Source organism: Phoenix dactylifera, chromosome 10 (assembly GCF_009389715.1).
Source record: "Phoenix dactylifera cultivar Barhee BC4 chromosome 10, palm_55x_up_171113_PBpolish2nd_filt_p, whole genome shotgun sequence".
Lineage (NCBI taxonomy): Eukaryota > Viridiplantae > Streptophyta > Magnoliopsida > Arecales > Arecaceae > Phoenix > Phoenix dactylifera.
The window spans coordinates 9,161,530-9,233,618 of NC_052401.1; the positions used below are offsets into that span (position 1 = coordinate 9,161,530).

General features: G+C 40.3%; 1 protein-coding gene and 2 non-coding genes across 3 annotated transcripts; 2 read left to right on the plus strand and 1 right to left on the minus strand.

Moving 5' to 3' along the window:
* The first annotated feature begins 21,415 nt into the window (after positions 1–21,415).
* LOC120112193 (60S ribosomal protein L17-like) lies at positions 21,416–28,219 on the plus strand. The gene is made up of 6 exons (XM_039130985.1): positions 21,416–21,930; positions 22,040–22,076; positions 22,488–22,528; positions 26,004–26,234; positions 26,314–26,564; positions 27,157–28,219. The coding sequence occupies exons 1-5, from the start codon at positions 21,928–21,930 to the stop codon at positions 26,452–26,454; spliced, it is 453 nt and encodes a 150-aa protein (XP_038986913.1). The 5' UTR covers positions 21,416–21,927; the 3' UTR covers positions 26,455–26,564; positions 27,157–28,219.
* LOC113461143 lies at positions 24,568–24,700 on the plus strand. Its single transcript, XR_003383210.2, has one exon. It is a non-coding gene; the product is annotated as a small nucleolar RNA snoR74 (small nucleolar RNA).
* A 26,616-nt stretch (positions 28,220–54,835) lies between the features above and the next one.
* Positions 54,836–54,941, minus strand: LOC120112271. The gene has a single exon (XR_005513748.1). It is a non-coding gene; the product is annotated as a small nucleolar RNA R71 (small nucleolar RNA).
* Positions 54,942–72,089: the final 17,148 nt, after the last annotated feature.

Consider the following 72,089-nt stretch of genomic DNA (forward strand, 5'->3'; position numbering starts at 1 on the left):
CACGGTTGCCACCCTATCAGTACTGCCTGTACAATAAAATCGGGCCCCACTCCCCCCTAACTGGGCCTTAAAATATTGGGCCCAGTTGGTAGTGGGCCCGGACATTACACAAAGCACCTTGAGACACCTTCAGCTGTCCATTTTTTGCCTTGAAGCTATAACCAGATTCATCAAGGGCTCCTAGAGAAATCAAATTTCTCTTAAGATCAGGCACATGTCTAACGTCCTTAAGAGTTCTGGTTATTCCATCTACCAATTTGATAGTGATGCTTTCTATGCCAATTACTTTACATGGGGTATTATTTCCCATGAAGACCTTATCACCATCAACTTTTTGATAGAAACTGAACCACTCCCTTCTTGGATTCATGTGGTAGCTACAACCTAAATCCATAACCCACTCCTGCAAGTTCTGGTCCACTGAGACAGTTAATAACTCAGAACTTTCATAGCCATTATCAACAACAGCTGCATCTCCTTTGTTCTGCTCCTTATCTCTATCCTTCCCATGAAGTCTATCGGGATAGATTCTTCTTATATGTCCTAACTTATTACAGTGGTAGCATTTTACCTTACTGTAATCTTTCTTTCCAGTCGACTTGGATCTTGAATGTGACTTCTTTCTGTGGTTGTTAGCATCTTTCTTTGTTGGTCTTCCTCTAATAGTCAATTCTTCACCAGAACTTTGAGTCTTTTCACTACTTTTGATGTTGAGTAGCTTTGAATTCAGAGCATTCTGAATATCGTCAACTAAGATTGTTTCTTTGCTATATTTTAGGGTATCCTTAAAGTTCTTGAACGTTTTAGGCAGAGAATTCAAGAGAATCACAGCCTTGTCTTCTTCATCTATCTTGATGTCGAGATTTTCAAGATCCAATATCAGTTTATTGAACTCATCAAGACTATCTTCAACAGGTTTGGATTCATCCATCTTGAATCCAAAAAACTATTTCTTAAGATAGATACGATTTGGCAAAGCTTTTGCCATGTACAACTCCTCGAGTTTCTTCCAAACTGCAGCAACAGTTTTCTCCTTTGAAATCTTGCAAAGAACCTGATCAAAAACGCTCAAAACAATTGCACTTCGAGCCTTTCTTGAGATTTCTTCTTTGTCTAAATCCCTCATATCCACTGGAAGTTGATCTTCTGGAATCAAAGCTTTATCAAGACCCTGTTGAACCAGAACAGCTTCCATCTTCATCTTCCACAAGCCAAAATCGTTTCTGCTAGTAAACTTCTCTATATCAAACTTCATTGAAGCCATCTTAGGTTGATTCTTGGAGACCCGATGACAAAGGCTCTGATACCAGTTTGTTGGGATCAAATCGAATTAACCTTCAAGATCATAGATTGATCTAAACACATAGACTTCAATGAACAAAACAGAAATAGAATCAAGTTATCAAACCAGGCAAGAACACAATTTTACGTGGTTCAAGTTCATAAAGAACTCTACATCCACGGGACTCAGCCACTAAGCAATCACTATACAAAACAAGATTACACCCTCAAGGAAAAAGTTATTCTCATAGCCTCACGATACAAGATTTCACTCTCTTGACTTAGCACCAAAGCAAAACCTCTCAAGAACTCACTTCCCAGATCCCAATACACCCAATGTTCTCACTATCTTTTTTCTGAAGCAAATAACAGATAACTAACTAACAGCTTTAGGTACCAAGTCAATAACTAACTAGAAAATAGTTATTAACTAACTAACTAACTGAAAAATGGTTCCAACTAACTCTGTTTGTGAACTACAACTCACATTATACTATTTTTCTCTCAATCTCCTCTTCAGCTTAAAGCCTATAGTGATTCGGATTGGGCAGCATGTCCAGAAACCAAAAAATCCATCACAGAATTCTGCATTTTCATTGGAGATTCATTGGTTAGCTGGAAGACCAAGAAACAGGCTACTGTTTCTCGATCCTCTACAGAAGCAGAGTATCGAGCTCTAGCTCACACCAGTTGTGAGCTCGTTTGGATGATGGCTTTGTTGAAAGACCTCATAATAGATCATCCACAGTCGACGCTTCTGTATTGTGATAATCAGGCGGCACTTCATATTACCAAAAATCCAATTTTCCATGAGAGAACCAAACACATTGAATTGGATTGTCACTTTGTCAGAGAGAAGGTTCTAGCGGGAGTCCTTAATTCAATACATGTTGCTTCAAAATTCCAATTGGCAAATATATTTACCAAAGCATTGCCCGCTGCCACCTTCCATTTCTTGTTGTCCAAGATGGGCACATTGAATATACATGCCCATCTTGAGTGGGAGTCTTAAAGCAACAAAGCTTCAGCCATATCACAGAGCAGCAGAAGAGCTCCGGTTCTGAAGCAGCCGGTTCACTGTAGCAAAGCAAAAGCTTCAATATTTTTTTAAATCCCATAACGTTTCAAATGGACACAACGTTTCATAACAGTAGCCGTTGAAACAGTGAACTGTCTGAAAGACAGTTTTGATTTCAGTTTCAAATTCTTACACATCAGCTTGATTAGTTACATTCTGTTAGAATTAACTTTATTAATAGCAAGATTAGTTAGACACTAATCCATCTCAAATGTATATATATACCACAGAAGTTGTACCAATGAGATAGAGAAAAAGAATACATCAACAATTTTCTTCTTCCCTGTTTTCATCCATCGTCTTTCACAGTCTCTCTTCTTCCTTGTTCCCAGCAGCTGGTTTTCATTTCTAACAGTTATTTCCCACAATGAGTAAGCTACTTTTTCTATTTTTATTTTTTTCTTTTATCTAATTGATCGGGTTGGCTGGTTCAAGTTCACTATGATATGAAGAGCAATCTAGCAGAGGATGATAAACACTAAGTTAAGAATCGGATGAGATCCTTCGCCCAATGTTAAGAGACTTGAACAAGCGATGAAAAAGGAAGCAATAGAGAGAGAGAAGATTATTGAAACGTAAGTAGTCAGCTCTTTTGACTTCCAACCTTGACCCGGAAGAATCTTCCTCACTTCACTTCAAGAACAGAGCAACCAGAAGAACTACCAAATAACTGATTTAACCATTTTTAGTTAGACTGTTAGTCTTTCTATTAATTAGTTATTCAGTTGATGTGTTATTATAAATAGATCATATCATGTAAGGGGAAGAACTTAATTCGATTCATTCAAAAATAAAGCTGCATTTCTTTTCTCCTCATCTCCCCAGTTTTCGGACAAACTTTCTTGAAACTTCTTTACATGGTATCAGAGCTGTAAAAGCGTCTTCCCATGGCTGCTTCCGCCCACAGCAGTGCCAACTCGGTGCCGTCGCTGGTTCTAAGCGTGGTTGAAGACCCGGCAAGCCCATACTTTCTACATCACGGTGACAGCACAGGTCTGCAGCTCATCTCTTTAGTTTTGAATGAGGAAAACTATTGCACTTGGAGCAGGTCAATGATCATGGCCTTGAGTGTCAAGAACAAGAAAGGGTTCGTTGATGGAAGTATCCCCCAACCCCTACCAAATGATCCATACCATGCAGCCTGGAGGAGATGCAACATGGTGGTTTCCACGTGGATATTAAATTTCATTCCAAAGGAGATGAGCACCAGTGTGATGTACATAAAAACAGCTAGAGAAATTTGGCTCGATCTGAAAGAAAGATTCAGCCAAAGCAATGATTCAAGAATTTACCAATTGCAGAAGGCGATCTCCTCTATTTCTCAGAATCATGGGAGTGTGATCTCCTATTTCACCTACTTGAAGGGACTATGGGAAGAGTTAGCAAATTTCAGACCTCGGGAGCAATAAGAATACCAATCCGAAGAACAAGTCATCCAATTCCTGATGGGGTTAGATGACTCCTACTCAAATGTACGTGGGCAAATCCTATTGATGGACCCTCTACCACCAGTCAACAAGGTATTTGCACTTGTACTGCAAGAAGAAAGGCAACGTGAGATCACTGCCACAGTTCAAAGTCCTGAAGTTGCTGCGTTTGCTAGTAAAGCCTGTGACAGCTCAGTTCACAATGATCACTCTTCTTCCAATCCAAAACCTATTCAAAAGCAAAATGCTATGGGACAATTTCGTAAGAAAGAAAGACTCATATGCAGCCATTGTGGAAAATCAGGCCACACAAAGGATAAGTATTATAGACTTCATGGTTTTCCATCCGGTTTCAATTTTACAAAAGAAAAAGCTCCTGCAGCTAATCAGACTTCTAGTGCCATAGCTCCAGATCTCTCGTATGATCTTTCTAAGCTCACCGTCACTCCGGATTAGTGTCAGAAGATACTCTCCATCCTTTTGCAACCCCAAATGTAGTCTTCCGAGATTACTGCTGCCATAAAGGATGCGCCACAACCTTCAGTGAATCAGGTTGGGAGACTTCAAATGACAGCCAAAAATGGCCGATCACCATCCATTCTCAATTTCTCAGGTAATTCAGCTTGTCTGAAGAATGTTCTTGCTCCAAACTAAAGTCATGCCCCTTGGATTATAGATACTGGAGCCATAGACCACATGGTATGATCTACCTCTTATTTTTCTACAATTACGGCTAGAATAAATGCCAATGTGAAGCTTCCTACCGGCGAACGAACTCCTACGATGCATGTGCGAATAGTCAAAATTTCGAAGTTCCTCATATTGACAGATGTTCTTTGTGTTCCAATGTTTTCATTCAACCTTATTTCAGCCAACAAACTTATAGCTTCACACCATTGTTGTTTGATGTTCATATCTGCATTCTGTTTCATACAAGACCTATTGAATTGGAGGATGATTGGAATGGGGAGACTTGAAGATGAATTATATCATCTTCAACTGAATGACACCCAAACTGCTGCTGGTACTCTGAACCCTTTATTGTCAAAATCGTCCTCTTCATTGTCAAGCTCATTTGCTGTTGTGTTGCCCAGAAAGACAACCCAAGAGGGGGGTGAATTGGGTTTTAAAGTAATTATTGCAATTAAAAACTTTGTGAGTAACTAATTAAAACTTAATTGCAAGTGGATTAATTAGTTGCTATATGCAGTGGATGAAGGAAAAGGAAGAGACAATGAAACAATCACAAACACAAGCAATTTTATAGTGGTTCGGAGCTAACCCTTGCTCCTACATCCACTCCCCAAGCCTCACTTGGGAGTTCACTATAATCCCTCGGATTACAGCCGGTTGTTTTACAAGTTCACAACCCAACTTGTTGTTTTACGAGATCACAACGAACTCGGTCGGTTTTCACAGGCTCACCGACTAGAACCACCCGATTGTTTTTCCGGGATCACAATCAAACCCTTACACCGTTGGTTTTAACCTCGGCTCACCAACAAACCTTAACACCCTTGATTCAATCCCCTAATTGAATCAAGTAAGAAACAAATAGGTCGAAATAAATAAAAAAGGAAGCTTCTCAATAAGCGTATTTAAACAATATAAGCAGGGAAGAGTAAGAAGCCCTCAAACTGATTTTGGAGATGGAGGAAGGGGCTTTTCAAACTCTTTGACTCCTCTTGAATTTGATGTAGACTTGCTGTCAGGAGGAGAGCCTTGAATGTGAGGAAGACAGTTGGAGAGTAGACTTCAATGCACTTCTTCCTTCTTTTTCTTGTAATCACTCTAGAGAGGCTTTGGTTGGTGGAAATCCCTTTTGCTTTGAATGGAGTCTCTCTTTCTTACTCTATTACTGTTCACTCAGGCTATTTAAGCCATTCCCAAAGAAAAATAGCCGTTAGACAGATTGAAGGCCGTTCTGCACATTCTGCAACTCCTGACAAAATGTCCGTTGGGATCGGAGTCGACTCGAGTGTTGCTGGAGTCGACTCATGCTGTACTGGAGACGACTCGGCCACTATTCAAAATTCGAAATAAAGTGCCGTCCCGTTCTGGAGTCGACTCGGTTGAACCTGGACTCGACTCGCCAATTGTCCGGAGATGACTTTCCCTTCTGGAGACGACTCGATCTTCAGGATTCCAAAATCATCCTCTCGATTTTACTTCATCGAGTTGACTCGGATTTCCTAGGAGTCGACTCGGCTCTCAGAGCCGGAAAGACAGGTCTTCTGTCTTAGAACTTGAACTGTCTCGGAGTCGACTCGAACTTTGCGGGAGTCGACTCGGCTCTCAGACACCGAAATACCGATCTTCTGTCTTTGGAGTTGAACTGCCTCGGAGTCGACTCGGACTTTGCGGGAGTCGACTCGGCTCTCAGACACGAAATACCGGTCTTCTGTCTTTGGAGTTGAACTGCCTTGGAGTCGACTCGGACTTTGCGGAAGTCGACTCGGCTCTCAGACACGAAGTTGGTTATCTGACTTTTAGCCTTGCATTTCTCTGAGAGTCGACTCTTGCTTCCTTAGGAGTCGACCTGCCAACCGTCGGAGTCGACTCGAGTTCTTCGGGAGTCGACTCGGCTCTCAGAGTTCAAAATGGCTTCTCTGTCTTTCTGTCTGTTACTCCATGGAGTCGACTCGTACTTTGCTGGAGTCGACTCAGCAAGCATCGGAGTCGACTCTAATTCTTCAGGAGTCGACTAGGTGACAGGGTCTGAGATTTATCTTTCTGTCCGGCTGTCTGTTCTCAGTCGGAGTCGACTCGTAATGTGCCGGAGTTGACTCGAGCTTGTGCCAGTGCTTCTGATACGCTTGGAGTCGACTCGTAATCTTCCGGAGTCGACTCGAGATTCAGACTTTGGTTCAAATTGATTTCTATACTTAGCCAAAGTGTATTGAACCAAAGCTAGAGACACTTAAACATAAATTCACAAATATTTGACTGAAACACTAGATTGAATTCATTAGTATAACATAAGATATACTCAAATGCTTTGAGCTCATCAAAATCAAATAGGGTTATAATCAATCACTCCACAATCTTCCCCTTTTTGATGATGACAAAACATTGAGTATTTGTAAAGTGAATTGCTCAACCAAAAGGAGATTTATAATAAAGTTTTGAAATGAATTCAAGTGTCTAGTCATTTAATTTATCCAAAATTGAAAGGTGTGAAACAGTAAATTCTGAAGTTAAAGCTCTCCCTTTCATTTGGAATTATATAAGCCTTCATGTCATGCAATCAATTGTTTGGCTTATATATATTTAATGAATTTGCTTTCTTAAGATTTCAGATTCTCCCCCTCAACACATGCATTCAATTTTGTTTAGATTCTCTGAATTTTTTTTTAGTGTATTGAAGCTTTTGAGCTTATATTTTTGGTTTTAGAGGGAAAATCTGCCAATTTGTTCTTGAGTATGATTCAACTAATCTCCGAATATCCCTTGAATAGATTCTGGAGATTACTCCTTTAGGAGCCCCAACAGAGAGATAATGAGCCTCGAGGTATCGAATCCACTTAGAACAAATTACCTTGTGCTTTAAAAGTTTTCTTTTTATTGATTCCCTTTACATTTCAATTCAATATATTTTCTCCCCCTTTTTGTCATCATAGCAAAAAGGCAGAAAGCACAGTAAAATACAAGAACTCAAGAATGCACAATTTTTGCAAAGAATTTCTACTCATTGTATTTATCCAAAATTGAGTACAAGTGTGATTACATATCAAGTGAGTCCTCAAGGGACTGTACATCATAAAGTAAAAAGAACAAAAGATACTAGGGTTTCTTTGTGGTGGAGGATGTGGCTCCCTTGCTCAGTCTAGTGTGTTGGATGACCATGCTTAACCCCTCATTGATGTTCCTCAGTTGTTCGAGTATCTCCGAGGTGGTTCTAGACTGAATCCTCGATATGTTGTTCACACTTTCTTGGAGGGTGTCGAGTTTGAAGATCAGTGCATTGGCTAGTCTCTCAGCACCCTGACTCTGGTTGCCTAGTTCATGTTTGATGCTATCTCGCATCTCCCTTGTGTCGTCCTTGACGTCACTTATGTTCCAGTATTGACCTTGAACTAGGCTTCGAATGTTGAAGATCTCCTCCTTCAGATTTGCAACCATCTCTGTCACGGCTGCTAAGGAGGGTACTAGCTCGGTGGAGGGAGTACTCTGAGGACCTCGGAGCTCCCTCAGCAGATCATCTCGCAGATCCCTCACGATCTCCTGCCGCAACTCCCGGAGCTGCTCAGAAGATATGCGGACCTCCAGTGGCTGCTGCTGAGTGAATGGGGCAGTGGAGGTGGAGGGCTCTGTATGTGCAGGACCAGAGGTAGAAGGATGGTGGTCCTGGTCATGATCAGAGGTAGGAGAGTGATGAGTGGTAGGGTCAGAAGAAGTGGATGGTCTCCGTACCCAGACTCCCTCTACCCTATGAAATCCTATCCTATGAAGAGTCCCCTCACTCATGCGATCTGTGTAACGCAGTGAGCGAGAGGGTTCCCCCTCAGGAATGGGGACCTCTAACTCCCTAAATATCAAAGTAAACAGCATGCCATAGGGAAGACTGAGCCTAGGTTTATCTAGAGGCTCACAGAGGTACTTGTAGATAAGTTTGGGGAAGTTGATAGGAGTGTCCTGGAGTATATGGTACATCAGGGCTAGGTCCCTCTCTGAGATAAAGTCAAACCTCCCAGTCTTTGGGAAGAGAGTCCTAGAAATGACACTAAGGAGAAGCCGCATTTCAGCCGACAGCTGATTTGCGAACACCTCCTCTATGGGGGACTGTGGAGGACTCCCTAAGACTGCTGTAATGGCCTCAGTCCTATCTAGAGGGTGAGTGGGAAAGATCCCTTCTTGGGAAAGATGGAGGACTTGAGAAATGAAGTCCTCCGAGATGAATATGGGGACACCTGCTACGGTTCCCTGGATACCACCACTATCCCGGGCTACAGTCCCATAAAACTCCCTAACTAACCCCGGGTAAGTTGGAAGGTCTAAAGAACAGAAAAACTCTAGCCCTTGTGCCCTAAGACGATGCCCTAGGGTGAAGCCTTCCCGGGAGAGGAAGTCAAAGTCGACTTTCCTCCCGGTGGAGACTGCCTTTCCGGCGCACGGACGCGAGGGAACCGGCCTAGGCGGGGAAGAAACCGTAGGTGGTGGCCTCACGGGTTCATTCCGAGCCTTGGACCGTCGCTCGGCCCCGCTCGCGGAGATGGGTCTCTTTCGGCTTGGGACAACCGCTTTCCTAGGCATTTTTGACCTAACGACGGGGAAGGACACGGAAACTAGGAGGAAAGCTCGACGGAAAAGACCTAGAACGGGTCGGAGACGAGATCGGAGACGGCTCTAGGGTATTGGAACAGTGTCGGCTGTGAATAGAAGTGTCGATTGAACGTTTCGATTAGGGTTAAAACATCGGATTTCTGACCTCGAGTCGACTCTAGTAAGTCGCGAGTCGACTCGACCTCGAGTCGACTCCAAAATATGCGCGAGTCGACTCCCCCATGATGCCATCGACCTCGAGTCGACTCCGAAATATGCGCGAGTCGACTCCCCCATGAGCCGACTCTAAAATGTATCCGAGTCGACTCGAACTCTGGCACGCACCCAAAAATCATGTTATTTTCGTGCCACAAGAGATAGTTATAGACTTATCCATAATTTAGGAGCTGAATTGATGATCATAGATAAGAAATCCTATGTTTACCATAGACTAATCCTCAAAATCTATGAACTAGAGGAGAGTATCACGAGAATGGATCAATCACTCCTAGTCCTCTTCTAAGTATGCAAAAGCGATCCTCACTCAGGGGTTTTGTGAAGACATCAGCAAGTTGATCATCAGTACACACAAATTGAAGTGTCACATCATTATTCAGTACATGATCTCTTATGAAGTGATGTCTTATCTCAATATGTTTAGTTCTTGAGTGCTGAATTGGATTTTTAGTTAGATTAATGGCACTTGTATTATCACAGTTAATAGGAATTTTATCTTATTTAATGCCATAATCTTCAAGTTGTTGTTTAATCCACAAGATTTGAGCACAACAACTCCCGGCAGCAACATATTCGGCTTCCGCCGTAGATAGTGCAATCGAGTTTTGTTTCTTGCTAAACCAAGAGATTAAATTTTCTCCTAAGAATTGACATGACCCGCTGGTGCTTTTTCTATCAAGTTTACAACCAGCAAAATCTGAATCTGTATACCCTATTAAGTTTATGCTAGATTCTTTAGAGTACCATAAACCTATATTTTTTGTTCATATTAGGTATTTAAAGATTCTCTTAACTGCAATTAAATGTGATTCCTTAGGATTAGATTGATATCTAGCACACATGCATACACTAAACATGATATCAGGTCTACTTGCAGTGAGATATAATAAAGATCCTATCATACCTCTATACATCTTTTGATCTACTGATTTATCTGATTCATCTTGGTCTAGTTTGCATGATGAACTCATGGGTGTGCTGATTGACTTGTTTCCTTTCATATCAAACTTCTTAAGCATCTCCTTGATGTATTTAGCTTGATTGATGAAGATTCCTTCTTCAGATTGTTTGATTTGGAGCCCGAGGAAATAGTTCAGCTCTCCCATCATGCTCATTTCAAATTCACTCTGCATTAGGTCAGCAAATTCTTCGCAGAGGCGATTGTTAGTAGCACCGAAAATAATATCATCTACATAAATCTGAACTACTAACATATCTTTGTTTTTCCTTTTTAAAAACAATGTTGTATCAACGTTCCCTCTAGAGAATTCATGATCTAACAGAAATTTGCTAAGTCTTTCATACCATGCTCTAGGTGCTTGTTTCAAACCATAAAGTGCTTTGTTTAATTTATACACATGATTGGGGTATTGATGATTTTTAAAACCAGGAGGTTGTTCTACATACACCTCCTCATTAATATACCCATTCAAAAAGGCACTTTTTACATCCATTTGAAATAATTTGAAATCTTTAGAGCATGCAAATGCTAGTAACAATCTAATTGCCTCAAGTCTAGCTACAGGAGCAAAAGTTTCATCAAAGTCTATACCTTCTTCTTGATTATAGCCCTTTGCTACTAGTCTAGCCTTGTTCCTAATCACAATTCCATTTTCATCAAGTTTATTTTTATATATCCATTTGGTTCCTATTATTGAGTATTCAGAGGGTCGTTCAACTAGGTTCCATACCTTGTTTCTAGTAAATTGGTTTAGTTCTTCTTGCATTGCATTTATCCAATTTACATCCTTTTCAGCTTCTTCTATGTGTTTAGGTTCAAAGTGTGAGACAAATGCTAGATGATTATTTAAGTTCCTAAGAGATGCTCTAGTCCTAACAGGTTGAGATGGATCATCTAAAATTAATTCCTTAGGATGCCCATGAGCATACCTCCAAGCCTTAGTCAGCCCATGATCCACAATTGCCTCTTGGCTTGTTGATGCATTTCCAATTAGTTTTTGTTCATCTTCTTGTAATGTCATCTCATCAATCTTTTCTTCAAGAATTTCTGCATCATCATCAGGAACAACTCTCTTGCTAGAAGAGATATCATTAGTATCATCAAAAACAACATGTATAGACTCTTCAATAATAAGGTTTCTTTTGTTAAATACTCTATATGCTTTACTTGATTTAGAATATCCCAAAAAGATACGTTCATCAGATTTAGAATCAAATTTACCTAAGTTATCATTGCCATTATTATGAATGAAACACCTACATCCAAAAACATGAAAATAGTTTACTTTGGGCTTTCTATTTTTCCAAAGTTCATAAGGTGTTTTCTTTATAATGGGTCTCAATAAAACTCTATTTAATATATGACATGATGTATTAATGGCTTCTCCCCAAAAATACTTAGGGAGGTTACTTTCACATAGCATGGTTCTAGCCATTTTCTCTAGGGTTCTATTCTTTCTTTCTACAACTCCATTTTGTTGTGGTGTCCTAGGTGCAGAAAAATTATGAGTTATCCCCTTTTTACTACAAAATTCATCAAATAGATGATTTTCAAATTCCGTTCCATGGTCACTTCTAATAACTATGACTGAAGCATCTCTAGCATTAGTTACTTCCTTATGAAATTTCTTAAATACAGAAAATGCTTGATCTTTATGAGCTAAGAACATGACCCAAGTATATCTAGAAAAATCATCTACAATAACAAGACCATATTTGTTTCCACCTAGACTTGTGGTTCTAGTTGGTCCAAATAGATCCATGTGTAGTAGTTCAAGAGGTCTAGAGGTAGAGACATAATTTATGGATTTAAAGGAGTTCCTTGATTGTTTGCCATATTGACAAGCTTCACAGATTTTATTTTTCTCAAATTTTAGTTTTGGCAAACCTATTACAGAATCTCTTTTAACTAACTTAGATATTGTATCCATACTTGCATGTCCTAACTTACGGTGCTATAACCAACTTGCATCATTAACCCTAGTTTCACTAGCAACTAAGCAATGACTATTTTTAGCAAGATCATCTAGATCTACTACATAGACATTTCCACGTCTTATTTCTTTGAATACTAAGCTATTATCAATTGAGTTGGTTATGATGCATAAGGATGGTTTAAACAGAACATCAAATCCCTTATCACATAATTGACTTATGCTAAGTAAATTATGTTTAAGACCATCTACTAATCGTACATTATCAACAAAGGTTGAGGAGGTGATTTGTACTTTACCTATACCAACGATGTGACCTTGGTTATTATCTCCAAATGTCACTGCACCTCCCTTTTTAGGCTCAAGGGTGAAGAATTGGTCTTTGTCACCCGTCATGTGTCTTGAGCAGCCACTATCTAAGTACCAACAGTTTTTGTCGACCTTGGCTGCAAGACACTCCCACACAAGGAAATCATACAATTTTAGGTACCCAAACTTTCTTGGGTCCTTCATGGTTAGTATTATTGGTTCCTTTTGGAACCCAAACCTTTTTAATTTTTTCTTTAGCTTTTCCTTTTCTATGATCACACATATTAGCTTTATGTCCTATTTTTCCACAGCAAAAACAGGTTATATTCTTAATTTTGCTTTCCCCTGCTTTTACAAAGAAATTACTAAGGAGCTTTTGCTTATTTTTAGGTTTATACCCTAAACCAGCTCTATTGAACACAGCTCGTTGACTATTAAGTATCATTTCTAATTTTTCTGAGCTATATGTAAACTTTTCTACAAAAGGTTTGTATTTTTCAAGTTCTTGTGCCAACTTTTGTTTTTCTGTTTTTAGTGCATTTAAGTCTTTTGTGAAATTATCTCTAATAGTTTGTTTATCCTTTTAAGTTCAGAAATTTTCTTGGTTAGTTTTTCGTTATCTTTAATTAAGGTATTAGTTTTTTGAATTAACATTTGCTTGCTTGTTTTAAGTTCTAAATTTTCTTTAATGATAAAATCCTTATCCTTAACCAATTTATCGTATTTATGGAGGTGAGATTGATTGGTTAGTTTTAGCTCTTTATTCTTAAGACTCATTGTCTTATATTCATCCATTAATTCATTAAACGCATCATACAATTCATCAAAGGTAAAATCTAAATGCGTTTCAGATGTTACCTCATTTTCGTTTGCCATAAAACATAGGTTGGCCTTTTCCTCTTATTCCTCATCCGATGATGATGATGATGAATCGGAATCCGATAGGGTGGAGACGAGGACTTTCTTTTTCTTGTACTTGCTGGCCTTCTTGAGCAAAGGACAGTCCGCTCTGAAGTGTCCCGGCTTCTTACATTCGTAGCATCCGATTTCCTCATTTTTCCTTTCCTTACCTTTATCCTTGTAATAGGAACTTGAGGGACCTTTCCTTTGATGAAAGGACTTCTTTCGGTTGATGAATTTTCTGAACTTACGCACGAGAAGAGCCTCATCATCATCTCCCTCATGATCTTCTTTTTCACTGCTGCTACTGCAAGATAAATCCTTGTTAGAAGAAGTAGATTTGAGAGCTATTATCTTTTTCTTATGAGAGGATTCTTCTTCACTGTGTTGTTTCATTGTGAGCTCGTGCGTCATTAGGGATCCAAGAAGCTCCTCAAGTGGAAGCTTGTTCAAGTCCTTGGCTTCTTGGATTGCGGTAACCTTGGCCTCCCATGACCTTGGCAAACAACGAAGAATTTTCCTGACAAGGTCACTGTTAGTATAATTTTTGCCAAGGCTTTTTAGGCCATTGACAATGTCAGTAAATCTAGTAAACATGCAAGTGATAGTTTCATTGGAATCCATCTTAAATAATTCATACTTATGAACTAATATATTTATTTTGGATTCTTTTACTTGATTTGTGCCCTCGTGGGTCACTTCAAGTCTATCCCATATCTCTTTTGCAGAATTGCAAGTGGAGACTCTATTAAATTCATTTCGGTCTAAAGCACAATAAAGCACATTCATTGCTTTGGCATTTAGTTGTGCCTTCCTTATATCATTGTCATCCCAATCCTTTTCAAGTTTGGGTACAGTAACACCCTCTACAAAAATTGATGGGATGTATGGTCCATTAAGTATGGTGGTCCACATCTCATAGTCTTGTGCTTGGATAAATATGAGTAGTCGGTTCTATTGAAGAATGGAGGTCTATGGGTGGACTGGCCCTCAATATGAGAAGATCCAAATGGGGTTGTCATTTTGATCTTTTACTCTTTTGGTAGAAGAGTTCCGGCTCTGATACCACTTGTTGCCCAGAAAGACAACCCAAGAGGGGGGGTGAATTGGGTTTTAAAGTAATTATTGCAATTAAAAACTTTGTGAGTAACTAATTAAAACTTAATTGCAAGTGGATTAATTAGTTGCTATATGCAGTGGATGAAGGGAAAGGAAGAGACAATGAAACAATCACAAACACAAGCAATTTTATAGTGGTTCTGAGCTAACCCTTGCTCCTACGTCCACTCCCCAAGCCTCACTTGGGAGTTCACTATAATCCCTCGGATTACAGCCGGTTGTTTTACAAGTTCACAACCCAACTTGTTGTTTTACGAGATCACAACGAACTCGGTCGGTTTTCACAGGCTCACCGACTAGAACCACCCGATTGTTTTCCCGGGATCACAATCAAACCCTTACACCGTTGGTTTTAACCTCGGCTCACCAACAAACCTTAACACCCTTGATTCAATCCCCTGATTGAATCAAGTAAGAAACAAATAGGTTGAAATAAATAAAAAAGGAAGCTTCTCAATAAGCATATTTAAACAATATAAGCAGGAAAGAGTAAGAAGCCCTCAAACTGATTTTGGAGATGGAGGAAGGGGCTTTTCAAACTCTTTGACTCCTCTTGAATTTGATGTAGACTTGCTGTCAGGAGGAGAGCCTTGAATGTGAGGAAGACAGTTGGAGAGTAGACTTCAATGCACTTCTTCCTTCTTTTTCTTGTAATCACTCTAGAGAGGCTTTGGTTGATGGAAATCCCTTTTGCTTTGAATGGAGTCTCTCTTTCTTACTCTATTACTGTTCACTCAGGCTATTTAAGCCATTCCCAAAGAAAAATAGCCGTTAGACACAGATTGAAGACCGTTCTGCACATTCTGCAACTCGTGACAAAATGTCCGTTGGGATCGGAGTCGACTCGAGTGTTGCTGGAGTCGACTCATGCTGTACTGGAGACGACTCGGCCACTATTCAAAATTCGAAATAAAGTGTCGTCCCGTTCTGGAGTCGACTCGGCTGAACCTGGAGTCAACTCGCCAATTGTCCGGAGATGACTTTTCCTTCTGGAGACGACTCGATCTTCAGGATTCCAAAATCATCCTCTCGATTTTACTTCCTCGAGTCGACTCGGATTTCCTAGGAGTCGACTCGGCTCTCAGAGCCGGAAAGACAGGTCTTCTGTCTTAGAACTTGAACTGTCTCGGAGTCGACTCGGACTTTGCGGGAGTCGACTCGGCTCTCAGACACCGAAATACCGATCTTCTGTCTTTGGAGTTGAACTGCCTCGGAGTCGACTCGGACTTTGCGGGAGTCGACTCGGCTCTCAGACACGAAATACCGGTCTTCTGTCTTTGGAGTTGAACTGCCTTGGAGTCGACTCGGACTTTGCGGAAGTCGACTCGGCTCTTAGACACGAAGTTGGCTCTCTGACTTTTAGCTTTGCATTTCTCTGAGAGTCGACTCTTGCTTCCTTAGGAGTCGACCTGCCAACTGTCGGAGTTGACTCGAGTTCTTCGGGAGTCGACTCGACTCTCAGAGTCCAAAATGGCTTCTCTGTCTTTCTGTCTGTTACTCCATGGAGTCGACTCGTACTTTGCTGGAGTCGACTCGGCAAGCATCGGAGTCGACTCTAATTCTTCAGGAGTCGACTAGGTGACAGGGTCTGAGATTTATCTTTCTGTCCGGCTGTCTATTCTCAGTCGGAGTCGACTCGTAATGTGCCGGAGTCGACTCGAGCTTGTGCCAGTGCTTCTGATACGCTTGGAGTCGACTCGTAATCTTCCGGAGTCGACTCGAGATTCAGACTTTGGTTCAAATTGATTTCTATACTTAGCCAAAGTGTATTGAACCAAAGCTAGAGACACTTAAACATAAATTCACAAATATTTGACTGAAACACTAGATTGAATTCATTAGTATAACATAAGATATACTCAAATGCTTTGAGCTCATCAAAATCAAATAAGGTTATAATCAATCACTCCACATGTTGTTAGTTTCCATGAGTTTGATCTTTGGCATCACAGATTAGGACACCTTTCCTTTCCACGACTTTGTTGAACAAATCCGTTCCTAAAATGAATGTCTGCTTGAACAGCCATTGTAGCATTTGCCCTATTGCTAAACAAGAGAGAATGAGTTTTTCTCACAGCAAACATGTTTCAAGTTCAGTTTTTGAATTGGTACACTATGACATATGGGGACCTTTTTCCGCACCTTCCCTTGATGGTTCAAGATACTTTCTTACCATTGTGGACGATTATAGTAGAGCTACTTGGGTTTGCCTCATGCAATCCAAGACACAAACTAGAGACATCATTAGGTCCTTCTATATTTTAATTGAGGTTTAGTTTTAAGCTGAGATTAAAATGATTAGATCAGATAATGGTAAGGAATTTGACATGAAAGATTTCTATAACTCAAAGAGAATTATCCATCAACTTAGTTGTGTTGATACTCCTCAACAAAATTGGGTGGTTGAGAGAAAGCATCAGTATATACTTAATGGAGCTAAAGCATTAAGATTTCAGTCAAATCTACCTTTAAGTTTCTGGGGAGAATGTGCTTTAACAGTGGTTTACCTAATCAATAGAATACCAACTCCAAAATTGTCTGGTCAATCCCCTTATGAGGTTTTATTCTCTTCAAAACCTTCTTACAAGCACTTAAGGGTATTTGGTTGCCTATGTTATGCTTCCACTCCACAATGACATAGGTCTAAGTTCGATCCAAGAGCCAAACAATGCATATTCATTGGCTACCCCGATGGCATAAAGGGCAATGAGCTATATGACATTCAATCTAAATAAACATTTGCTTTTCGGGATGTAGTGTTTCATGAATTTGAATTTCCAATATTTTGTTTCTCCTACATTAAAGAGCATGTTTCAATCTTGTGATACCATATTTCTTCCTTCATCTGTTGTTGTCACTGAATGTTCATATCCAATTAGACCGAATACCATTGCTGCACCCTCTACTAAAGATTCTGCTTCAAGTGGCACATCCACTGGCACGCCTGATGGCACACCCCATATGTTAGTTTGTTTTCCTTCTTATCCTTCACTCCCTCTTGCACCAGTAATGCCAAGTATGCCTACTAAAATTCAGCCTCTTAGGAGATCTTCTAGGCTCAATCCCACACTTCTTTCAAAAATTGTGCCACTACCCAATTCTTCTCCCACTTAACACATTAGAAGATCTTCTAGGATTAAGCAGCCTCCTACTTATTTAAAAGAGTACCATTGCAGTTTGGGCAGTGGCCCAATTCTTCTCCCAATTCTTTAAATCCTCATCCTCAATCACTCCAAAATCAGCAAGGGTTCCATGCAAAATCAGGAAAACCTTATGACATTTCACCTTTTTTGAACTATACAAGGCTTTCTCCATCTCACCATGCTTTCACTCTATCCATTTCATCATCAGTTGATCCAAAGAACTATGCAGTAGCTTCTATGTATCCTGAGTGGTGTGATGCAATGGAAACTGAATTAAAGGCGTTGAATGACAATCAAACTTGGACCATCACTTCACTGTCGAAAGGAAAGAAACCATTTAATTGTAAATGGGTATATAAAACAAAGTTCAAAGCAGATGGGACTGAGGAAAGGAGGAAAACTAGGTTAGTTGCAAAAGGATATCCTCAACAAGCCGGTCTAGATTATGATGACACCTTCTCCTCGGTTGCTAAGATGATTCCAGTTAAAACTTTGCTAGCAGTTGCAGCAATTAAGAATTGGCATTTGCATCAGCTCGATGTTAACAACGTGTTTCTGCATGGGGATTTGAATGAAGAGGTATATATGAACTTACCTCCTGGATATGAGCTTCAGGGGGAGAAAGGAAAGAAGATGGTGTGCGGCCTAAACAAATCCATATATGGATTGAAGCAAGCCTCAAGACAATGGTTTGCTAAACTGTCTACCTTCATCATATTTCATGGTTTTACTCAGTCTAAGGCTGATTATTCATTGTTTGTAAGAAAGAATGGGTGTTCCTACACTGCAATCCTTGTATATATTGATGACATAATACTTGCAGGGAATGATCTCTCATATATAAATGATCTTAAGAAAATTCTTGATGCACAGTTTAAGCTCAAGGATCTAGGAACTCTAAAATTCTTCCTCGATCTTGAGATAGCCAGACTCTCCAAAGGATTCTCTATATGCCAACGAAAGTATGCCTTAGAGATTTTAGAAGATGTTGGTTACCTCGGCTCAAAACCAGTGAAATGCCCCATGATGCAAAATTTGAAATTGAGTAGGTTTGAAGGGCAATTGATTGAAGATCCTACAATTTATAGAAGGCTGATAGGCAGGCTATTGTATCTCACTATAACGAGGCCCGATTTAAGTTACTCCATGCAAGTTCTCAGTTAGTTTATGGATTCACCTAGGCAGCTACACATGGAAGCTGCATATAGAGTATTGAGATACTTAAAAGCCACATTAGGGCAAGGTTTGTTTCTCCCATCACATTCCGAGCTTCACTTAAAGGCATTTTGTGATGCAGATTGGGTTGCCTGCAAGGATACACGTCGATTGGTCACTGGCTTCTGCATTTTTCTTGAAGAATCCCTTATTTCATGGAAGTCGAAGAAACAACACACTGTTTTCCGATCTTCTGCTAAGGCTGAATACCGATCCATGGCTTCTACATGCTGTGAGATTCAATGGTTATTACATCTTTTCAATGATTTGGATATTCAACACACAAAGCCAGCACTATTGTTTGGTGATAACCAAGCAGCATTACATATTACTGCTAATCCAGTATTCCATGAGAGAACTAAACACATTGAACTTGACTGTCATATAGTGAGAGATAAACTTTAGCTAGGGATCAACCAAACTCTTCATGTATCAGGCACTATGCAGATTGCTAACTTGTTAACTAAGGCACTCGGAACAAGTATGCTCCACACTCTAATGCACAAGATGGGTGTACATAATTTGTACTCTCCATCTTAAGGGGGAGTATTGAAATGCAAGTAGTCAGCTCCTTTGACTTCCAACCTTGACTCAGAAGAATCATCCTCACTTCACTTCAAGAACAGAGCAACCGGAAGAACTAACAAATAACTGATTTAACCATTTTTAGTTAGACTGTTAGCCTTTCTGTTAATTAGTTATCCAGTTGATGTATTATTATAAATAGATCATATCATGTAAGGAGAAGAACTTAATTCGATTCATTCAAAAATAAAGCTGCATTTCTTTTCTCCTCATCTCGCCTGTTTTCGGACAGACTTTATTGAAACTTCTTTACAAAGATGGAGAAGGAGAAGATAGTGGATAAGAACGGGAAGAGGCAGGGGAGCACTTTTTATATTAAGACTGTGTTATCGGTTCGTCTTAGAAAGAATAAAAATAAAGAAACAAGGTAATAAACTCTCCTCCCTTGCTCTCAAAATTCCAATTCAATAGTTGGAATTTCGTCTTGGTGTCTGTGTCTTGTTGTGGTGTCTCCATGCAAGTAGGGTCCACAAGAGGGTTGGGGGCTGCAGGAGTGGGTATGCTCACCCGCATGACACCATGTTGGCTGGCGCGGAGGAGAACATGGATGAATACTTTCATGTATAACTACAAAAGTATGTTAATCATTCTCAATTGTGACCTAGCTGCTCATTGACATTTGGGTCCTACCTCTCATGGTTCCAGGTGTTAGGAGTGGGTGTGGCGTTGGGTGTTTAAAAAGGTCGATGTGCTTAGTTATGGGTCTATGTTTTGTATGGGCGATGGGATGAAGTCTCCATTGCTCTTTAATGTGCTTCATTCCCTTGCTCTTCTTGTCCATTGTCTCCTCCTGTAGTTACGTCGTTTTTTATAGTGTTGAGGTGGTGAGAGTCGACATGGTCGCTATTTTATTAGAGTTGAAGCTAATAATAATTTTCTTTTGTTTTTTATAGAAAAAGGATTAAAAAATTCAAATAAAGCATTCCAATGGCATACCAACTCCTCCTTCTATAGGGTTCTTATTCTCCAATGGTACACCAGCTCCTCCTATCTCCCCCTCTCTTTTATCTTCTTAATCTCTTCTTCCACCGGGTTCTTCTTCTCCAATGGCATACCAGCTCCTCCCCCCTTATGTACCATTCTCTTTCTCTTTTCTTCCACAGAGTTTTTCTTCTCCAATGACGTACCAACTCCTCTTCCCTCTCCACATAGGCACCTTCGACGAGCTCTGATCTGAACTGAGAGAGGGTGGATCACATTGCAGCCATATAAAAAATATAGGATTAATATTGCACCAAGTCGACGTGTAAGTGGGTATTCGTAATTCTATACAAAATGTAGAGAATATCTTTTTGGTCTATTTTTTAAAAGAGAGACTTTATATTTTTTATTTAAAAGTGGTGACTTATTTTAATCGTTAATTGTAGAATGGGCGGCCCTAATTTCTTTTGGTTACTGATTTAGCTCGTTGAATGTCCTAATACAAGTGGTAAGTAATCTAATTGCAGCATATAAGAATTATAATTGATACGCTTATGATGCATTATGATATTTTGATTAAATTGCATAATGTGAAAATATTTTCATGTGATTTAATTATCATAAATAACTATCATTCAATGATAATATCTTTTTTCTTATTTTTTTTTTCTTATTACATATGCACAGGCATTTCGTGAGCTCTGAAATTGATACGATGGTTCTTCTTATAATTACTAATTTGTTTACCATTCGCACAGTATAGAATAGTTACTTTTTATCATACGAAATAGATATACGTGCGTATATATGTGCTTTTTTTTTTTTTTTTTTTTTTTGGTAGAACTGCTCACACTATCCTAGCATAAATGCAGTTTATAGAATCAAGCGAAAAAAAAAAAGACAAAGCATAGACGGGAAAGCCCCCTCATGTGTCTAAAGGATCTTTTCGAAATGTGTTGTACCCTTTCATCAATCACTGAATGTTGCTGAGCAGAGGGTCTACACTGCCATTCTATCCTTCCTTTCATATTCAATCGATCACTGTAGTTGCGTCCTCCATCAATAAAAAGTGCTCAGTCTCCAACACCTGTCTTCGCATGGATGATATTTTTCAGGCTGCCTCGAGCTCTGCTCGACTGGCCGCCAGATCTGCAGTGATTCGTCCCCGTGGCAATAATCAACCGCGAATTACTCCTGATCACAAGGCCCATTTCTGCACTGTCGCTATTGCCAAATGTACTACCGTCGCAGTTCACTTTAAAATGGTCGGAGAGCAGGGGCTTGGAAGTGACGAGGACCATCCCGAGCGCAAGAAATCCCATGGTAATTTGCATAATACAAGCTGCCAACTTGCCATTAACGTGCCTTGCACAATTTTTGTAGACAGCTTAGATAACGCTAGGGTTTCCTCCGGAGCGCCGGCTTTGGTCAGATAATTAATTTCTTCTCGGGGCTTCGCATAATAAAGGTTTGTGACGGTAAAGATTAGGTGGCGGCGGCGGTTGTTCTTCGCATTTCTCCCCCACTCCCATCTCTCCGCTTGGGAATCGGTGGCCATGGTGAGACAAATCCCTCTCCCTTCGTCCTTTCGTTTCTTTCTTCTCTCCTCTCTTCGTATCTTCGCCGTTTCACGGAGTTGTCTGAAGCTTTCCTTCGTCTATCGATCAGGTGAAGTATTCGAGAGAGCCAGAAAACCCCACCAAGGGTAAGCGTCTCGATCCCTCGCTGCCCTAATCTGTTGCGATTTCGGTGCTTTTTTCCCTCTTTTTTCCTCCGATGTACATTAAATTGAGCTTTGAGTCTAAGATTTGAGCTTGTTTCGTTTGCTCCTGTTAGGGACCATGTTTCTTTAGATAAAATTTTATTTCTTTTAATTTGTTGACGAATTGTGATTTTTTGTGATAGATTTGTTTGTACTTTGCAAGCTTGTGTTTTGATTTTTGTTTTGCCCACCGTTCATATTTGATTGCACGGTTAGAAGATAAGGATTATGGAATTTTGGACCTTTTTCTTTTTTCCCGATTTATTCTTTACCATCCAAAAAGCTTTTTGTTTTTTGATGTGGAGAATATGTGGATATTCGTTGTTTTGATCTTAGTCGTCTTTGTTTTTGCAGCTGCCAAGGCCATGGGCCGAGACTTGAGGGTTCACTTCAAGGTATGGTGACATAATTCTTCTTGTTGCATTAGAATTTAAGTTGGTTACTATTAGACATTGTATTCGTATTCACATTTCTTTACTCTGACTGTATTCGTATTCACATTCTTCACTGTCGCCTGCTTGTTGTCTGAGCAGAATTTGTATGTGTTTCATATTGTATGTATTATCTGTCAATTGTAATAAATGTCTGATGAAGCACTAGGAGTTTGAGCATTTTGGAACATTGTATGTGTTGATGAGGAAATTTTATGCTTTAACATTTGCTTTCTAATCAGTTTTTTTTTTTTTCAAGATGTTAATTGCAACAACACAATGAAATATGAAACGGTAGAGATATCAACCTGCATGCATTAAAATGTTCCATTGGATTGCAATTGCACCATATTATGAAGATATTCTTCTGGCTGATCTTGTTTTGGCACCAAGCACGCTACGGGTTGCACTCTGCCGGGTGTTAGGCTGGCGCTCAGAAATTAAGCCTATGATGGCATCATCCTGTTCCTTCCATTCTTCTTTTATCCACTGTCTCTCACATTCCGTATAATATTATCCTTATCATGCCATCTTCTTTTCCTTTTCTGTTTCCTTCCGGTTGCTGCTAGCACCTAGAGCTGCAGCAGTTGATGATTATATGCCTATGGTGAAACAAAGAAGGCAAAGGAGGAAGTGAAGAAAGAGGAGTGAAAGATTGAGGAGGTTATGTAAGAAGACTAGGAAAACGGGGAGCAAGGAAAATTAAAATAAGGATGAGAAGTAAGGGGAAGATAATACTTATCAATTGTTTTGCTGGATTTTCCCACTGCTGGCATGTTGCTGCTGCCTCCTTATCACTTTTAACACTCTACTAGTCTATCTGACAATACTTGAGGTTTCAAGAAGCGAGTATATAGTGTCCTTAAGCTCATTTACCTCATAAGTGACCCAAGCAACAACTGCTTGTGTGTCTGATTTACAAACAAGCTGATTGTTTATTCACCTATTTAGTGGTTGGGAAGTCCAAACTGGCCACCCTAGTTTTCTCAAAATCCATGACAATATTTTTATGGGAGTACTATTTATTGCATCTGTAAAGTTCTGATTCTTGCCGAGGTTTGTGAAATAGACTATTAGTTCCTAAGAACTAGAAGACCAGAAAAAACAAACTTTTTATGACTAATAAGTTTAGAGATGCCCATGTTAGGTTTGGAAGCGAGATCACCAACTTGCTTTCTTTCTTTCATCCTTTCATCTAATTTGTCTTGTTTCTTTTATTCTGGATTGTCTTGTTCCCCTTCTTCCTTGCCTCCTTGAGCCCTATAATATTTGATAGGATTATATGGTATCATGAAATATATAAAATGTCTACATTTAATATTAGGAAACAGTGGATGAAGAAGAAGATCAAGATACAAAAGCTCAGGTGATTATGGTCTTGAAATTTTACCAGTTTCGCTCAATTTTCAAAATTTCTTGAAGGCAGTACACTACCTTGTCAATTTTTCTTATCAAGTGGTCTTGTTGTGGCTGCTTTAATACTTTTGTTAAAACAGAACTTTTAGAACAACTTTAAATGTAAATTTTTTTGAATGTCAAACAAAGAGGGTTGTTATAGCTCAACCATAGTATCTGCATTTCCAAGTTTAAATTTTATTTCTCTTTCAACATAATAAGAAAATGATGTATTTTAGATACTTTTGATTGTCTATGCTCTATCTGTGCAGGTGGAGATAACTCCTAGGTTTACTTGGGGTACATTTTGCACTTAGAAATTCATACTGGATTAGGAAAAGAATCATAATTTCAGCTTCTTTATGCATTTTTTTTAGTTCTACCAGTATCCTTAAGTATAGATGGAAAGTTCCATCTTTGTAATTTCCAACATCCAAAAATTAAGGTTCTAATCCATTTTGCCAGTACACTTAGATAGCAGTTTGTATTAAATTTAATAGGATAGACCAAGATGGTTTTCTTTGTAAAATTATTTGAATTATTGCTCATCACTTTAGGATGAGCAGATTCTTTTGATTATCACTGAACTATATTGTATAATCCGGAGGAGAAAAGCAGGGGTTTGTTGTCTTTGTGAGCAGGCCTCCCGTGAACTTCGGGGATATTATTTTCATTGTTCTTGGGTGAACCTTTGTAAGCATTTCCTCAATGACAAAAGGTTCAGTAAACAATGAGACACTTAGAAAATTTGTTGTTATGTCGATGCTTTATTACCTATTTTATTATAATCCATGGCTAACATTTATTAGTGAACATGGGATATCTTGCTTTTAACTCACCAATGTCACATAAGCATGTTGTTAAACAAATTGTCTGTTAGATAGCACACAAACAACCAGAAATCTAATTTTCAATCCTTAGACTTTCGGCAAGGGTGTCTTCTCCTGTTAAAAAGCTTTGATGAAAGTCCTCACTGACTTACCAGTATTTCTGAGACTTGATTTGTCTGAGCAAAACCATCATATAGCTAATAACCTTTTGGCTTTGTTGAGATTTTCGGTCTTTAAATATTTTCATTTATCTTGATGGTCTGTCTTTATTTTTTAATTAGTTTGCAAATGCCAAATGTCTTAGGTTTATGTATGCGCTTATCCATGTTAGCCATTCTATTTATCCTGTGCGGAGTGCTTGTTGGTTTTAATTTGGTTGACCTTCACTCTTAATATGCTAATTTTACGATTGTATTCTTCTTTAAAGATACATAATAGGATGTCTTTTTTTCAAGAAATTTTTGTGTGTCTAGCTAATCTTTCAATTCTTTTACTTCAAGAGTTTAGGAGAATTATGATTTATTTGGTAAAACAAGACATATGGTTATAATCTTATATTATCATTTTAATTTTCTCATTTTTTACAAGCCTGGTTAATACAGTATTGTGCTGTGGAGCTTGTTTATTGTGTTCGTACTTCTTATATTCTAAACTCAGCTTATACTTAAGAGGGTTTAGTCAATTATTTACATTAAGGTTCAATGGCAAGAAAAGAATTAGAATTTGGTTATAAAGGTTACTAGACGAGGAGTTGAGTCCATGTCACATAAGCAGGGATAAGTAGTGCAGTGATTAAACTAATAACAGGCTATATGCAATCTTTGTGCCATACAATTGACTTTCTTAATATTCGCCTTTTGTTTTCATGATTTTTTTTCATGAATTCTGATGGTTACCATGTCATTTTATGCCCAATGATAAGTGTATTCCCGCACCTCTTGACTCAATTCTTTTCTCTTACTGCTTTGGTTACAAATGCATGAATGGTTTTATTTCACTTTTCCAAAATTATATATACGAAGTTTTCTTTTTTGATGGAAACATTTTGATTCTTCGAGGTATTGATTTTCCCCAGGTGATGACCTCACTCGAGTTTGTTTTCCCCTAGTAAATGCTATTATAGTGAGCTGTTGCATTGGAAATTCCCTCATATCACTGTTTGAGCTTATCCATTTTTAATGGGCTTCAACAATTTTCTTATATTATCATTACAGAATACCCGAGAAACAGCTCATGCAATTAGAAAGTTGCCTCTGGCCAAGGCAAAAAGGTATCTTGAAGATGTAATAGCTCACAAACAGGCCATTCCCTTTCGAAGGTTTTGTAGTGGAGTTGGCCGTACATCTCAAGCTAAGTCCCGCCATGCTAATGGTCAGGGGCGCTGGCCTGTGAAGTTTGCTAGATTTATATTAGACTTGCTTAAGAATGCTGAGAGCAATGCAGATGTATGTCAAAGTCCCTCATATTAACTTTTATTAATTTTCTGGCAAATTATTTTGATCAATATACTTGCTCATTCTGCAGGTTAAAGGTTTGGATGTGGATGCACTTTACATTTCCCACATTCAGGTCAATCAAGCGCAGAAGCAGAGGCGCCGAACATACCGTGCCCATGGACAAATCAATCTTAAGTCCAGTTCTTGGGTTAAATTGAAATTTTTTTGATGCTTTATTTGGCTAACCACTGAAAAATATTCATTCTGGCAGCTTATATGTCATCACCATGTCATATTGAATTGATATTGTCTGAAAAGGAAGAGCCAGTCAAAAAAGAGGTAATACTTCAAAGTTCAAACTGCTTTTACTAAATCTTTCATCATGCATATTGTACCAATGGATATTTTCATAGCCAACATTGTGTATTCTTTTATCTATATTCCTTTTGAACTTTAGGTTAGTTGTACCAAGTTCTTTCTTCTATTCTCAGATAAGATGGTTTTGTTGCCCTTCCGGAACCAGCTAGGAAAAAATTGTTTTTACCTGGCAGATCGTGATTAAATGTTACATGAATTTTGCGGCAAAAAACAAATTTTTTTATCAAAAAATTCCACTGGGAGGAACTTTGATTGGAACAATAGTTTATTTCAGAAAGGATCTCTTATTGATAAATTTCAGTTGTTCTTGGAAGTCAAAATAAATGGTTTTAAATAAATCTTTTGCCATGGTAATGACAAAAAATTGTGTTCTTTTATTTGTTGTAGAACTATGAAAAAAAATATTAAACTGCTTTGTTTGTCATGACAGATGATTGCATATTTATCAGTACTTTCTAAGCTTATTTGATTATTGTATTTGGGCGGTTAATATGCTATTTTTCAAGTATTGTAACTCTGTTTACCTGAGCTTTATTTTTTGTTGATGTTGCAGGCAGAGACTCAGCTGGCTCCTAGAAAGCCGAAGAAAGCTCAGGCTTAACTAATTCGTTTATCTTGAGGATTGGAGAAGAAATAGTTTGAGTATTTTGTGACCCAGTTTAATGTGTTATTTTATTGTAGTGCCGTATATGTTCTTTGGAATTATTTTGCACATTTATGCCTCTTTGTTTGTTTGAGCTTAGCATTTAAGACCGTTGCATGCCTTGTTTACTAGGAGCCTTTGTGTCAGAATTCTGGAGATGCGAGTAAAATATCCAGGGATATGGAATTAGGCAAGGCAAGCTTGGTATTGGAATTTGGGTCAAGGAATTTTAACTAGATGACAAGTACTGATCAACGTTGCAGAAGGCTGATCAAATGTTATGGATCAGGGTTGTAAATGTTATCATTTGGACGGGTCTGCAACCTGAATCCTTTTTAACCCCAGCCAGTTCCTGGGCCTCCAGGTCGATGCTAAGTTATGTCAGAACTCAGAGGAAAAACTTAACATAGTTTTCAGTCGCTCTTCATTCACTTTTCCGGAAACTAGCACCTGTCCACAAGATGAAAGAGTAAAATCAGAATAAAATCAGATATGACTTATGAGGGCATGATTTTGAAAGCTCATACTAGGGACTGGGATATTAATCAGTTTGAAACCATTATTTTTTGAAAGCTCAGATATTAAAGCCGCATGAATGGATGAATTTGAAACCAGCCTTCAGAACTTCTTTTCTTATTATTTCCTTGTTTTGTTTTTTGTTTTTTTGATGCTACTATCTCCTTTTTCAGATTATAACGTTGAGAACATGATGAGCGAACCATGAATGCAATAATTTCACGGCAGAAGAGTTTTAAAAACTCGGGTGAGATAGGTGGTTGTTGTGGTTTTATCAAAAAGCCATGTAATATCCTGTTATATTTACATAAACTTTCTGGCTGTCAAGAGCTAGTTATAAAATGACCAAGAGCTAATTATAGAATGGCAGTCAAATGAAGGCCTTAAATCTGTTTAACCAATTATCAAATAGTTGATGTGACCACTATATCTGTGTGCCACCTATAGAGGGGACTCCTTATCTCTTGTCCCATCCTTTCTTAAACCATGATTTACAAATGTTAAAAAAGGAAAATAGAAAAATAATAAAGCAATTAAGCTTCGTAACAAAAATTCTCTTCACTTCAAACACTTCAAATTCCTACAAAAGGTTTGTCAAAATAACCATCTCATGTCCGATGAGACTCTTTTTTTTTTTTCCTTTTTTTGGTAAGCTGGATATTTTACATAATTCTAGCACAACTACATTAAAAAAAACTAGAAAAGAAAAGTTGACGAAGAGGGGGTGGAGTGGACTCGTAGCTATCACAAAGCCAGTCACCGAGTGTTATGCAACATATGAGGCAACCCAGTCAGCTACATTTTTTGCCTCTTGTTAAGCATGGAAGACTTGGGAGGCCACAAGGTCTCAGATGTCCTGCAATAATGGGTGATCATCGCCTACTCTGATGTACCTCTGGATTCACTTAATCACAGACGACAAGTCTCCTTCCAAGAGGATATGCTTTGCTCCCAATCTAACTCATGCGTGGGTGATCCCTTTCCAAGTAGCTCCAAGCTCAGCTTCAAGAACAGAAACATCATAGAGCTGGCTGCCCCCTGCTGAGATCAGTCTGAAATCAACGTCTCTAATTACAAAACCAACACCTCTACAACCTCCATCCTCTTTCCTTTTTAACGAAAGCAACCATATCCAAACAAGAACATGATACACTATATATATATATATATGCGCCTTTGATTATGTATCATGTAAAAATTGTATCTCATTGGCAATGGTACATGATGGGAAAAATACAAGAAACCCCAACCTTGGGACCTACTGACATCCTTGTCCTTGAACGTAAACCAAGATGAACAGCTTCGGCTTTGATCGAGGAGTCTCCAGCTGCAGAGAACAATCGGCACGCATCGACAACAACCGATAACCCCAACAACTGATAGCCCTGTCAATTCGTGATCATAGCAGCCCTATATCCCGTGTCAGACCTACACCGCACTCTTCCCATACGGACTGACCCCTCTGCATTACAGTCGTACCATCAGCTGTTGCCTACTGTTATTGCACGTCTCATCGACCTAGGTAACAAAAAGGTTGGCTCCCCTATATAAGGAGAACAACCCGGAGGACCTGAGGTAGGCAATACGCTACTCTTCTCACAGAGTCATCACTCTACGAAAATCTCTCCCTTGCATATTGTTGCCTCACTTTTTGACTTAGGCATCAGAGAGTCTCCTGCCAGAAATTCTCTAGCAAGTGGACTTCTTGCAGGCCACCCAACAGAGGAGTCTAGTGCCCAACGCCTCTACTAGCCTGCTCAATCCGTCTCCAGCCGACCTTAGGGTCATCCGAGCTGCGCTCCTACCTCAGTCCGAATACAACGACAACAGATTGATACTAGAAGAAGGGCACAACCCCAACTACATCAATCTCAATTGAAGGGAGAGACGACCAGCATGAAATCACGAGGAACCCGCGGCGCATCGCGTGCTTCGCAACATCATGCTCCGACTTTTCAAAGGTCGTTCCAAAACCCCGAACCTACTCCACTGGAGTGGCCCACGGTGCCTGTAGATAATAAATAGTTCAACCTGCTCAGTCAACAGGTATAGGCATTGACCGCAGTGGTATAGGGTTTGCAGCAGACAATGGCACGGCCGGGACCAGTCCAATCAGAATTTGGCCAGCACACCCCCCATTTCGGCTGGGACTCCATCCAAAGCTTCTCGCTTGTTCGCCTCGTGAAGTGCTTGCCTCAGCGATGAGTCAACCTTGATAGGAGAATCGAGAAAATGGGCCGGCAAATTCAGTCCCTTAAAGGATAGGCTTCGAGGGCAAGAAACCACCTCAACTTCTCCTCGAAGACCCCTTTTCCCAGCAAATCATGGAGGAGGTGATGAGAATGCAAAATGTTATATTTTTCTTCCTTAATGTTTAGTCTTTTATACATATTTTGTGCCTAAATGTACTCATTATTCTTATATTTTGATTTAGGATGCAAATAGAGGCGTTAAGTGCAAAACGAAGCTAATTGGATAATTTTGGACAGTTTCGATATTGCTTCATAATCTAGGCATAATTTTCTCATCCGAGCTTTGATTGAGGTGATTCAAGATTCTATGGGATGCTACGAAACAACTCTACAACTTTCATGCTTTGGATTTTGAGAGATACTGGTTTTATCAAGGTCAAAATCGGGCTTGAATTTGCTACATGTGCACTGCTGACGTGCTGGAAAGTCCTTAGACTACAGTACGCGGATTTGACTCAGCCTATTTTTGGAGGTCTCCAGATCCGATGTATGAAAATCCCAGCTGAAAACACCACTTTCCCAGTTATATTAGAACTTTATTTTATTTTCTTTAGTTAGTCAGATTTGAATATTGTTAGGAGATTTTTTAGGGCTTCTATGGAAAAAGAGGAAGGAAAAAGAAGTAGGCTGTGGAGACGCCTCTTCCAGGATGCCTCTCTTTCTCTTTTCTATTGGAAAGTTTGCATCCATGGCCCTGCGTGGCTAAAGCTTTTATTGGTCTAAGAAAATAGAAGCCTCGGAATCAATAAAACTGTGAGATCTGAATTTGTTTTCATTGTTCAATTCATGCTTTGATGTCGGATGTCTTTCTGTGCATATTTTCATGATTGTTTTTGTTTAATTACTAGGAGGCCTAATAGTTTATTATTTGTTGCAATCTACTGCTAGGTTAGATATCAAATCCGTAATTGTTTGATTCCTCTAATCTGTGAAGCAACTAAGATCTATTGATTTGCCGCGTCAGAAATTTTCAAATCTTAGAAAGAACACTTGGCTAAATTAAATACAACCACTTGTGTTTGTGTTATTTAGTTTCATCGATCTCTCTAATTCTTAAGGCTGCAACTAGATTAAATCTTTAGTGCTTGTCTTGGGTTGTTTAGTAGTTAGGGTTAATTAGCTCGCTTGTTTTTAATTAACTATGACTAAGAAGAGATAGGAAAATATTTCCAACGGTGGACATTCAAAGTGCGAATTGATATATCCTTGCATCAATGATTAGTTGTAAAATTCTGATGGTGGATGTTGACTTAGACCAAGGTTTGTTTTTTTAATTGATTTCGATACTTTAATTTGAATTGTTACTTAGTTGTTTTATTATTTTGTTACACTCAAACCCCACCCCCCCCACATCCTTATGCACGTAGCATAAAACTAGGCTAGATACTCTCCGTAAGAATGATCCTTACTCGCACTATGATGAGAGCACAAAAGTGCGATCTACATGCTGCTTAAATTAGTATTACTGCTAACATATAACGATAAAATCACTAAGTTAATACTATATTTTTGTTTGGCACATGTTAGTATAAATTAAAGTCTAAATGCGCATTTGGTAGGGATTAGAGGGATGCATCATGGCCCCAAACCGCGCGGGCCCAATTTTGCTATGATCTGATCGAGTACATGTGTACCCAAACATCCGAGCCCGCATGCGATCTCCTAGTGATCATCGCATTCCCTCCTTTCCGGATTAGCACACACACTCTTTCGAAATAGAGATTCCCACTCTCACTTCATCACAAAGAAAAAGACCTTTTTAACCTCCACTCCTATGAAGATAGCTGAAAATACTATTTATTCCTCAAGTTACTGTTCATGCTGAAATCACTGTTCATATGAACAGTGTTCCGAGATGAAACAACAGTGTTCCGTGAAAACACTGTTCATATGAATAGTGTTACGTGAAAACACTGTTCATATGAATAGTGTTACGTGAAAACACTATTTATATGAACAGTGTTACGGAAACTTTTTTTTTTTTTTTTTTTTTAATAGGGTGTTCACTGTTCTTCTTCCTCCCAGCAGCTTCTTCAGCCCGTAGCTCCATTGCAGACCAGCTGCCATTCCGGATTTCAAGCAAATGAAGATCCCTAGCGATCATGCGTCAAGTTCTTCTTCCTCCCGTCGATCCAGCAGCCAGCCAGCCCCTCTTCCAAGCCTCCCAAATTAGCAAGTCGCTTCTCATCCCGCCTCTGCACCCACGGATCCACGTCCTCCCGGAATCCCTCCTCCGCAATCCGCCCAGCGATCCCGTGATCCACGCCTCCTCCCAGCAAAGAGCCCGGACGACTCCCTTCTCCGTGATCCCGTGCTGTGATGAGGCCGCCATCTTCAAGCATCCCACGGCACCCTCCACAGATCCCGCGTCCGTGAAGGAAGATCCCAGTGCCTCCTTCCTTCCGCATCAGCCCACCTTCCGCTTCCATGCAATCCCGGGCGATTCACCTCCTAGCGATCCCGCATCCGTGGCCCAAAGAAGCAGGTTCACGCCTTCCTTCCGCATCAGCCGTCCACGAAGCTTCCGCCCGGATCTCATCCGTGATCGACTCCTCCCCGCGTCCTCACCGCGTCTGCCATCACCTTCCGATTCCAGTCCGTCCGCGGCTATAAAAGGAGAAGGAGGAAGAGGAGGGGGTGTGCTCGGTTGGGGCTGGTCCAAGGAAAAAGAAGAGAAATGCTCTGTTTTCTCTTTTGAAAACAGAGCATATTCTGTTTGTTTTTTTTTTTCTTTAGTTTTCTTTTTTTGTTTTATTAAGAGTTTTTATTTGAGAGCAAGTGTTTTGGGATTTTTAGTTTTATTCATGCTAAAGTTGTAATTTCTGTTTTTAATCTACGTTCTTCAAATTATGCAATCTTTTAATTTTTCTTTGATGCAATATATTTAATTTTCCTTCATGCAATCGATGTTCTAGTCTTCAATATCCCTAGCACTGTTTTCATCCATTTTATGCCAGAATTTTCTTTTTCATTAAATATATAAATGATCCTCGAATTTAAGTACCTGTCTTTCAATTAATTTCAATTAGAAAACATTCTCCGGTAGACCAGGGAATCCATCAACATCTTCAAAATAATGTTTTTCTTTAATCATTCAAAAATTGATTTCAAATCCGAGTGAATGTTCTAATTTTTATGCAACTCCAATCGCCTCCCTGTGGATCGACCTCTTATAACCACTATTCTTTGGGTAGAACAGGTAAGAGTAGAATTAAATTTAACTTTTGTCCGTCGGTTCTAACAACGATCTGTCTAGCATATTTTTAGGTAGACAGGAATCGGACGAACAGAATTTTGGCGCCGTTGCCGGGGAGGCAAATCGAGAAGCAAGAACGATCATGAAGATCAAATCAGATTTTGGATACCCGGAGTGAACGCACTCCGGTAGTAAGTTTTTATTTTTATTAATTTTTCTTATTTTGATTATTTTTAGTTAAGTAATTTTGTAGTTATTATTAGTTATTATAAGTTTTTTTTATTAGTTATTCTGAAATTTGAAATTCGAAATTTAAATTTTTCTAAAAAAGTAAAAAAAATTGAAAAATTTCCAAAATTCAAAAATTCAAAAAATTTAAATTCAAAATTTGAATTCTGTGATTCGAAATTTGAAATTAAAAAAAAAATTTTTTTAAAAAAAAGTTAAGTAAATTAAAAATAAAAATTTAAAAAAAAAAACAAAAAAAATATATATATATTATTTTTGCTAGTAATTGATAGGGTGCAATCCCCCGAGGTGATCATACCTCTATTGGGGCTCCTCACGGAGTAATCTCCAGAGCTTATTCAACGGGCATTCGGAGATTGACTGACGCATAAGGATTAGTTTTAGTTTACATTCAAGTTATTCCTATATTAAAAATTAAAAAAAAACAACATAAAATAAAAAAAAAATTAAGAAAAATAAAAATAAAAAAATTGCTTGCTCATTTAATCAGTACAACCTAATGACATTGCATAAACTTTAAAAAATATTGATTATTTGCTGCATTTAGTATTAAGCATTTGCATAAAGTAATTAAGGGCAAAACCCATTAAAAAGATAAGGTCGGGAAGTCATTACCTGTCCTTAGCCCAAAAATCACCACCTTGCATACTTATCCTAAGCCAAATTAAATTAAAATCAAATTAGACGTTGGCCTTAGGGTTTTCGAGCTCAATTAGGCTCTTGGAAAGAAGCGGCTGAAAGCCACTCCAGTGAGGATTTAGTAATTGGTGATGTCTAGGAAAGTTTACAACAGTGAGAACTGTTACGGGTATTGTGGTATCGGTGTATCCCTTCTGGCACCACCGCGCACCTCGGGACTTTCCTGGTCACTGGTTACTGGATCACTTAACTGGTAAGCTCAAGCTTAATCTGAAAGGGAGATTAGGAGCTGTCTAATCTAGAGAGAATTTCAGGAACTTTTTAACCTGATAAGTCTCTGTGCAACTAGATTTAAGAAGCTACTAAACCTCACTTAGCTCTAAGACTAATAGGGTCAAATTGTTATGTGGTGTTGATTGTGGTCATCTGTGTCTAGCCCTTCTCTTCTCTTTTAGGATTTCGTTTAGGAGTCGAGTCTAATTAAGTTATTGATAATGTATGCATGGTAGAAGATCATTAAGGGATAAATTAACCCCATTTGATCCTGAGATTGACAGAACTTTTCATCATAACCTGCGAACTGTAAACCAACCGTCGATCTCTACAATGGGTGAACATATTAGAACCCTGAATGAATTGTTTGCACCCGCATCCGCTAGTCCCCCTACTTGCATAGTATTACCAATTAATAATGCAGCCCAATTCGAGATTCGGGCTGCAACAATAAATATGTTACCCAAGTTTCATGGGTTCGAGAGTGAACAACCCTACATTCATCTAAACAAATTTTTGACAATCTGTCAAACGTTTAGAAATCAAAACTTAGATGAAGAGGGTATTAAATTAAGGTTGTTTCCCATGACTTTAGAGGATCGTGCTGCTGCATGGTTGTATTCCCTAGCTTCGAATTCCATCACATCATGGGAACAACTATCTAGGAAGTTCATGGCTAAGTTCTATCCCATGGTAAGAACAGAAAAAATTAAGGATGCTATAAGAACTTTTAGAGGAAAAGCTGAGGAGGAATTTTCCCAACTTTGGGAAAGATTCCATGACTTGTTGGTCAAATGCCCACACCATGGGCTTGATAAGGCTGATCTAGTACATTTCTTTTACAAAGGACTACCTCCGGCACATAGAAACATGATTGAGTCCATGCACAAGGGTAGGTTCATGGACCAAACCCCGGATCAAGCCTATGAATTTCTTGTTGACTTAGCCGAGAACGCCCAAAATTGGAGTAGCTATGGTGAGGAAGTAAATAGAGATGAGTTCGGGTCTAGAAAACTAAGTAATTATGAAATGAAAGCAGACCCAGAACTCAAAAATGTCATGTCCAATCTGGTGACTGGAATGAACAACTTAAGCAAAAAGTTTGATGCTTTCACTGTTTCCACTAGCTCAAGTTCATATAAAGAGTTAAATCCCATCATGAAAGTGGATCATGAGTTACAAAGTTTATGTATCTTGTGTAACAGTTCTGAGCATCTAGTGGAGTGTTGTCCTAGTTTACCCACCATAAAGGCCGAGCAAGCAAATGCTCTAAATTCATATAGTGCCTTTAAGAAGCCCACTCCCAACTCGTTCAGCCCAGTTTACCACCCTGATAATAGGTTCCACCCAAATTTCTCATATAAGCAAAATGAACCTATTCAGCATCAAGGTGGTCCACCAGGTTTTCAGAACAACTTCCCCAGGATAGGTCCACCACAAATGAACCAACCTTTGGTTCCATCTGTACCGCCTTATAATGCCCCTATCCCACAGCAACCTTCACAATTAGAAACCATGATGGCTAATATGATGAAACAACAACAAGATTTTATCAAGCAACAACAACAGACCAATACAGCCCAAGCCCAAACTAACCAATTTCATGCGCAAGCGATTGCAAAACTTGAGGTTAGTCTGAGCCAAATAGCTAACTCTCTAGGGGATAGGAAGAGAGGTGAACTGCCAAGTCAGCCAGTACCTAACCCTAGTAGGCAACAGAATCAAGGGCTGAGAGGCCAGTTTCAGATTGATTCTAATGGAAACCAGAACCATGAAGTCCAAGCAATTACTACTTTACGGTCTGGCAAGCAAGTGGACAATAAGGTTCAACTTCCTATACAAGAAAAAGAAGAAAAGCATGAACCGAATCCGACTCAGAAAAAGGCACAAGAACAGAAAACACAAGGAATAGAGGAGAAACCAATAGAGACATACACACCCAAGGCTCCCTTTCCCAGTAGACTTCAGGACTCAAAGAAACAATTTAACTTTGATGAAATAATGGAAGTCTTTAAAACTGTTCAAATAAATATACCTTTTCTCGATGCCATAAGACAAATTCCCTCCTATACAAAATTTTTGAAAGATCTTACCACGGTTAAAAGAAAAACCAGCATTCCTAGGCAAGCTGTTATGGCTGCACAAGCCTCATCTCTCATTCAACAACAGATTGCCCCGAAATTCAAAGATCCTGCTTGCCCCACCATTGAAATAAAAATAGGAGAGACGATCATCCAGAGAGCCCTATTGGATTTAGGAGCCAGTGTGAACCTACTTTCCTACTATGTGTACCAAAAGTTAGGTTTGGGAAAATTAAAGCCCACAAATATTACCCTTTCCTTAGCAGATAGGACGGTGAAGTACCCCAAAGGGATTGTAGAGGATGTAATAGTGAAGGTAAACGAGTTTTACTATCCTGTGGACTTCGTTATCCTTGAGACCGAACCTGTAATACATTCAGACAATCACACACCTATAATTTTAGGTAGACCCTTCTTAGCCACAGCAAATGCTGTGATCAATTGTCGGAATGGGATGCTGAAGTTATCTTTTGGCAATATGAAAGTCGAACTTAATGTCTTTAATATAAGTAAACAACCACCAGACGACAAAGAAATCAATGAAGTTGACATGATTGAAAGTCTGGTTCAGGAGACTTTCTTACAAACTTATAATAAGGACCCTTTAGAAGCTTACCTTGCCCATTCTGAGGAAGTGGTCGAGTATTCACCCCCTAGTTCTGTTCCTCTTGTAAGCATAGATCGTCACCAGCCAACTGTTCTTCCTTGGACTCTTCCAAAACCATTCTTAGATAATGGTTGAAAAAAAATGGGGATTTACATTTTGTCTGGCTGAAGACATAAAACTTAGCGCTCTTGGGAGGCAACCCAACATGTAAATATTCTCAAAAAAAAAAAATGCAGGTTTGGGGGTATTTTGCCCCAATTTATCCGCCCATATCAGGTACCTTCTCCTCTGTCCTCTTACTGCTTTAAATTTTCTTTAACATTGAGGACAATGTTAGATTTAGGTATGGGGGTGAGAATATTTTTGATTTTTCTTCAAAAAAAAAAGGGAAAGAATATTTTTTATTTTTTTATGCAATTAAAAAAAATTAAAAAAAATATTAAAATTTCAAAAAAAAAAAGGGGGATTTCAAATTTTTAACTCAAACTCTAATCTTTTTGGGTGTACAAACTAGGAATTGCTCTGACAATAGCTTTGAGTTAAGAAATATGATAGCAGTTCTAGCTTAAGTTTTCATCCCACCTATCTTCTGCTAACGTGATACAAGATGAGTTAGCACCTACACGTAAGCACATGAATAGTGGGGTATGTAAACTTACGACTAATATGAATACTTTTAATTTTTGGGATAATTTAGAGTTATATGTGTGATGAACACCCTAGCCTAACCAAAAAAAAAAAGAAAAAAAAAAGAAAAAAAAAGAGATAAAATAAAATAAAATAATGAGTTTAATTTAAGTCTTCTCACTGAGTAACCGGGCCTCCTGCCTGGCAAGCAGCGAGTGTTCGCGTAAAAAGGTGAGGATGATTGAGATTAAACTCTGAGTGACTAATTTGGCCTTGAAGCCTAGTTAACCTGAGTTATTAAGCCTGTTAGGGTGTCTCTACACCTAGTGCCCTGAGCCATCTGGATCGGGAGTCATTGGCCTAACACTCGCTACATGGGTTAGCTAGAAAGCTTAATAAGGCTAGATATTGCACAAGTCATTCTTCTTAGCATTCAGTCTAAAAAAAAAAAAGAATAAATAAATTCGGGGTGTTCATTACCATTTAACTCTAGAAAGTCTTGAAAATTGGAGTGATCATGTTGGAAGTAAGTGAAAGCCACTCATTTATATGATACTATCTTGCACCTCACTACATTCTTGACTTGTTAGCAGATAGATGGGGTGTAATGAAACTTGAGTTAGAGTCTGTTTAAATATGATAACAACAAGTCTCTATTGTCCTTGCAATTCTAGTTTCATACAGTAATACTTGTTCAAATTTTGAGTTAAAATTTGGAAATTCCTGACTGATGAAGTTTGTGGGTAACTTCACTGCAAACCCTTACGAGACAACACTCGTCCGCTAGGGTAACCTAGGGGTTTAACGGCTTGTTGCACATGCTAAGTGCAATCGTAATGCTCTACGAAAGTGAGTATTTATCTTAGGATATTTATATAATAAATAACACTTTTGCTCTCTCATTTTATCATTTTCGCACTGAATTGCTAGAGACTAGCAATAAGCTAGTTGGGGGGTGTGATGAGAGCACAAAAGTGCGATCTACATGCTGCTTAAATTAGTATTACTGCTAACATATAACGATAAAATCACTAAGTTAATACTATATTTTTGTTTGGCACATGTTAGTATAAATTAAAGTCTAAATGCGCATTTGGTAGGGATTAGAGGGATGCATCATGGCCCCAAACCGCACGGGCCCAATCTTGCTATGATCTGATCGAGTACATGTGTACCCAAACATCCGAGCCCGCATGCGATCTCCTAGTGATCATCGCATTCCCTCCTTTCCGGATTAGCACACACACTCTTTCGGAATAGAGATTCCCACTCTCACTTCATCACAAAGAAAAAGACCTTTTTAACCTCCACTCCTATGAAGATAGCTGAAAATACTATTTATTCCTCAAGTTACTGTTCATGCTGAAATCACTGTTCATATGAACAGTGTTCCGAGATGAAACAACAGTGTTCCGTGAAAACACTGTTCATATGAATAGTGTTACGTGAAAACACTGTTCATATGAATAGTGTTACGTGAAAACACTATTTATATGAACAGTGTTACGGGAACTTTTTTTTTTTTTTTTTTTTTTTTAATAGGGTGTTCACTGTTCTTCTTCCTCCCAGCAGCTTCTTCAGCCCGTAGCTCCATTGCAGACCAGCTGCCATTCCGGATTTCAAGCAAATGAAGATCCCTAGCGATCATGCGTCAAGTTCTTCTTCCTCCCGTCGATCCAGCAGCCAGCCAGCCCCTCTTCCAAGCCTCCCAAATTAGCAAGTCGCTTCTCATCCCGCCTCTGCACCCACGGATCCACGTCCTCTCGGAATCCCTCCTCCGCAATCCGCCCAGCGATCCCGTGATCCACGCCTCCTCCCAGCAAAGAGCCCGGACGACTCCCTTCTCCGTGATCCCGTGCTGTGATGAGGCCGCCATCTTCAAGCATCCCACGGCACCCTCCACAGATCCCGCGTCCGTGAAGGAAGATCCCAGTGCCTCCTTCCTTCCGCATCAGCCCACCTTCCGCTTCCATGCAATCCCGGGCGATTCACCTCCTAGCGATCCCGCATCCGTGGCCCAAAGAAGCAGGTTCACGCCTTCCTTCCGCATCAGCCGTCCACGAAGCTTCCGCCCGGATCTCATCCATGATCGACTCCTCCCCGCGTCCTCACCGCGTCTGCCATCACCTTCCGATTCCAGTCCGTCCGCGGCTATAAAAGGAGAAGGAGGAAGAGGAGGGGGTGTGCTCGGTTGGGGCTGGTCCAAGGAAAAAGAAGAGAAATGCTCTGTTTTCTCTTTTGAAAACAGAGCATATTCTGTTTGTTTTTTTTTTCTTTAGTTTTCTTTTTTTGTTTTATTAAGAGTTTTTATTTGAGAGCAAGTGTTTTGGGATTTTTAGTTTTATTCATGCTAAAGTTGTAATTTCTGTTTTTAATCTACGTTCTTCAAATTATGCAATCTTTTAATTTTTCTTTGATGCAATATATTTAATTTTCCTCATGCAATCGATGTTCTAGTCTTCAATATCCCTAGCACTGTTTTCATCCATTTTATGCCAGAATTTTCTTTTTCATTAAATATATAAATGATCCTCGAATTTAAGTACCTGTCTTTCAATTAATTTCAATTAGAAAACATTCTCCGGTAGACCAGGGAATCCATCAACATCTTCAAAATAATGTTTTTCTTTAATCATTCAAAAATTGATTTCAAATCCGAGTGAATGTTCTAATTTTTATGCAACTCCAATCGCCTCCCTGTGGATCGACCTCTTACAACCACTATTCTTTGGGTAGAACAGGTAAGAGTAGAATTAAATTTAACTTTTGTCCGTCGGTTCTAACAACGATCTGTCTAGCATATTTTTAGGTAGACAGGAATCGGACGAACACACTACTACATATATTTTTAGGAGTATAGGTTTTATTTTTGGTTGCCTACGATAGCACACCATGAGGCGATCCCCTCTCGGTTCAAGATGCCGTAGATGGAATCTTACGATGACACCTCGGATCTCTTAGACCACCTCGAGAGCTTCTAAACTCCCATGATGCTGGATGGAGCCACGGACGCTGTACTTTGCAATGCGTTTTGTGTGACCCTTAGCAAAGTGGCTCGATTCTGGTTCTTTGGGCTTCGGCTCGAATTCATTCACTCCTTTGGGCAACTTGCCCACCCCTTTGTGGTGTACTTAGTCTCCCGTCGAAGATAACGCCACGGCTCAAGGCGATGCTTGACATTAAGCAGAGGGAGAGGGAATCCTTCAGAGAATACATTGTCTGCTTCAATGCGGCAACATTGGAGGTCCACAACCTAGACAGTCGGTCGTGATGTCTCTGATGAAGAGCGGCCTATAGCTGTCGAGCTTTCTCTTCTCCCTAAAAAAGTGCTTCTCCAACGACGTCGCCGATATGTTGGCATGAACCGACAAATATGTCAACGCCAAGGAAGTCATGGCCTCTCATCGCAAATTTGCTAAAGGTAGACTCCCCCAAGGAATCAAGAGGGGACACAAGGAGCGAAGACAGCTGAGGAGTGTCTCTAGCTCAGTGATGAGATTGAGGCACTAATCTGATGCAGGCGGTTGGTTGGTACATCCATGGTTGGCACGATCAAGAAGTGCCTATTTCCTCCTCTGGTCTGCCACCCTCGGAACCGATCGATAATCGCCCGACAACAAACATCATCAACACCATCACAGGCCAATTTGTCGAGGCCCCCAAGTGCCTTGGATAGCCAAACTCCTTCAAAGAGATGACCACAAAGCTACTATAAATTGTGCACGTGGATAGGTCATCAAGCCTTAGGGGGGGATAGGGCAGCAAAGCCAGTCCCATGCTCGCCGACCCTAGCAGAGTATGCCCCCTGATTCGAACCCTCTGCCTGACTAGCAAAGCTATGTGCAAGGCGTTTATCATCATACTCAAGGCTTTGAAGAATCTCAAAATCTGGCAACTGAGGATTTTCGGTGTACAGGTTAGGAGACCTCGACAGGGCCCCAATCCTGTGAGCCTAGGCCTACGACAACCTTCATGCCTGCTATTAGTAAGGCTCATTAAAGTCCGAACTTATTTTCAAAAAAAAATTCTCTCAAAAAAAAAAGTCCGAACTTAGTAAGGTTGGATGACTGTGCCAATTATACTTGATTTGGGACACCCCAGGGATGCCTGGCCTCAATAAAAGAGACACCCTGGGGATGCCTAGGGACTCCCTAAATCGAACTCTCTCAGGATCCCTCCGAGACCCCAATCCAAAGACGAACGAAGGCGTCGACCGTTCGAAGACCAAGTCCACTTGGATTTTCTTTGGTCACCAACCTCAGAGATGCCTCGTAGAGCATACTCCTGAGATGAGAAGATCGAGCCCACTCGGATGTCCTCTAGTAGCCAATCCTAGAGATGCCATGGGGAGTATACTTCCGAGATGAGAAGACCGAGCCCACTCTGATGTTCTTTGGTAGTCGAACCTAAAGATGCTTTTGGGAGCAAACTCTGGAGACGAATGAAGGCGTTGACCTCCCGAAGACCGAATCCACTTAGACTTTCTCTGGTAGCCAAACCCAAAGATGCCTTCGAAAGAATACTCCAGAGACAAATGGAGGCTCCGACCTCTTGAAGACTGAACCCACTCAAATTTTCTTTAGTAGCCAAACCCAGAATGCCTCCAAGAGCATACTTTAGAGACGAATGGAGGCATTGACCTTTTGAAGACCAAGCCCACTCAGATTTTTCTAGGAGGCAACCCTATGGATGCCTCGAGGAGCATACTCTCGAGATAGAAAGGTCGGCTACCATGCCAAAGGCTCAGTGAGTCAAGTGACCTCTTCAACTCTATAATGACATGAGCAGAAAAATTGGCCGCCGTGCCAAAGGCTCGACGAGTCAAGCAACCTCTTCAGATCCATAATTACATGAGTAGGAGAACCGGCCACCATGGTGAGTTAAGCGACCTCTTCAGGTCCACAATAATCTAAGCAAGAGAACCGGCCGCAGCAGCAAAGGCTTGGCGAGCCAAGCGATCACTTCAAGTCTATAATGGCTCGTACAGTAGAACCGGATCCCGAGCCGAAGGCTCAACGAGTCGAGCAATTTCTTGAGGTCCATAATGTCCTGAGCAAGAGAACCACCTGCCACGTCAAAGGCTTGGCAAGTCAAGCAACCTCTTTAGGTCAATAATGATCCGAGTAGGAGAACCGGTCGCTGCACCGAAGGTCCGGTGAGTCAAGCAACCTCTTCAGGTCCATAATGACCCAAGAAGGAGATCCGGTCGTGACTCGAACAGGAGAACTGGCCGCCGCGCCGAAGGCTCGGCAAGCCAAGTGACCTCTTCAAATCCATAATGAATAGAGTAGGAGAATCAGCCACAGCGCCGAAGGCTCGGTGAGTCAAGCGACCTCCTCAGGTACATAATAGTCTGAGCAGGAGAACCGGCCACTGTGTCAAAGGCTTGGCAAGTCAAGCGACATCTTCAGGTCCATAATGACCTGAGCAGGAGAACCGGCTGCTATATTGAAGGCTCGACGAAAAGAAAAACTAAAGCCAAATACTTCGAAAAATTCCTGTACTTTCATTATCTTCTAGTTTATACAGTAATCTCAGCAAAAACTGAGCAAAAAGAGCTACAGCAGAAGGTCGAAGCTTGGGATGATGACTTGGACTCAGAAAAAGAACAAATAATAATACGACACAAATCAAGATCGAAGTTAGGTACTTGAAAAACTCCTTGCTTTTATTAAAGTTGTATCCTTTTACACTAATTCCAACAGAAGTTAAACAAAAAGAAGGCACATCAAGCTTGGCCTACTTGAGCAAAAATAAAAAACAAGCAAAAATAACAAGGCAGAAGACTTCATTCTTTGCCCTCGCCCCCATTGGCTCCTTCATTGTGGTCGGCATCCCCGACTTTGCCGCCGTTAGAGTCGCCGCTTCACCAGTGTCACCATCATCGACATCGAGGATGGAGAAGTCCATCTCGGAGAAAAGCCACCGAGCTTAAGCTCTGCATTCTTCGAAGCCCTTCCCAAAGGCGCCAGTTGCAGTCTCCAAGGCCTTCTATCAGAACTCCTCCAAGGCACGATACTCTTCGTCCGCTTCCACGACTTTTGCCTCGACATAAAGGGCCTGCTCTTTGGCCTCGAAAACCAATCGGTTAGCCTCATTGGCTCGCCGCTCGGCCTCCTTGACCCGCCACCCACCACTCGGCCTCGTCAGCCCGTTGCTCGGCTTCAACGGCCTGCTATTCAGCCTCTCGGGCCCTCTGTCAGGCCTGGACTATCTTCGTGGAAAGGTCTGCTGCTCTATGATCGGAGGCTTTGAGGGCCTTCCTGGTCGTGGATAGCTGGGCCTGCTTCGCCTCCGCCTGGGTTCGTGTGGCTGAGGCGCGGGCTTCGTTGACCTGGACTTTGCTTTTCTTGACTTGGCCTTCACTTTGGACACCATGGTCTTCGTCTTGTACAGCTCGGCCTGCTCAAAGGCCACTTTCCATTGCCCCTCGAGCATCAAAATACGCTTCAAGAACTTCTTGGCTAGCCGCTATGTCTCGCTGACCACATGGGTATACTGAAAAGAAAAATGAGAATCAATAACCAAAGTGAAGGACCACACAAAAGGTTGCGGGTCAGAAACCTACCCAAATGACTGTGGTATAGGAATCATTGAAGAACCCATCAAGGCTAGCAGAGCATATGGTCTTCATGTCGGCCGAGAGTTGCATGGCCTCGACCAACTTCATCACCACCCCGAGGCTCACCAAAGCAGAGTCTAACTCTCGGACATACCACTATGGAGAGTAAAACTCGAGAGCGCGACCCAAAGCAAGAGCGCACCCTTGGCGATCGAACGAGCTCGGACCTGCCCAAGCCAGGCCGTGGACCTCGGGGGGAAACCCGATGGTGACCTTGACCATAGCAGCCGAGGAGGATTCCCCTCTCAATCTCTTTTTCTAAGGGGCCCCGACCTTTGCATCAACAGCAGTCGAAGAGGATTCCGCCCCTTAGTCTCTTCTTCTGAGGGGCCTCGACCTTTGTGGCAACTTCGGCGGCGGCAATCTAAGAAGACTCCCCCCTTTGGCTTGCTCTCTAGAGAGCTTCCCCCTCTTCAGTCTCGGCCGACTTCTTTTTTGCTTTCCTCCTCTTATGAATCTGGGAGGGATCGAACTTCATGGCAGCACGAAGTGGAGTCTAAAGAATGGATATACTCTTATATAGGGGTGCAAATGACCCTGATCAATGTGTTGATTCGTCTACTTAGGTAGATCGAGCCACGTGTCACCCAGAAGATGGCTAAGGCAATTCACCAGATCGCCACATTAATGGGGTCTTGGGGTCATCCGGATCTGGCAACGCTTCGAGACGACTAATCGGTGTGTTTCATGCCTCTAACAAAGGTCTCACTGTCAATCGAGGTAACTGCTCAACTTCCATCGCCCTAACTAGAGTACTGTCCGGTCTCGAAAGTGGGGGATAAGTGATAAAAAAAATACTGGATACTCCGACTTCCAGCCCAACCGATCTCCTTTTTCTCAGATGTAAACTAAGGTGAACAACTTTGGCTCCCACTGAGGTGTCACCAGCCGCGGAGAATAATCGACATCTGTCAATAAGAACTGACAACCCCAACAACCGATAGCCCTGTCAGTCCATAATCATGGTAGCCCCACATCTTGCATCAGACCTGTACCGCATTTCCACCCCAGTCCGGATATAGCGACAACACTACATTATTGAGAGTCTCTCTTTGTTGCTGCTTCTTCCTCATTTCAAGGTTAGTAAACAAAAATCTCTTGAAAATGTTTCTCAATTTACAACTACTGATGCATCATCTTTAAGTGGTATATTTAGGAAACTAGAAACTACACTATAATATGAGTACTAAAAATTATGAGGAAAAGAACTAAAGGATTGCCGTCATGTCGAACTCGAATCCCTCCTTAAGAATCGCACGCATTACCCATAGCTTCAAGGTGGACGCGTTCATCTCCTCCATGAGTTCTCTAACCTATTAACACCAAAAAGAATTAATCAGTTGATGTCTTGAAACCAATGTACCAAGAACACAAGGAAAAGAAGAAAAAAGATGAAAAAATTACATTCAGAGTTAGTGTTAGCACGAATATTCCAGAAGCTATGGAGATGTCAGAGCTCTCAAAATGGAAGCAACCCAGAGACTCGATTGCAGTGTAGAGGGATGATGGAACTCCTTCACTCTTGCTGCACTCCAACCTCACATAGAATCTTCCTTCACCAACTTCAACAGCTATCAATTGTAACACCTTTCCCCCACCTGGTATACTTCTCCCCCGAGTAGAAAAATGATAGAATGATGGAATTAAGAAATCTCACCACACCCAGCAAGGCAGGCAGATGCATATATTTATACAAGTTTCTGTTACAGAATTTGCTGACAAGATAATTACCATTGACTAAGGACTATTAGCTACAATTCAAAATACAAAAGGTTGTTATTTACGAGAGGTTGTTGTGCTCCCAGTTAGTTCCTCATCCGAAGGATCAGATAATTCAAAAAACATTTGAACTATTTCTGTTATCTTTGCTGGCATTGACTCTGTCATTGTAGCTGGCATTGGCTCTATTGTTAACATCCCCCCTCAAACTGTGCATGGGAACCAGGCAAAGTTTGTGGCGTAGCAAGTCTAAAGCAGCCCGAGATTGAGGCTTGGTAAAGATATCTGCAATCTGCATATGAGTGGGAATGTGTTGAGTAATAAGTAATCCTAAAGCCACCCTTTCACGAACATAATGATAATCAAGTTCTATGTGCTTGCTCCTTGCATGAAAAACTAGGTTAACAGTCATAAATAAGGAGCTTAAGTTGTCACAATAGAGAGTAGGAGCTTGTGGAAGTGGAATGCCCAAATCCTTGAGCAGAAAGGTCAACCAAGTAATTTCAGCAGTAGCATGAGCCATAGCAGGTACTCGGCTTCTGAACTTGACCGAGATACTGTGCTTTGTTTCTTTGCACACCAAGATATGATGTTAGATCCCAAGAAAGTGCAGTACCCTGTCGTAGAACGACGAGTGATAGGGCATCCAGCCCAGTCAGCATCCGAGAAGGCATAAAGATTCAGAGAACTGGATGCTTGAATGTGAATGCCATAATGTACTGTATGCTTGACGTATCTTAAAATTCGTCTAACCAAAGAAAAATGAACATCGGTTGGGGCCTGCATAAACTGGGAAACATAATTAACACTACAAGATAAATCTGGACGTGTTAAAGTCAGATATTGTAAAGCTCCCACTAAAGACCGATAATGCCGAGGATTAGAGTAAGGAGACAAGTCTGAGTTTGGTTGATATTTTTGACTCATAGGGGTAGCAATAGGCTTACACTCATGCATAGAATCCCTCTCTAGAACATCCACTGCATATTTACTTTGATGAAGAAGAATGCCATCCGAAACTGGTGAGACTTGAATACCCAAAAAATAATGCAGAGGGCCAAGGTCCTTCATAGCAAATTCCTGATGTAAGGTATTTGTAAAGGTCTGAACAAGTAGAGAAGAGGACCCTGTGAGTATGATATCGTCCACGTATAATAGCAGGACTAAAATACCTTCAGCTGAATGATGAATAAATAAACTAGGATCTGCCGTGCTGCAAATGAAACCAAGTGCAATTAAGAAGGTACTGAAGCGATTAAACCAAGCCCGAGGGGCTTGTTTCAACCCATAAATGGCTTTCTGTAATAAGCAAACATGATCAGGAAAATCTGTGTGTTCAAACCCAGGAGGTTGCTCCATGAAAACTTCTTCGAAGAGAAAACCATGTAAGAAGGCATTCTTGACGTCAAGTTGACGAATATTCCAGCCTTTAACAATAGCAATTGACAGGACTAATCTGATCGTGCCTGGTTTAATAACTGGAGAGTAGGTCTCCGAAAAATCAACCCCATCAACCTGTAAGTACCCCTTTGCGACCAATCTTGCTTTCAACCTACTCAATGTGCCATCTGCATTTAGTTTGACCTTAAATACCCACCGAGAGCCTACAACATTCATGGAAGGAGTTCGAGGGACCAGCTGCCAAGTGTTGTTATAAGACATGGCGTCTAACTCTTCTACCATGGCTGATTTCCACCCTCGATGCGATAGAGCACTTTCAAGATTACGTGGCTCTTTTGGAATATCAGCAAAGGAATGAAGGAGAGCATATTTTGGATTTGGTTTTCGAATTCTAGCTTTGGCACGAGTAATCATGGAATGAGAAGATGCTAACTGAGAATTGGCTGCAGCTTGAGGAGTCTCCAACGCAGTTATAGTGGCAGGTTCAACAGAATTATGGAGAAGTGTATCTGTTGAAGAAAGCTGTGTAGTTGAGGACATAAGAGAAGGAGGCAGTGCAGGGAATGAATATATCTCAGGTTCAAAGGAAGGAGAGACCGTGGTTGAGGTGGGATGTGTTAAAGTGTCATTAGAGTTGGTTGGTAAGGGAATATCAGGTACAGGTGGATCTTCCAATTCTGTGATAGCGATAGGAGCAGAAGAAATACTTAAGGATTGTGAGGATGTAGTCCACTCTTGGAAGGTAGTGACTAGTGGTTCAGGAGATCCTGGTTTATGCTCATCAGAAGCCTTGAAAGGAAGCACTGTTTCATCAAATATAACATGCCTGGAGATGTAAGTACGACCAGTAGGAGGATAAAAACATCTATAACCTTTATGCCGATCACTATAACCCATAAAAACACAAGGCAATGACTTGTTATCAAATTTGTTCTGCTTAGTATCCCATAAATATGGATAGCATCGAGAACCAAACACACGCAAAGATGAGTAATCAGGTGATTTACCATATAACCGAGTGAAGGGACAATCCCACTGAAGCGTAGAAGTAGGATTTCGGTTGATGAGAAACACAGCAGTTGAGAAAGCTTCCACCCAGTACTGCTTGGGTATATTGGCATAGATTAGCATGGTAATGCCCAATTCTCGAATGACTCTATGCCTCCTTTCCACAGTTCCATTTTGCTCCGGAGTGTAAGGGCAAGAAACTTGGTGGATAATTCCTTGATTATGCATATGAGTTATAAACCGAGTGTTCATAAACTCTCCACCACCATCGGTTTGAATGGTTTTAATAGAGCCATTAAATTGCCGAATGACATATTTTTCGAAGAGTACATATTGATCAAAGAAATCAGATTTAAATTTCAACGGAATGAACCATATAAATTTAGTAAAATCATCGACAATAGCTGCATAATACTTGAAGGAATGAATAGAGGAAATAGGAGCCGGTCCCCATAGATCTATATGAATCTTTTCAAAAGCAACAGAGTCTTTTGCAATGAAGGTAAAAATGGAAGCTTAGAACTTTTTCCTAGTTGACAACTCTCACATAATGGAGCTGTGTTATTGCCAAGAAACTGAATAAGACCCATTTGGCGAAGCTTGTCTACCACAACAGCCTGAGGATGACCAAGTCGCCTATGCCACGTCTCTGCTGAAGCCCTTCTGAATCTGGTAGAGAAAAAGGCTGTTGGAGACGTGTTGATGGAATATAAATTACCCCTTTTTATTCCCTTCATCAACACCCGTTGTGTCACCCGATCCTTAATCACAAAATCATGATTAGAGAATTCACAATTCACTGGATAATCAGATGTGAGTTGGCCAATAGATAATAAACTCCTTTCTAAGTTAGGAACTAGAAGCACATTATGTAGAGTGAGCCGAGAAGAACCAGTGCTAATATTTGCATCACCAACGTGGGTAATGCTTAAGAATTCTCCATTACCAATCAAGACATTATCAACACCATTATATGGACGTATATTAGTAAGAATACCTGCATGTGCTGTCATATGTGCAGATGCACCAGTATCAGAAGTCCATTCTTCGATTGGAGGATCAGAACCAAGGCTGTTGGCTGCAAATGCTTGAGGGAGATTATCCGGCTGGATGGAATGGTTGAAACGATGCCAACATCTTAGAGCAGAGTGGCCTCTCTTACCACAAATTTGACATGAGTTGTTCCGATTGTTGTCTCTAGAGAAGGGAGAGGATGAGGTGTTTGGAGTCTGGGATTTGTTGGTTGAGGTGTCTGTGGGGATAAAGCCTTTACCTCGGGAAGAAAAGGATGTTGAGCCAGAGGGCTTGAAAGTCTTGGTCTGAGTTTTGGAATTGGTTTTCTGATTGAAGAAGGCCGAGAATTGAGTAGTATCAGGGCTATGAAGATTAATCCGAGTTTCATAGCTTTGTAGGAGGGGAACAACCTCACCATATGAAGGCATGGGAGGCTTAAGCATTGATGTTGTGAATGGTTCATAGCGATTGCCAAGACCTGTAAGAAGAGAGAAGACTTTAGTTTTGTCATCGACAGGATGTCCAATCCCAGCTAGGCTATCACAGATGCCTTTAAACTTGCGTAAGTAGTCATTGAGAGATATTTCTGAGTCTTTTTTCATATACGTCAGTTGTTGAGTGAGTTGAAACTGCCTCTCTTGAGAAGCTTGGGCATATGCTTCCTTGAGGGCAATCCAGACACCCTGTGAGGTGTCAACACCAATGATATGACCCAACGCCTCTTCTCCTAGTGTGCCGATGATCCAACCCCGCAGAAGACGATCGGTGGTCTTCCATTTCTTAAATTCTGGATTGGGAAGTGGTGCTGCATTGTTATCAGCAGTAGCTGGGAGATGAGTTGGAGGTGGTAGAGTGTCTCCAGTAAGGAAACCAAGTAAGTCTTGGCTTTCTGCCAAAGCTAGAACTTGTTCTCTCCATAAAGGGTAGTTGTCTGGTTTGAGACGAAGTGTCACAAAGTTGCTAACAGTCAAAGAAGATGCGGAAGACATATTGATAGCTCTGATACCAAGTAGAAAAATGATAGAACGATGGAATTAAGAAATCTCACCACACCCAGCAAGGCAGGCAGATGCATATATTTATACAAGTTTCTGTTACAGAATTTGTTGACAAGATAATTACCATTGACTAAGGACTGTTAGCTACAATTCAAAATACAAAAGGTTGTTATTTACGAGAGGTTGTTGTGCTCCCAGTTAGTTCCTCATCCGAAGGATCAGATAATTCAAAAAACATTTGATATATTTCTGTTATCTTTGCTGGCATTGACTCTGTCATTGTAGCTGGCATTGGCTCTATTGTTAACACCCTGATCAACTTGTGAAGCCTTCATGGTGTTCTCAAAGGGACATCCTGACAACCTGTCTACTTTTGAAGAGGATTCAAGCAGCCTGATTTCCTCTGCTAGCTTCCTTGCTTGCCTTTGAAGAGTTTGCACATACACAACCGCATCGGCAATGATCGACATCTTGTCCATCTGCATAATTCAGTCGAAAAAACCAATGAAACAGTCAAAAAAACTACTACAATATGCTTATCTCGGATGTATCTTGTTGTCTTGATTTGTTTTAATAGAAGAACTATTAAGCAATTGGTCCCTCTAGTGTCAAACATGAGCTATAGAAGTGTCATCCTAGTGCCAATTAAGGAAATGGACACACCGATAGAAAGATGAATTTATTTTTAGAAATGCAATCCATTTATCTAAGTGAAACATGCCAAGTGCATTCCACAAGCTTAAAAAACGAAGGGCTGCAAAATAGATACAACAAACATTAAGAAAGCATAATTTAATCCTTTTCTTGTATTTAGTAAGCCAAAAACTAGTGTATCAAGTCATGTTATAGTGTCTGATAAGTGCTAAATAATGTACAAATTTATCTATTTTACATAGCACTTATTATTATTGTTATGCACATATTTTAAATATTAATAGAAGAAAATGTGTTTTCCCTCTCATTTCATTTGAATAAATTATTAGAGGTAATTCAAGTTTGGTTTAATTTTCTATATTAATTTAGTCTAATGTGTGTGCAGGTCGAGTCATCCCTTTCACGAACTAGTCTCAATCTGTTCCATGTGTGGACTACTTTCTCCCACATGTGCATGAAGCTACCCACTCTTTTGTCCACGTCATATTTCCCGTGTGCACCAAGCTTCCCAACTTAGCAAAACAAAGGCCTCTCCCATTTTCTCCACGTGTCCAAACTTCCTTTATTTTAGATTCAGAACAAAGCCCTTCCAACTTACCCGAGTGGACCCCAACCACGTTTCTAAAAAAAAAAAAAAGAGGAAGAAGAAATATAAATAATAAAAAAATTCACATATCCTACTCATTCCCGTATTCATCTTCCACATTATTTTATTTTATTTTATTCTTCTCTTCTCCTGTTTCAGAACAAGCCGCATGATCCTCCGATTCAAAGCCCAACTCCAGCCATCCCGAGCTTCACGGATCTTCTCCGCATCCTCCCAGCGTATTCCCTCCTTCCATGAATAACTCCCAGCCCAGCCATATCCTTGATCGCCCCCGGATCACGTTAAATAAGGAATCAGAACCCCTGTTTCAAGATTCTCTCCGCTTCACCGAGCCTCATCTTCGCCCAGATTCATTCCAAGAAGAAATCCTTTCTCCTTCCCAGCGCTGAAACAGGGGAGACCTTCTTCCCAAATCAGCCAGCCGGTGACTTCTTTCCTTCCCAGCACACCGAAGCAAATCGTCCCGGATTCCCCCCCATCTTCCGGATTCGAGAGCCCCTGCATCGCGCCTCACAGCCGCTCTAGCATCCCACGGATCACGCCATCTTCCTTCTCCATTTGAAGATCCCGTGCCAGCAACGCATGCCTTCCAAATCCTCCAAGCCATCAACGCGATCGCTGCCAGCGTCCCAGATTTCCGATGATTTCAGCATCCACCTTCTTCCTTCCGCATCAGCTACCAGCATCGCTTCCAATCCGGTGATCCCGAAATCCCAGCAGCCCACCTTCCGCTTCAGCTCCCAGCACTGCGTCCGTGAATGGCATCCTTCCGTGATCAGCGTCCCTCTTCCGTGACGCAGCAACGCACGCTCCTCCCGGCGAGTCCGTGATTCCAGCCATCCACGTGCTTGCTGGGAATCTATATAAGGGAGCCATCAGCAAGAGAGAGGGCAGCTCGGTTGGGGGGTGGAGTCCAAGAGAGGAGAGCTCGGTTGGGGGGTGGAGTCCAAGAGAGGAGAGCTCGGTTGGGGGGTGGAGTCCAAGAGAGGAGAGCTCGGTTTGAAGAAAACAGGGGAGAACCCCTGTTTCGGTGAAGAAGAAGAAGCCACCAGCCGAGAGAAAGAAAAAAAAAAAAAAAGAAGAGAGAGGGGAGGAGAGAGAATAGTTTGTGATATATTGGGAAGAATGAGAGGTGAAGGCTTTCATTTGAAGATGGAAGGACATCCGGCCACCATGCGCGGCTGAACACCTAGTCTAGGGCTGGATGAAGCCCTAGCAATGTAACAGGGCATTGTAGTTCTTACTCTTTTAATCTTTTTGGAGTTTGTTTAAATTCTCATTCTCAATGAAAAATTATTTTATGATGTTTAAACCTTGAGCATGCCATTTACTATTCATGTTGCTAAAGTAGTCTAAGATGATCCATGCCTAGGAAGATGAGATGTGCTACACCCTAGATTAGCATACTTAGGTAGACACTTCATGCTATACCGAAGATGGATCTTCCTAAAACTCTTTATGCTTTTATTTTATAAGGCTTGTAGCCAAAATTGCATGCCTCTCCAAAAGATAAGATTAAGAACACAATCCTTGATGCAATGCTATGTGGTGGATTCCAAACCCTAGATCTATTTACTTTGATAAAATTTCAATCCGTACTCATAGTTTGATTTAGTTAAATCAATTTAGCAAATCCTTCTTGTTGATTTATTTTTAAAAGAAAAATAACTTATTCTTCAATCCCTGTGGACCGACACCCGTAATCACTATCCTACAAGATACGTGCTATTGCGTGGTTTATTTTCAAAATTGAAAGAACCGATCAATTTTTGGCGCCGTTGCCGGGGATTGCTAGCATAGTTATTTTTCTTATTAAAAAAAAATTATTTAAAAATTAAAAAAAAAATTTCTTTAAAAAATTTTCTATTATTGTTACTTTTCTTATCTTCTTTTTCTCCCTTACTAATTTTTATTTTTTTTTTATTTTTTTTATATATTATTTGATCAGGAATCGAGAAAAAAAATCTGGGATGATCAAAAGGAGAACTGCCGGAAAAGAAATGCTGTAGAGGTTTGCAAAAAAAAAATTAAATTGCTAGAAAAATTCCCTTTGGTAACCTCTAAACTTTTCTTATTTAAATTAATTATTGGTTTGAAATTTTGTGGTGATTGTTTGATTTTAATTATAGCAAAATTGTGAATGCATGCTTGATACACATACACAAATCAATTTGCACATAGTAAGGGCAATCACCCCAACAAGATAAGAGCCGGATTTCATCACCGGACTCTTGCCCAACTTAGGTGAACTCAATCTCACATAGTGTCATCATTAATTAAAATCAATTAGACGTTGGCCCCTAGGGACATTCGAGCTCAATAGGACGAAGATCACCGAAGGTTGCACCAATTTCGCTCTGTGGCTTAGTTGATGTCTAGGCAAGCTTTGTCCCTATAAGGGAGACAGTTCATCTGTTCGAGGCAAGTGGGTTTTAAGTGGGACCTTTGCGAACGCATCGTGACCCCTCCACTTACCTGGGAGCTTACCTGGTCAACTCGGTTCATTAGACCGGATTGGAGGCTTAGGTGCCCTCTTCAAACCAGTTAGGAGCTGTCTAGTGATTTTAGGATAAAGACTAGGATTGATATGCTTTTCTCTTTTATTGCATGCTTGATTGATCGAGTACTAGTGTATGCACGGTAGTCGTTCTAGAGTACAAAACCTATTACCTTTTGACCCTGAAATAGAACGAACCCTTAGGAACATTCGAGCTAAGATCAAAACATTAGGATCATCCCCACCTCTTAAGATGGCTGAAGAACAACCCAAACTCCTGAGGGAATACTTTACTCCCACCATTTACACTTCCCCATCTTGCATTCGATTACCTGAGGTAGCAGCTGTACAATATGAAATAAAGTCTAGTGTGATCCAAATGCTTCCATCTTTTTATGGGCTCACCAATGAAGACCCATATAAACACCTAGATGAATTCCTTGAGATTTGCACCACTGTCAAGATTCAAAATTTCACTGATGATGCTTTAAAACTTAGATTATTCCCCTTCTCCCTTAAAGATAGAGCCAAACAATGGCTGAATTCTTTAGAAGCTAACTCAATTCGTTCTTGGGATCAAATGCAACAAGAATTCCTTAAAAAATACTTTCCCATAGGAAGAACGAACCAGTTTAGACGTGCCATTACAAGCTTCTCCCAAACTGAGGGAGAAGAATTTCATGAAACTTGGGAGAGATTTAGGGACCTAATCCGTAAATGTCCTCATCATCAAATACCTAAGTGGCAGCTAGTGCAATGCTTCTATGATGGATTGACTGAACGAAACCGTCATATGATTGATGCTGCATGCGGGGGGACTTTCATGCTTCGAAATGAGCATGAAGCATGGCAATTATTTGAAAACCTTAATGAAAACTCCCTCCACCATGCTTCATGTTCTCGTCAAGCACCCCCGAATTCTCAAAGAAGAGGAACCATTTGTGAAATAAGTAATTCTATGGACCTGTCTAGCAAGGTAGATGCATTGTCCCATAAGATTGACCAACTAATGATAGGAGGACATGTCGTTAGCTCTTCCCAAGCACAAGTGTGTGCTATCTGTTCTAGCCCATCGCATCCAATTCATGAGTGCCCCTCAGCACCCCAATATCCCGAACTCGTGCAAGAACACATCAATGCTGCCCAAACACAGCCCAGACCGGGTAATGATCCATTTTCCAATACATATAATCCGGGATGGCGGAATCATCCAAATTTTTCTTGGAGGCAGCAAGCTTCTAATACCTCCCAACCCTTCTCCCAAAATTTTCAAAATCCTCAGAATTTTCATCTCTACCGTCCCTCAACTCAATTTCAATACCCTCCCCCTCCAACCCAAAGAAATACAGCCTTCGAGGAGAAAGTGTTGACTGCCCTTCAAGGTTTGGAGGCAAATACACAACTATTGCACTCTCACACACAATCAATTGCTAAGCTAGAATCCCAAATGGGTCAACTAGCCAATGCATTAAATAAACGAGAGGAAGGTAAGCTTCCAAGTCAACCAATGAGTAATCCAAGGGGACAATATGTGGCTCAAGAAGCCCGATTAAATCATGAGCAAGCCAATGCTTTGACTACCCTAAGGAGTGGTCGTATAATAGATAATAAGGTTGGGGAGGGTAACAATAAGGAAGATGAAGAAGAGGAGAGGAATGTTTCACATGAAAACCCAAAACCTTCTTCAGCTAGTCCACCATCTGTCACAACCCATACTCCAGAGGCTCCATTTCCTGAAGCACTTAATGCACCCACTCCCTTTGGCAAGAAGGGAACTTCACTAGAAGAGATGATGGAGGTGTTCAAACAAGTTAAAATCAACCTTCCACTTCTTAATGCCATCAAACAAGTTCCCTCCTATGCCAAATTTCTCAAAGACCTTTGCACCCAAAAGCGAAAATCTAGGACACATGTGCCTAAAAAGGTCTTACTTACTGAACAGGTAAGTTCCATTCTCCAATACAACACCCCTCCAAAATTCAAAGATCCTGGCGCTCCCACTATTTCCTGTGTCATAGGAGATAACTCCATTGACCGAGCACTCTTAGATCTAGGGGCAAGTGTGAATCTTCTACCCTATTCAGTCTATGAGAAATTTGGGTTAGGTGAATTAAAACCTACCTCGGTGTCCTTACAATTGGCTGATCGATCTGTGAAGATACCACGGGGGATGATTGAAGATGTTCTTGTCAAGGTAGACAAATTCTATTTTCCAGTAGATTTTATCGTCCTTGACATGGAACATGTGCCCAACCTAAAAAAACAAATCCCTGTGATTCTTGGTCGTCCTTTTTTAGCGACAGCCAATGCATGCATCAACTGTAGAACTGGGGCAATGGATATATCATTTGGGAACATGAAAATTAAATTGAATGTGTTTCATGCCGCTGACCAACATGTGAGGGAAGACGAGTGCTGCCTAATTGACGAAATGGATGATCTTGTAGAGGAAGCCCTTCCCTATATCTTAGCCGATGACCCCTTAGAGGCATGTCTGGCCCATTTTGACATTGACAACTTTGATATAGACAAGGCCATAGAAGAAGTTAACATCTTACTTGACAATCAATCTCCTGTGAGTTCCCTTCCTTGGAAGAGCCGACCTGAACCTCTTCCTCCCATTGCTAGCGCGCCACTTTGTCCTTCCATTGATTCACCACCTAAACTTGAGTTAAAGCCACTTCCAACAAATCTTAAGTATGCCTTTCTAGGACCAGAAGATAGCCTCCCTGTAATTATCGCAGCCAACTTATCTACTGAACAGGAGGGTAAACTTTTGAGGGTGCTAGAAGAAAATAAACATGCCATAGGATGGTCTGTAGCCGATTTGAAAGGGGTTGACCCCTCTGTTTGCATGCATCGAATTCATCTCGAAGATGATGCAAAGCCTACCCGAGAAATGCAAAGAAGACTCAATCCTAACATGAAGGAGGTAGTCAAGAAAGAAGTGGTGAAGTTATTAGATGCCGGAATCATTTATCCAATTTCTGATAGTAAGTGGGTGAGTCCGACACAAGTGGTACCCAAGAAATCAGGTATCACTGTGGTTGAAAATACGGAAGGAGAATTGATACAAACACGCACAACCACGGGTTGGCGCGTGTGCATTGACTATAGAAAACTTAATTCAATGACTAGGAAGGACCATTTCCCTCTACCTTTCATAGATCAAATTTTGGAACGGTTGGCTGGTCAAGGCTTCTACTGCTTCTTAGATGGTTATTCTGGATATAACCAAGTACCTGTCTACCCGGACGATCAAGAGAAGACCACCTTTACTTGCCCATTTGGGACATTTGCCTATAGGAGGATGCCTTTTGGACTATGTAATGCACCCGCAACTTTTCAACGATGCATGATGGCCATCTTTTCAGATATGGTAGAAAACTTTCTAGAAGTGTTCATTGATGATTTCTCAGTTTTTGGCCTATCTTTTGATGATTGTTTAGACAATTTGACCTTAGTTTTGAAAAGATGTAAGGAGACCAACCTAGTACTAAGTTGGGAAAAGAGCCATTTTATGGTTCAAGAAGGCATAGTTTTAGGACATATCGTATCCAAGAGGGGCATTGAAGTAGATAAAGCCAAAGTCGATCTTATTTCCAATCTCCCTCCACCCAAAACTGTGAAACAAATCCGATCATTCCTTGGCCATGCTGGTTTCTACCGTCGCTTCATTCAGGATTTCAGTAAGATTTCCAAACCCTTGTGCAATCTTCTGGCCAAGGACACTCCCTTTGTCTTTGATAAAGCATGCGAGGAGGCATTTGAAAATCTTCGCTCGAAATTGACCACTGCACCTATCATACGGCCCCCTAATTGGACCCTTCCATTTGAACTAATGTGTGATGCATCCGACTATGCTATTGGGGCAGTCTTAGGGCAACGGCTAGATAAAGTACCTCATGTCATTTACTATGCTAGTAAAGCACTCTCAGATGCACAATTAAACTACACCACCACTGAGAAAGAATTGCTAGCGGTAGTATTTGCACTAGACAAGTTTCGATCTTACTTATTAGGATCCAAGGTTATCGTATTCACTGATCATGCTGCCCTTCGACACCTTCTTGCAAAGAAGGATACTAAACCCCGTCTGATTCGATGGATTCTTTTACTACAAGAATTTGACCTAGAAATTCGTGACAAGAAAGGAACTGCAAATGTCGTAGCGGACCACTTATCTAGGATTCTTCTTGAGCCCTCTTGTAAAAATACCTCACCCTTACACGATTCTTTTCCAGATGAACAATTATTTGAGGTACAAAGAATAAAAACGCCATGGTTTGCAAACATAGTGAATTACCTTGCCATAGGACGAATTCCTGATGATTGGTCAACTCAAGATAAGAACCGATTCTTTTCACAAGTAAAGTTCTATTATTGGGATGATCCTGATTTATTCAAGTATTGTCCCGATCAAGTCATCCGTCGATGTGTCCCTGAATGTGAATTTCAAAGTATTCTTTCATTCTGCCATTCACAAGCTTGTGGGGGACATTTTGGGGGTAGAAAAACTGCAGCAAAAGTTTTACAAAGTGGATTTTATTGGTCCACACTTTTCAAAGATGCCCATAACTTTTGCCAAACTTGTGAACGGTGCCAACGGATGGGTACCATCTCCCGTAGAGATATGATGCCTCTCAATCCTATTTTAATTGTAGAAATATTTGATGTCTGGGGTATTGACTTTATGGGCCCTTTCCCACCATCTTTTGGTTTCGAATATATTCTTGTAGGGGTTGATTATGTTTCAAAATGGGTAGAAGCTGTCGCCACTAAAACTAATGACCACAAGGTTGTGATTAAATTTTTACATGAAAACATCTTTTGTCGTTTTGGTACACCCCGAGCCATTATCAGTGATGGGGGATCTCATTTTTGCAACCGATCTTTTGAGGCTTTGGTTCGCAAATATAACATCACCCACAAAGTTGCTACCCCATACCATCCCCAAATGAGTGGACAAGTCGAGGTGTCCAATAGAGAGTTAAAACACATCTTAGAGAAAACGGTACGTCCCGATAGGAAAGATTGGTCTCAAAGGATAAATGATGCACTCTGGGCTTACCGTACCGCCTACAAAACTCCTATTGGCATGTCCCCCTACCGATTAGTTTTTGGTAAAGCTTGTCACTTACCGGTAGAACTTGAACATAGAGCTTTCTGGGCTATAAAAAAATTTAACTTAGATATGGCAGTAGCTGGTCCTCACCGAAAACTCCAACTAAGTGAACTTGAAGAATTGCGTAATGAGGCTTATGAAAATGCTAAAATTTATAAAGCAAGGACTAAGGCTTTTCATGATAAAAATATTAACCGTAAGTCCTTCGAACCTGGTCAAAAGGTTTGGCTGTTCAATTCCAAGTTGCGACTCTTCCCGGGTAAACTTCGCTCTAGGTGGGATGGACCATTCGTAGTGAAAAAGGTTTCTCCTTATGGTGCAGTAGAGATCCAACACCTCAATGGTGGACATATTTTAAAAGTCAATGGTCAAAGGTTAAAACCTTATGTAGAATGTGTTGCCGACGGGCAATTGATCGAATCCCTTAATTTAACGAACCCTGTTTATCAAAATAATTAAGGACCCACTGTGTCTGGCTGAAGACAATAAACTTAGCGCTTGTTGGGAGGCAACCCAATTCTCTTAGATTATTTCTTAACATTGAGGACAATGTTAGGTTTAGGTTTGGGGGTATTCATCTTGATTTTCAAAAAAAAAAAAAAAGCTTTAAAAAAAATAATAAAAAAATTATTTTTTTTAAAAAAAAATAAAAAATTTAAAATATGTTTATTTTCATAAAATAATAATAAAAAAATTATTAAAAAAAAAGTTTTGTTAAAAAAAAAAAAAACCTAATTTATATACATTTATGCGAGAATGATAAACACACAAGGTATATAAAATCTAAAAAGCCCAATGACTAGTCGGAAGTAATACAAATTTAAGTTCTTTTTATTAAGTCTCTCTTAGGGAGTTGTAAGCTAATTAATACTTTGGAATTTCACTACACACTGGCCGACTCTTCTAAGGTCTAGGCTCGACATTATGTTGAGAATATGGTAGCAACCTTGGACCCTGATGAATCATACTTATCTAATCCAAAAAAAAAAAAACATCAATAAAAATGGATTTAGTCAGGAACATTGAAAAGGGCTACCTATTGTCAAAGGTCAAGTGGGCTTGTGATGAGAACTCCGAGCATAAGTCCGTAGGGGAGTCTTGATGCCCGACACCTTATGCCAACTGGTGTGAGAGTTGTCGACTGATTGCTCGTTACACGGAGAAATCACCACAAGAGTAAAAGTGCACAATTTATATATCTTTCTTAAAAAAAAAAAAGAAAAGAAAAGAAAAAAAAAGAGGAAGAAATGCTGTATTGACCGAAAAGACAATAGTGTGAAAGCCATCGTTGTAAAAATTCGAGTAAACTGGAATATTACAGATAAAGCCCGTGAGGTACTAAAGTAAACATCCACAACTCTCGAAATCCTGCAGATAAGATGATTTTGAATCAGTGAACAGGTCCTTTCGACCAATCCTTGGAAACTACTAGTCTTTGCAATATTTTGTTGATCCGAACCCTTAGCTTGTGTACGGTCCAGATTTCACCGAGCACTCCAGTATAAATAAGTCTTACAACTCCCTAACGGAACTTAATGACTTCAACTTGAATTGCATCTTGACCTAGAATTTGGGCCGACTTAGTAAATAAAAACCGTGTGTGTTTTGAAATTCTTATCATTTATGTATCTTGAATTAGATTTTAATAAAAAAAAAGAGTTTTTGAAATTCTTTACTAGTATGCATTTGGAATTTGATTTTCACTTAATAGATCAAAAAAAAAATAATAAAAAAAGAATAAAAATAATAATAAAAAATATAATCATAACAATAAATGATTTATTTTAATATTGAAGTTTGTGGGTATCTTCACTGGAAACCCTCACGAGACTATAACTCGTCCACTAGGGTAACCTAGGGGTTTAAAGCCTTGTTGCATATGGTAAATGCAATCGCGATGCCTGCGAAAGTGAGTTAGAGTTCCTTCTTTTCTAATTTTATTTTGCTCGAGGACTAGCAAAATGTAGGTTTGGGGGTGTGATAAGTGCTAAATAATGTACAAATTTATCTATTTTACATAGCACTTATTATTATTGTTATGCACATATTTTAAATATTAATAGAAGAAAATGTGTTTTCCCTCTCATTTCATTTGAATAAATTATTAGAGGTAATTCAAGTTTGGTTTAATTTTCTATATTAATTTAGTCTAATGTGTGTGCAGGTCGAGTCATCCCTTTCACGAACTAGTCTCAATCTGTTCCATGTGTGGACTACTTTCTCCCACATGTGCATGAAGCTACCCACTCTTTTGTCCACGTCATATTTCCCGTGTGCACCAAGCTTCCCAACTTAGCAAAACAAAGGCCTCTCCCATTTTCTCCACGTGTCCAAACTTCCTTTATTTTAGATTCAGAACAAAGCCCTTCCAACTTACCCGAGTGGACCCCAACCACGTTTCTAAAAAAAAAAAAAAGAGGAAGAAGAAATATAAATAATAAAAAAATTCACATATCCTACTCATTCCCGTATTCATCTTCCACATTATTTTATTTTATTTTATTCTTCTCTTCTCCTGTTTCAGAACAAGCCGCATGATCCTCCGATTCAAAGCCCAACTCCAGCCATCCCGAGCTTCACGGATCTTCTCCGCATCCTCCCAGCGTATTCCCTCCTTCCATGAATAACTCCCAGCCCAGCCATATCCTTGATCGCCCCCGGATCACGTTAAATAAGGAATCAGAACCCCTGTTTCAAGATTCTCTCCGCTTCACCGAGCCTCATCTTCGCCCAGATTCATTCCAAGAAGAAATCCTTTCTCCTTCCCAGCGCTGAAACAGGGGAGACCTTCTTCCCAAATCAGCCAGCCGGTGACTTCTTTCCTTCCCAGCACACCGAAGCAAATCGTCCCGGATTCCCCCCCATCTTCCGGATTCGAGAGCCCCTGCATCGCGCCTCACAGCCGCTCTAGCATCCCACGGATCACGCCATCTTCCTTCTCCATTTGAAGATCCCGTGCCAGCAACGCATGCCTTCCAAATCCTCCAAGCCATCAACGCGATCGCTGCCAGCGTCCCAGATTTCCGATGATTTCAGCATCCACCTTCTTCCTTCCGCATCAGCTACCAGCATCGCTTCCAATCCGGTGATCCCGAAATCCCAGCAGCCCACCTTCCGCTTCAGCTCCCAGCACTGCGTCCGTGAATGGCATCCTTCCGTGATCAGCGTCCCTCTTCCGTGACGCAGCAACGCACGCTCCTCCCGGCGAGTCCGTGATTCCAGCCATCCACGTGCTTGCTGGGAATCTATATAAGGGAGCCATCAGCAAGAGAGAGGGCAGCTCGGTTGGGGGGTGGAGTCCAAGAGAGGAGAGCTCGGTTGGGGGGTGGAGTCCAAGAGAGGAGAGCTCGGTTGGGGGGTGGAGTCCAAGAGAGGAGAGCTCGGTTTGAAGAAAACAGGGGAGAACCCCTGTTTCGGTGAAGAAGAAGAAGCCACCAGCCGAGAGAAAGAAAAAAAAAAAAAAGAAGAGAGAGGGGAGGAGAGAGAATAGTTTGTGATATATTGGGAAGAATGAGAGGTGAAGGCTTTCATTTGAAGATGGAAGGACATCCGGCCACCATGCGCGGCTGAACACCTAGTCTAGGGCTGGATGAAGCCCTAGCAATGTAACAGGGCATTGTAGTTCTTACTCTTTTAATCTTTTTGGAGTTTGTTTAAATTCTCATTCTCAATGAAAAATTATTTTATGATGTTTAAACCTTGAGCATGCCATTTACTATTCATGTTGCTAAAGTAGTCTAAGATGATCCATGCCTAGGAAGATGAGATGTGCTACACCCTAGATTAGCATACTTAGGTAGACACTTCATGCTATACCGAAGATGGATCTTCCTAAAACTCTTTATGCTTTTATTTTATAAGGCTTGTAGCCAAAATTGCATGCCTCTCCAAAAGATAAGATTAAGAACACAATCCTTGATGCAATGCTATGTGGTGGATTCCAAACCCTAGATCTATTTACTTTGATAAAATTTCAATCCGTACTCATAGTTTGATTTAGTTAAATCAATTTAGCAAATCCTTCTTGTTGATTTATTTTTAAAAGAAAAATAACTTATTCTTCAATCCCTGTGGACCGACACCCGTAATCACTATCCTACAAGATACGTGCTATTGCGTGGTTTATTTTCAAAATTGAAAGAACCGATCAGTGTCACCTTAGTTATGTTAGGAACCAAGGACCGCAGCTCATAGAGCTTCTCCTTCATTCGGCCACGCCGCCTCCTCTCCGAGATTAGTGTCTTTGAACGATCTCTCCTCAACTTCGCCACCCTTGTCATCTCCTTAAAGGAATTGCCATCACCTTGTTTCTCCTCAGGACTCTCCCCGACAACCCTACTCGCAGATGCATTGCCATCTACCGACAAGTAAACATCGAGAGAGTCCTCGACTGCATCGATGCGCAAGCCAGAATTTGAAGTGCCTTCTCCTTCGCCATGGAACATGTTTTCGCTCTTCGAGTGCAGCCCATCGCCATCATGCTCATTTCCGAAGTGCAGGAATTCACCAGACACATGAACATAATTTGCAATGGTTGTGTCAAAGGCATTGTTGTGCATGAGATCATGAGGGATGGAGTCTATAAGGAGTGTTTGTGGGGTGTGAAATAGGTAGTAGTCCTCCATATTATATTGAGTTGGCTATTAATCCTTGATAACTATCAAGTTGGCGTGCTTGACAACATATATAAGGAAGGTGGGAACTTGTGACCTTTGCCTACATAGTATGAACGGAATCATGAGCGAACATAAGTACCAGATTAAAATATAATTGAACAGGATTTAATAATCCTTAACCCTTCTTCTCTTGTAAGTCACGTACAGCTCACTTCAGACGCGTGTGCATGCTAAAATGGCACGTGTGGTCCCCAAATGGATGGGTTTTCTGCAATTATATATATATATATATATATATATAAAACGATCCCCCTAATGATAAAGATAAAGTAATTGATGGAATGGGGACTGCCACGGTTTTGCCAAAAGGACCAAAAAAAAAAAGTACTTGACTCATGATAACTTGCTTTTCATGATAACTTATCTTGTATTATTCACACACACACATACATACTTATATATATATATATATATATATATATATATATATATATATATATATATATATATATATATATATATATATATATATATATATGCACACACATACATACATACATATATATATACACACACACACATAGCACTCATACATACGCACATATATACACACACATATATTCATACATACACACACGCGCGCACACATATATATATTAGTCTTTTATATCCTAAAATAAAAAAAATCTTTTATTTTGATCACTTCAATGGTGCCATGCTGGAGAAAGAGTTGGGCGTGAATTGCTATGGAGAATCCAAGATTTTTTTTTTGTTGGTTATTCCTTAGATGCGGATTCCATGGGCGTTCACACCCATTTTTGGATGGCCAAGATATGCCATGCCACCTTGGTGCATTTGGAAGCAATATTGGATGGTTCTGACCATCTCCTCGATGTCCCACGTCTTGTAGGATTGAGCTTATATTTAGTGCAGCCTTCCAACAAGATAAAAACAAGACTTTTTGATCGGTAGGTGGAATTGTTTAGCTCTTGTTTGGTTGTCTCTGGCTTTTTATCGAAACATACACTGTTTGGTATGTTATTGAAGCCACCTAGATGAGTCAGAGCAATGTTGGTGGACAGTTAGTCTTAAAGTAGCATGAAATAATTTGGCCAACTTTGTCACTTCTAAGCTTCTTTCAAAGTAATAAACCATTTAACTTTTAATTCATTCCCATTCTTTAGTAGTGTTGCTCTAGTCAGACTTCCATTTGATCTGCTTGGTTGAACTAGAACTCTCACAGTAAGATTCCTAGAATTTAAGGACTATCTAATTCTCATTTGCCATTGCTAAGAATTTGCTCGTAGGACAATTGCGAATTGGAAGAAAGATATTTCTCTTTATTCTAAGAAAAGATTGAAATCAATCATTCGATGAGAAAATGAAATGATAAAACTACATCAAAAAACGTTATTAGAAGCGCAAGCATCTAAATTACATTGATATCACTCATGTTAATTAGAAGACTTGGACTTCACCAATAATGTCTTTGAATCAATGATGCTTCATCCTGAGTTTTCTTTTTCTTTTTCTTTTTTTGTTTTATGTTCAATCATTTAGCTTCATATGGGAGAATCGACAAATTGAGGTTCCCCTAATAAATCTCTTCATTTATGGAATTTTACTTGTTCTTTGTATTCTCATTTTCTTTGGAAAAGTTTTTTTGTCCTTTAGTTTCTAATGTAGTCCAACATGATGGAACCTGATCCATGACACTGAAGAGTTTTCCCAACAACTCCATTAAAAAATAAGGCTTTCATTATTCCAGGTGATAATGTCCTCTTATATATAATTGTCACGTTGTTAAGCCCCCAATTAGAATCTTGGAGGACATCACCATCTCATGCAGTGTCCCTTTTCTTGTTGAGAGATTGAGCAAGACCTGCAAGGTCAGCTGTTTGGTTGTTACCTACCTGGATAAGCCTTAATTAGATACAACCTCCCCCATTCATGTTCTCTAAAACTTCTTGACATAGTTTAAACACTTGACCAGAATTCTGTTTGATTAATTTTGAACTTGGAATAAACAATTAACAAATAGAATTTGGGGTTCAAGAAGGTCAGATGAGACCCAAACCGACCCGAATGCAATATAACTTAGACTTGCCTCATACTTGAAGCTAGCACCCAAGGGTCAGGCATGAGGTCTAATATTAATTAGGTTCCAGTTTTCCAAACTGTTAGAGTATCGATCTGATATAAATGAATAAAACTCAATCTGATTTCACTTTCAAACATGCTCAATCTAAATGTAGACCTGCTTGACCAAATTCATACCTATATACTAGGTTGTCTAAACTTTACTCAGAAAGCAATTCGGGTCAGGTTGCTTTTGGGTCAGGTCTAATTCAAGCTAGTACTGGATGCGACCGGATATACTTGCAACCCGATTGTCTATTTGTGCATGTTTTTGGTTAGACCATGCCTATGGAGTTCAATCTATTCATCATATATGGGCTCACAAGAACTCAAGAAGGCACCTATCAGCTCAAATGATAAGAAAAGAAACATTTACATCTAAGCACACATCCCCATCCTCAAGGATATTTCATGGTATTTTTCGAGTTCTATTGGATTTTGCAGCCACATCAAAATTCTACATCCACATTGAGTTCTATTGGACCTAGCTCCCCAAACTCCTAAATTGAGAGCAAGGTTTTAAGATATTGAAGTATTGGTTATCTCAATGCGGGACCAAAACCAATGTGAATTCAGATCTTGATAAAGTGAGATATCTATGCCTTAGCTGATATAACAAAACTCTGATTAAATCTATAATATGTTGGACGAAAATCTCGGGTTATGTATTAACATTATATAAGAAGATATCTTATGATATTGGTTTATCTATTGAGATGAAAACCTTGATAATGAGAAAGGTGCTAAATCTCTAGACTATGGCCAATTTACTTGAAGAAGTCAATTAATATTCATTGTTTTTATATATATTGTATTGGCATTTAAAATGGTTGAGGCTCCTTTCAGTCCTTCAATTGGTGGAAAATTCCATTTATGTTCCTCTTCATCCCATTAAGGTTTTCATTTATGAAACCACAAGAATGATACCCATATGATGCGCTGGGTGTTAATGAAAACCGAAATATAATTTTATACAATAGAAGAATAATAAGAAATTTTTAAAAATAAAATAAAATATAGAGGTGCAATACTAACCTTTTCAATCGTTTCAATGATTGTGGCATAGATTTGGCACTTTAATTGTGGAATAAATAGAGGTGAGACTTTTTTTTAATCTCCTACCACCTTTGATTGTCATGACAGTAAATTTAAGACCGAAACTTTTTGTGCATGGAGGAAAATAAATAAAGAAACAATTTTTTTTTAGGTTTCCCAAAGACATAAGAGGTGGGATTTTTTTGACTTTTCTTTTTTTGCACAACTTTGGAAAGCCTTATTTTATTATGAACAGATTACTTTTTCTTAATTTATTTCATATTTTTCTGTTTCTTTACATGATTTCTTGTAATTGTTATGATTTTCTCTTTTTTGAACTATTTTTCCATTTCTAAAGGGTCCCACAAAAAATCTAATTTAATTTTGGAGAAAATATTATGAATAAATTATTTTTTTTCTTTTCTGTTATGTGTGGAGTTCCCAAAAGAAGTAAGAAGCAGATTTTTTTTTTCTTTTTTAAGAGTCCCACTAAAAATCTAATTTATTTCAAAATATATGCCAAATTTTCTATTTTTTTTATGATTTTTCATGGTAATGAAGAAGAGCCGATTTTTCAATGATTTTCTTTCTGATCTTTCTAAATTTTGGAGAGAGATCAAGTTTTCTTTCTCCTTCCTGTTTAATAGGTGTATATATATATATATATATATATATATATATATATATATATATATATATATATATATATATATAGGTATATATATAGGTATAGGAATAAATTATTTTTTTTCTTTTCTGTTATGTGTGGAGTTCCCAAGAGAAGTAAGAAGCAGATTTTTTTTTTCTTTTTTAAGAGTCCCACTAAAAATCTAATTTATTTCAAAATATATGCCAAATTTTCTATTTTTTTAATGATTTTTCATGGTAATGAAGAAGAGCCGATTTTTCAATGATTTTCTTTCTGATCTTTCTAAATTTTGGAGAGAGATCAAGTTTTCTTTCTCCTTCCTGTTTAATAGGTGTATATATATATATATATATATATAGGTATATATATATATATATATATATATATATATAGGTATATAGGTATATATATATATATATATATATAGGTATATATATATATATATATATATATATATATATATATATATATATAGGTATATATATATATATAGGTATAGGGATGGTCTAATGATGTAGACGATCCAATCTGACATTGTATCTACCAAATCAAACAAAGATCAACAATGTCAACCTATGGGAGAACAACAATGGCAATGCCACCTGTCAACAATGTCATTTTTAAAATTTTCCTTTCAAAAGTCCAGATTCCTTCGTTATTTTTTGTTTTTCCTTTTTGCTTTTCTCTGGATGAGTAAACTATCATAGATAGGCATAAATGATACTCTCCACCCACATCACACATACATGTCCTATATGGTCTTAATTGAAAAAAAAAACAAGAAGACATGATTAATGTGGTTTTAGATTTTGTGAGATCGAGGACCACCCTTGTGTAATGAACATAGCTTGGAAACAACTGACTTTATATAGAAACCAGATTAGAGGAGATATAGTTAGTTAAAGTTTTTTTTTTTTTTTGATGATAGTTAGAGGAATATCCACCTGGTAATTTATTGGATGATAGCAAGTATGCGAATAACTAATGTGGAACTAAATATTTTTTCTCACAAAAAGGCTAGCCAGAAAATATTTTTTAGTTCCTTAGTTCTGTATAAGTATCCAAGATCTTTTCGGCAAATAACAGATGTGTTTTTAAGATTCTATTGTTAAAATCAAGCCCCGCAATTTTGATTTTTCTGGTAGAGGGACTTTCCGGATGATCTGAGCAAAGTTGGACCTTATTTCACCGTTTGTTAAGAAGGTATAGTAGCTTTTGACTGCAAAGGTCCTCTCCATTTCCAATGATCAAACCAAAAGAAAACCTGCTTTCCTTTTCCAATCTTAAAGACTACGCTTTGATTGATAAAGAGGATGTAACTTTTATGATACCCTTCCATGCAGCAGAAGCCAATTTGTTGTTTCTTGGTTCCGGTTGGCAAGGAACCTTCTTGGTGTAGTAGAGAGTCTGAACTAGTTCTCGCCAAGGTTTTGATTGGTCGTTGTAATATCTCCACCATTGATTGAGGGTTCTGAGATTTATAACACCTAAACCATCGAGCTGTTTTAGTCTCCAGACCTTTTCCCAACTCCTTAAGTAGTGAAATCCATTACAATTCTTTTCTCCCCTCCAAATCTTTACGCTTTTTCTCAATTCTTTTTTTCTTTTTTTGGGTACAATGGGCAACTTATAGCATACGCACGTGAGTGCACCCAGAAGAGTCAGCGAGTAGTATGTGACATAACGACTGTGGTAAAGACGCAGTATCCTCCCAGAAGAAATCACCCGAAGTACATGCGAAGCCTCGAACGAGGCCAGCCGTCTGCAGACAAAAATCTCGACACAATGGGTGCAGATCCGTCCTACTAACTCCGCTCTGGATCCAGTCAATCACCGTTGCCGAGCCCCCTTCGAGGAAGACCCGATCAACCCCCAGCTGCTACCTGGCATAGATGAGGCCCTCACAGGCCGCATGCAACTCCACAAAGAGTACAGTCTCATCAAAGATGTGTCATCCCTGGCCGCAATAAATCGAGACTCTTGGTCTATGATCATGAAGCCTACCCAACAACTGCTACTGTCCTTAAAGACACTACCATCGAAGTTTACGTTGAGAAAACTAAGGGGTGGAGGTTCTCAGGATATCAAAATAGACCTGGGCGCTACACGAGCCAAAGGGGAACCCTAGATGTCCCTGCCCTCTCCAGGTGAGTTCGCGATGACAACACTCGACAGCTCGACTGCATATATCATGGCTCTATCCACTACTGACCTTAGGTGCAATCTCCTTCCCTCAGATATCCAGATATTTCTGTCCAACTACATGTGGTACGCCAGGTAGGCCTATATAACTACCCACTCTGCCGAGGCTGGCCTACGTCGTGAGTCTTGTAACTTGCTCAAGAATACCTCTGTAGATGTGAGAATCTGTAGGGGTTCGAGGCGGCACCCCAAACCTGACGCGCCCATGGACATCTGACTAGAGCATGGCTGATAGTCTCCTCCACCTCTGGGCTTCCCTCGCAGTCGGACGGGATCCGAACCCCCTCCTTGCTAGAACTCCTCTAGTCGACAGGCACCCCTAGGCCACCTTCCAGAGAAAGAGAGCCATGCGAGGGTGGACCCGTAGCCGCCAGATCCAATGCCTCTCCATCCGACAAGTAGGGCTCGCATCCACAAGGGCCTGAAGATCGTTGGCTATGACCCTCGCCCTCCTAGTCGGACTCTAGATCCTCCTATCCTCAGTCCCCTTGCAGGGTAACGGTGTTGCCAAAACCCTCTCTGCCAGTGCCTCACCAAATATAAGGTGGACCTGGTCCACATCCCATCTGCTCTCCCTAGAGATAAGTAGGTCGCACACTCTGCTCCCCGCCAATGCACCTAAGTCGAGCATGGTAGGTCATCGGGCAAGTGGCAGCCCCGTCAGCCACATATCCTTCGGTACTGCGATGCTGCGTCCATCCCCAACTACCCATGAGATCTAGGGGAGCACCAACGTGGCCCGGGCACACATCTCTTGCCAAATGTAGGAACACTGATGCCCAGGTCGGAAAACATCCCCCGCAACCCTGTCCCCGTATTTGGCTCTTATCAGCCTGCACTATAGCTCCTCTGGCTCCAAAAGGTACCACATGCCTGGTCACCAAAGCCTCTCGCCTTGGGCTGAGAGAATGGATGCCCAGCCCTCCACTGCTCGTCGGTTGACAGAGCACCTCCCAACCAAGCAGATGGGTGCAGCCCTCTCTAGCTCGCCCACTCCAAATAAAGCTTCAAAACATTTGCTCCAACGACCTCAATAGTGCCAGTGGCACAAAGGTGTTAGCCAACATGAATATGGGGATAGAGCTCAACATTGACCTTACTAAGGCAACTCTGCCCGTTATGGATAGAATGCTTGCCTACCATCCCTCCAAATGTTGTCGGATGCTCAGCTCCACCGCCGAGCAGTCCCCCTTGTGCAGTCGTCGTCCGGTGATGGGGACCCTCAGGTACCACATGGTGTCAACCTGCTCGCTAATCCCCAATATCTCCGAGATAGCACCCTTCATCCGTGGGTCAATCCTAGGGTTGAAGCAAACGATCAATTTGGCCAAATTGACCCGCTGTCCAGATGCCCTGCAACAATCCCCAGTAATCCTCCGAAACGACTATGCCGACCTCCTACTCGCATGAGCTATTAGGAAATAATCGTCAGCAAACAGCATATGAGAGATCTAGAAGGTGCCGAGGCACCTTGTAGAGCTCTAGAGAGAGCCACCGAGGCACCTCATAGAGCTCTAGAGAGAGCGTCTGAACAGAGGATAAACAAGAGTGGTGATAGCGGGCATCCCTGTCGGAGGCCCATAGAGGACTCAAAGAATTGAGTGGGTGTGCCATTCACCAAAATGGCAAAGGAGAGTGCCCTAATACAACCAAGAACCCATTAAACCCGAAGCTCTCTAGAGAATGTGCCAGAAAGTGCTAGTCCATTCTATCATAGGCTCTCTCCATATCTAGCTTGATGCCCATCCATCACTTCTTGCTCGATGCCCGCCTGAGATAACACATGAACTTCTGAGCAATAAGAACATTGTTGGTGATGCTTCGCCCCCAATGAATGCCCCCTGCTTAAGACTGATCAGCTCAGCCAAAACACCTCTGACTCTCCTTACCAGGATCTTGGAAATGACCTTGTATAGAGTGGTATAGAGACTGATAGGATGGTAATGACTCAGCTCCGTAGTGTCCAGTCTCTTTGGGATCAAGATAATAAAGGTCTGTTTTCAATCAGTAGACATGCTAGCTGAGCTGAAAAACTGTAGAATGACCTCCACCACATCCTACTTGACTATGTGCCAGTATCTTCGGAAGAAAAGTGGAGGGAACCCATCTGGGCCTGG

Bases quoted from the DNA above. Each gene is read 5' to 3' on its own strand.
- LOC120112193 (XM_039130985.1), top strand. The intron at 22,529-26,003 runs GTATGGTGACAT...TTATCATTACAG, and splicing joins ACTTGAGGGTTCACTTCAAG to AATACCCGAGAAACAGCTCA. The intron at 26,235-26,313 runs GTATGTCAAAGT...CTCATTCTGCAG, and splicing joins ATGCTGAGAGCAATGCAGAT to GTTAAAGGTTTGGATGTGGA.